At 39.5% G+C, this 72,089-nt stretch overlaps 1 protein-coding gene across 2 annotated transcripts; it reads left to right on the forward strand.

Moving 5' to 3' along the window:
• Positions 1 to 18,183: 18,183 nt before the first annotated feature.
• LOC126260872 (ATP-dependent RNA helicase WM6) lies at positions 18,184 to 44,585 on the forward strand. Of its 2 annotated transcripts, none has more exons than XM_049958307.1 (11): positions 18,184 to 18,280; positions 25,246 to 25,462; positions 25,625 to 25,845; positions 29,312 to 29,495; positions 29,585 to 29,703; positions 35,886 to 36,017; positions 36,124 to 36,270; positions 36,667 to 36,804; positions 36,887 to 37,004; positions 37,213 to 37,260; positions 44,335 to 44,585. In XM_049958307.1, the coding sequence occupies exons 2-10, from the start codon at positions 25,255 to 25,257 to the stop codon at positions 37,224 to 37,226; spliced, it is 1,281 nt and encodes a 426-aa protein (XP_049814264.1). In that variant the 5' UTR covers positions 18,184 to 18,280; positions 25,246 to 25,254; the 3' UTR covers positions 37,227 to 37,260; positions 44,335 to 44,585. The 2 variants fall into 2 exon arrangements, with proteins under 2 accessions (XP_049814264.1, XP_049814263.1); XM_049958306.1 differs by having other exon boundaries at positions 18,225 to 18,326.
• Positions 44,586 to 72,089: the final 27,504 nt, after the last annotated feature.

Raw genomic sequence — 72,089 nt, forward strand, 5'->3', positions numbered from 1 at the left:
AAGGGATGTTGTGGTTCACACAATCGAATGCCTTCGACAAATCACAGAAAATACCTGCTGATTGTAACTTGTTATTTAATTAATTAAGTACATTTTCACTGTAGGTGTAAATAGCCTTCTCAATATCAGAACCCTTCAGAAATCCAAACTGTGTTCTTGATAATTCGTTATTTGTGGTCAGATGATTGAGCAGCTGCCTGTACATTACTTTTTCTAAAATTTTTGAGAATGCTGGCAAAAGTGAAATCAGTCTGTAGTTTGATGGTATCTCTTCATCCCCTTTCTTGAATAGAGGTTATCATCTGCATATTTTAGCCAGTCAGGAAATGTCCCAGTTATAATTGACTGGTTACACAAGTAACTTAGAACTATACTAAACTCACAAGAACATGCCTTAATTAACTTTGCTGATATTTCATCATAACCTCTAGAATGCTTTGTTTTTAAAGATTTTATTATGGAAGTTATTTCGTTTAGTGAAGTGAGTGGCATATTCATGTACCTGAAGCTATTTGTAAAGGCTAGTTTCAGATATTCAAGGGCATTATTTACTAATCCTGACAGTCCCATTCTATCAGTAACAGATATAAAGTACCTGTTAAATAGATTTGCCACACCATGCCCATCGGTTACTAATGTGTCATCTACACTTAGTGCTATTTGATCCTGTTCCTTTCTGGTTCTACCAGTCTCCTCTTTCACTATATCCCATATTGTTTTTATTTTGTTCCCTGACATTGCTATCTTCTTCTCATAGTCCATTTGTTTAGATGTCTGAATTACTTCATTTAATATTTTACAGCATCCCTTGTATTTAGCTAAATCATCAATTTTCCTTTTTGTCTTACAGGAAATCTTTATTCCTTGTGTAATCCATGGTTTTATTATAGACTTCTGTTTAATTTGAGTAACTTTTAGAGGAAAACAGTTTTCAAACATGGCACTGACATTGTTCATGAATGTATTACATTTTTCATTCATTTTATGAGCACTACAAATATCTTTCCAGTTCATATCTTTGAACAGTTTTCTAAAACACTCAATTTTTGGTTGATTGACTACTCTCCTGTACTCAGATTTAGCAGTCTTGATAATCTGCTTAGAATTTACATCTAAAACAAGGAGCTGCATGTCATAATCTGATAGTCCATTTATAACAGGTTTTATGATACGATTTTGTTGCTTTGATTTGTCTATAAATATGTTATCAGTGGCTGTCCTTGAGGATTTAGTGATCCTAGTAGCAAAGTTTACAGTGTGAGTTAGATTGAAAGACAACATTAGTAACTGCAGTGAATGTTTACTGGAAGATTGCATTAGAAAATCTGTATTAAAGTCACCAGCAATCAAAATTTCTTTGTTTCTTCCTGTTAAATAACCCTAAGGAGCTTCTAGATGATTTATGAATAGATTATAATTTCCTGCAGGTGCTCAGTAAATAGTTACTATTATATAGGATCTGTTATGGAACTCTATTTCTGTTGCACATGCTTCTAGATGCTGCTCTAAACAGAATTTATTAATGTCAATGTTCTTGAATTTATGGCAGTTTTTAATAAATGTGGCAACTCCTCCTCCATCCATATCTACTCTGCAGAAGTAGGAAGCTAGCTTAAATCCTGAAATGTCTAACATATCTATACCAGTGGTCACTTGATGTTCAGAGAGGCAGATTATGTCAATTTGGTTAGATGAATTCATTTCATCGATACAAATGAGTAGTTCATCAACTTTATTTCTGAGTCCCAGAATGTTCTGGTGTGATAAAGATAATTGATACTGCATACTAATGGGATTGTAACTGCTTTGGCGAAAATGAACTGGCAGTTCCTGATTACTTTCTGTTAAACGTTGTTTAAATGGAGGCTGTATGCTAAAATCTGACTCCTGTTCATCTGTTTTCTCAAACTGAGTGTGTCTGCCAATCTCTCTTAAAACTCGTTTTCTTTCCCCCTTCCCTATCCTAAACAAGGCATCCCTCTGACACCTGTGACCACTGGTATTTTACCACTTGTGACAGTGTCCCCCCTTAAGTTTTCTGTAATCAACCCAGACAGTTTTCCCTTCCCTTTTCTACTGAGGTAAGGCCATGCCTAGTGTAGTCCCACCTACCGACAGCATCCACAGGAATCAAACTAATATGGGACCCTATATCCGTCCTAAGCAGCCACTCCAACTCCAACTTCACCCTCCCTACAGAAGAGTTCAAATGAGGCCGATCATGGCGTCTCAACACAGACACAAATCCCACACTTGTATGCTTCGTTGCTGATGCTGTCTTCACCAGGTCACTCTCTATGGAATATTCAGAGTCTCTGTCAATGCTATTTCCCAGACCACCCACTATAACCAAGGCAACCTCCTTTGTGAAATCCTTGCATAAAGAACGTACATTCTCTGTTACCTGACCCAGATCTGCACTAGGCTTGAAAAAGTTTGTGACCTGGTACTCTGGACCTAGATTTTCCTGCAGTAGTTGGCCAACACCTCTACCATGTGAACTACCTAACAACAGAACTTCCTTTCTCTTTACAAATTTCCCTACCTTTTTCAAGTCCTTGAAAGTTTGTTGTGCCCTTTCTACAGCTTCAGCTACATGAGGCTCATCCGATTCAGACTGAGACAACAGGTCAAATCTATTTTCAAGATTTATGACAAAGCTGTCTGATGCTCTCCTTTGCCTTTTCCCCATATTACCTGTTGCCACTTACCACCCCTGTTCACCCTTCTCCCTCTTTAACCTGTCCAGATCCTCCCTTGCCTTGTCTAGGTCAGCTTGAAGAGCTGCAGTTTTCCCTTCCTGTTCCAGTATTTTCCTATCTCTACTGCAGATCCTACAATACCACTGGTGACCCTCATTTATGTCCCTATTTCCCACACCACTACATTCGCCCCAATGAAAGAAACTACAGCATCCATCACACCATACCCCGGCACTAACGATCCTATGGCATGTCACACACTTCTCACTCATGGTAAAAACAGAAATCGTAAAAGCTGATTTAAGTACTGACTAAAATGTAAACAAAGGACCCTAGAAACTATTCAGGCAGATATAAATAAATTGAAAGAGTACTGAATAAAAAAACTGGTGATTACATATAAGTTTAAGTCACTGTTTACTTACGACACGCGCGCATGAAATTAAGCCTAAATCCGTGCTATAGGCGAGACAAGGAAAATAAACTTCTTACCCCGTTTAATCTTCTTTAACCCCTCACTACCACTTCCATTAATGTAACAACACTTATATAATATTTATACCAACTGGAAATGTTTACCTATAAGTTTAATTCACTGCTTACTTACGATTCGCGCGCTTGAAATTAGGCCTAGGATTCGTGCTACAGGGCGAAAAGAAAAATACGCTTCTTACCCCGTTTAATCTTTTTTTATACTTCACTAACACTACCACTAATTTAACAACACTTATATTTATAACACCTGTACACGTTTAAAAATAACTTAATAACAACGCTTTTTATAATTATTTAGTGCAGCAAATACTCGAAGAGTCCGCGTCGGCGCAGTGATGGTATCGGCCCTCTGGAAATAAAAAAAAGTCCACAGGGATCAGGCTGGGGAGTATGGAGGATGGGGCAGCACAGTGATTTCGTTTTTTGTGCAATATTTACGCAGCAACAGGAATGAATGTGCTGTTGCGTTATCGTGACGCAAGAGCCACGAATTGTCTCGCCACATTTCAGGCCGTTTCCTTCTCACATTTTCTCGCAGGCGTCGTAACACGCTCTGACAGTGCCATCGATTAACAGTTTGTGCGTATGGCATGAATTCATGATGAACTAATGCTTCAGAGTCAAAGAAAAGTCGGCATGGATTTGACATTTGACCTGAGGGGCGCTTTTTGATCTTGCAGAAACTTTCCTGGCCCATTGTGAAGTCGAATCTTAATCTCAACATCATAACCGTAGAAGCATGTCTCATAACCAGTTATGATGCTCTTAAGAAACATCTCGTTCTCATTTGCACAATCCAGAAGCTCTTTACCGATTGTAAGAAGAAGGTCTTTCTGGTGTTAACCTATGAACCATGAGATGAACTTGGGGGCAGCACGATGCATTCCAAGATGCTATGTCAGGATTTCATGACATGATCCAACTGAAATGCAATATCTTCTGCAATATCTCGGACAGTCAGTCTTTGATTGGCACTCTCAATTTCGGTGATGTTCCTGACATGAGCGTCGTCGGTAGCTGTTGAAGGACGTCCTGAACAAGAGCCATCTTTAACTTCCGCCCGTCCATTTTTAAACCATGTGAACCATTCTTAACACCACCTATGGCTTAAGCAGTCCTCACCATAGCCTTCCTTCATCATTTGGTATGTCTCTGTAAAGGTTTACTTGAGTTTGACGCAAAATTTTCATGCATACTCGTGCTCCTCTAACTCTACCATCTGGAAATTCGCAAACTGTGAGACACAACAGTCTACTCAATACAGACCTGAACAATAATTAACAGACGTACAACAATGAACCACGGCCCTTCTTCTATCTCTCAGACTGTCAGTCTTCGATTGGCATGCACAGTTTCGTCGACGTTCCTGACATTAGCGTTGTCGGTAGATGTCGAAGGGCGCCCCGAACGAGAGCTATCTTTAACTTCCGTCTGGCCATTTTTAAACCGTGTGAACCATTCGTAATACCAAGTATGGCTTAAGCACTCAGCACCGTAGGCTTGCTGCGTCGTTTGGCGTGTCTCTGTATAGGTTGTCACGATTGTCACGCAAAATTTAATGCAGACGCGTTGCTCCTCTAACTCGCCATCTAGAAATTCACAAACTGTGCGACACATCGTTATACTCAATACGACAATGAACAGTAACTAACAGACACACAACAATGAAACTTTCAGCAGTTACACATCAAACACAGGTGTGTGGAGGCATGCCAACCGCATTTCGCTCCAACACAGCATTGGCACGAAATTATGAATGTTCCGCAATTTTTTGAACAGACCTACTATTATCAACGTAGTCTGGTTCGCTAGTAAGAGATGCGAGCTGCCCGTTGGCCGCGCGCACATCGTGCCCGCAGGGCGATACAAATACCCACGGTGCCCGTGGGCAGTCTCGCTTTAGTACAGTGGTTCCCAACCTATAGGTAAATATCACATGGGGGGGGGGGGGAATTGTATTTTGTAAGCGGTAACAACTAATTAATCGGTTCTGTTACAGTCACGAAACTAATTTTTTTTCAAAAGAGCATTACTATGAACACAATTATGTAAGACTCTAATATTGATTATACAGGTTTTCAAATAATTACTTTTTCTTGGTTACTAGCTTTAGTGTAGTGGATGTTAGAGGTTCCTCACACGTATGTCGTGCTTTGTCCCGCTGGTGATACAAGTGAGGCATATACGTAACAAATGCTGAATATCTCAAGAAAATGTCTTCTCCATGTTGTAGATGGTGCGTGCAGTAGTCCAGAAATAGCTTTATTACTCACTTCGAAAGAGATAAATGAATTAACTGATAGCACGACACAGCAGTAACTACATAGGGGCTACTATAGAGCTGCACACAGTTTTATTATTATTGTTATCATGAGAGTTATTAGACACAAAGCATTAACAGCCTGAAGTCGTCCAGTTTCTTCCAGCTCAGAAGTAAGGGGTACAGCAATGAAGTGATTTACGAACATTTTTGGTTCTAACTGGGGTTGCGGTGTGCAGATCAAGCAAATGCTGCAATGGATAGCAGTAATGCAAGGGAAGAATGTTTTGTAACAAGTGTGTACCCTCCCTGCGGATAGTTAGCTTTATTTTCTGAGAAGCAGTTGTGGGTAGCACTTGCGATGCACCACAGATTCCTTCATCATTCATTCTAGCGCAAACACACAAACACAAAATATCATTCATCTTTCATCATTTTATAAATGAAAGTGTACCAAGAAAAGCCTTTCATTATATGGTTTAGTTAGGTGCTAAGAATCTAAGGTTGCTGATAATGTGGGGGGGAGGGGGAGGGGGGGCAACAAACGGCAGGAGAGGAGGGTGGAGGTACAAGATAATGTCTAATTGCGCTCAGTGGTAATGGTCTAATAAAGGCTGGGAACGACTGCTCTAGAGCACTGGCATTTATCAGCGATTTTATAATTCACTGTGCACACACGTACAAGAAACAGTAGACTGAACGAACAGCTGACTAAAATAAGTTTGCCGCGCCAGATTTCTACATCTACATCACACTCCCCAAGCCACCTAATGGTGTGTGGCGGTGGGTACTTTCGGTACCACTATCTGATCCCTCCAACCCTGTTCCACTCGCGAATAGTGCGTGGGAAGAATGATTGTCGGTAAGCCTCTGTATTGGTTCTAATTTCTCGAATTTTCTCCTCGTGGTCAATACGCGAGATGTATATTTGGGGAAATAATATGTTGTTTGACTCTTCCCGAAATTTCAATAGTAAATCTCTCCGTGATGCACAACGTCTCTCTTGTAACGTCTGCCGGTGGAGTTTGTTTAGCATCTCCGTAACACTCTCTCGCCAGCTAAACGTTCCCGTGACGAAAAGCGCGGCTCTTCGTTGGATCTTCTCTATCTCCTCAATCAGCCCTGCCTGATAGGGATCCCAGAGAGATGAACAATACTCAAGAATCGGGCGAACAAACGCCCTATAAGCCACTTCTTTCGTGGATGAGTTACATTTCCTTAAGATTCTTCCGATGAATCTGAGTCCTGTGTCTGCTTTTCCCACTATCTGTTTTATATGGTCATTCCATTTAAGGTCGCCCTGGATAGTTACGCCTAAATATTTTACGGCAGACGCTGTCTCCACCTGTTCGTCATCAATAGTGTAGCTGTACAGTAGTGGATTTCTTTTCCTATGTATGCGCAATATGTTACATTGATTTACGTTCAGGGTCAACTGCCAGAGTCTTCAACATTCATCAGTTCCCTGCAGGTCGTTCAGCAAATTCTTACAATCTTCTGGCTTTGCTGGTTTGGTATAGACAACTGTATCATCTGTGAATACCCCTAAAGAGCATCTGACGCTTTCTACTATATCACTTATACACTCCTGGAAATTGAAATAAGAACACTGTGAATTCATTGTCCCAGGAAGGGGAAACTTTATTGACACATTCCTGGGGTCAGATACATCACATGATCACACTGACAGAACCACAGGCACATAGACACAGGCAACAGAGCATGCACAATGTCGGCACTAGTACCGTGTATATCCACCTTTCGCAGCAATGCAGGCTGCTATTCTCCCATGGAGACGATCGTAGAGATGCTGGATGTAGTCCTGTGGAACGGCTTGCCATGCCATTTCCACCTGGCGCCTCAGTTGGACCAGCGTTCGTGCTGGACGTGCAGACCGCGTGAGACGACGCTTCATCCAGTCCCAAACATGCTCAAAGTCCGGAAGTGGCGGTGCGGTCCCCTACGGCACTGCGTAGGATCGTACGGTCTTGGCGTGTATCCGTGCGTCGCTTCGGTCCGGTCCCAGGTCGACGGGTACGTGCACCTTCCGCCGACCACTGGCGACAACATCGATGTACTGTGGAGACCTCACGCCCCACGTGTTGAGCAATTCGGCGGTACGTCCACCCGGCCTCCCGCATGCCCACTATACGCCCTCGCTCAAAGTCCGTCAACTGCACATACGGTTCACGTCCACGCTGTCGCGGCATGCTACCAGTGTTAAAGACTGCGATGGAGCTCCGTATGCCACGGCAAACTGGCTGACACTGACGGCGGCGGTGCACAAATGCCGGCCGCGGTGGTCTAGCGGTTCTGTCGCTGCAGTCCGGAACCGCGGGACTGCTGCGGTCGCAGGTTCGAATCCTGCCTCGGGCATGGGTGTGTGTGATGTCCTTAGGTTAGTTAGGTTTAAGTAGTTCTAAGTTCTAGGGGACTTATGACCTAAGATGTTGAGTCCCATAGTGCTCAGAGCCATTTTGGTGCACAAATGCTGCGCAGCTAGCGCCATTCGACGGCCAACACCGCGGTTCCTGGTGTGTCCGCTGTGCCGTGCGTGTGATCATTGCTTGTACAGCCCTCTCGCAGTGTCCGGAGCAAGTATGGTGGGTCTGACACACCGGTGTCAATGTGTTCTTTTTTCCATTTCCAGGAGTGTATGTATTGTAAACAGCAACGGTCCTATCACACTTCCCTGTGGTACTCCAGACATTACCTTTACACCTGTTGATTTAGTTACGTTAAGAGCGACCTGTTCTATCAGCAAGAAAGTCTTGAATCCAATCGCAGGTCTGCTCCGATACTCCACAAGCTCGTATGTTTTCATTAAACGGCAATGCGGGACGGCGCCAAATGCCTTATTGAAATCAAGGAACACGGCATCAGCCTGAGTGCCATTGTCTACTGCGCTGTGGATCTCATGGAGGAACAGAGCGAGCTCAGTTTCTTAGGATCTCTGTTTGCGGAATCCATGTTGATTTTTATAAAGGAGATGTTCATTTTCCGAGAACGCCATAATTCTTTAGCATAAAATATGTTCCACAATTCTACAACAGTTTGACGTCAACGATATAGGTCTATAATTGTGTGGATCTGTCTTACGGCCTTTCTTATAAACGAGAATGACCTGCGCTTTTTTCCAGTCGTTAGGTACCTTTCGTTGCTCAAGCGATCTACGATAAATTCCTGCTAAAAGGGGAGCAAGTTCTTTCGCATAATCTTTATACGAATCTTATAGGTATCTCATCTGGTCCTGAATCCCTTGCACTACTAAGCGATTATAGCTGCTTTTCAATTACGCGATCGGTTATCTCAATACCTGCCACTTCGACGTTCGCACGATGATTGAAAGGAGGGACAGTGTTACGACCTTCCGCCGTGAAAAAGCTTTGGAAGACCGAATTCAGTATTTCGGCCTTCTCTCTGTTACCTTTAGTTTCTGTGCCGATATGGACGCCGAGAAAATGGTTAGAGGATTTTGACCCACTTACTGATTTTACATACGACCAAAATCCTTTCTTTACATTCCCTGTAGGACCCGTTGTCACAGATGCTGTCACAGCCTTATGATTTTTACTCAGGTCGGTTGACAACGTCTTACTTTCGAAATCATTGAACGCTTCTCTCATTGATCACCTTACGCTCATTTTCGCTTCGTTCAGCTTTTGTTTATCAGCTAGGTTTTTACTTCTCTTGAATCTGAGATGAAGTACTCCGTGTTTACGTAGCGCTTTTCTAACACGGTTATTAAAACATGGTGGATCTTTCCCATCCCTTAAAGCCTTACTCGAAACATACTTGTCTAGAGCAAATTGAACGATACCTTTGAATTTTTCCCAGTTGTTCTCCACATCTTCGTCCTCATCACAGAATATGTGATGCTGACTGCTGAGATATTCTGAAATTTGTATCCTGTCACCCTTGCTGAGCAAATATTTCTTCCTACCTATCTTAACATTCCTTGTACGACCCGTCGTCACAGATGCTGTCACAGCCTTATGATCACTTATACCTTAACCCTCACGAGTTGGTTCTCTAACTATCTGCTCATGATAATTTTCTGATAAAACATCCAGAAAAATGCCACACGGTTTCCTGTCTCTGTCACCAATTTTGATGTCATAACACTCCCAATCTATACTTGGTAAGTTGAAGTCACCCTCTGTTACAACGGCATGATCAGGAAAATTACTAATGATATTCTGCAAGCTCTGTCTGAAGCGCTCTAAGTGTCGGCACAAATAACGCCTGCTACTTGGGTTCTGAGTCCATCCTTGGCTCCTTCCGGCGGATGGCTGATTTCGTAAAGGCAACTAGCAATGCACGCAGGGTGCAGGCTAAGCTGTCTATCTGTACATCGTACCCAGGGTTGATCGCGTTCCTGTGGTTTGGAGCAGAGTGGAAGGTCTAAACCAGAGGCCCATATGTCTCTGCGACGGTATCGAATGCGAATTTCTCGACCTCCGCTATTGGGTGCAGAATTGTAGGGTTCCCCTTAATAGGTCAGGCGTGCACTACACGCAGGAAGCGGCTACTAAGGTACCGGAGTAAATGTGGCATGCACATGGGACTTTTTGAGGTCTGAGGACCCCTCCCTAGGGAGCAAACACGACTTGCCTGTTAAATCAACCACAGCGAACTCAGAGAATCTAGGTCCTCGCAGATCAGAAATAGAAAAGAATGATATGATTTTAGTAAACTGTAGGAGCATCCAAGGAAAGGTCCAAGAATTTTTATCGCTTATTGAAGGTTCTAATGCACAGATAGTATTGGGAACAGAAAGCTGGTTGAAGCCAGACGTCAATGACAACTGCTGCGATTTGTTTGCACAGATGTGGTGGGTGCTCACGGATTTGAGGAAATTTGCTCAAACCTCCAAACCCACCTTCCAGTTTTGCACATACTTTACATCTGCGCAGATCTCCTGTCCGCACTCCTCTTGCAACAATCTTCCTGTGCAGACAGAACACTGAGTGTGGACAGGCGTTGACCTTGACATCTCGTTCTGTCTCGTCCTGTTCTGTTCCTTTAACAGCCTGTGTGATGCGAAACTGATTGATTTAGATCATACATTATGTACAGGGTGTTTACTTGTAACATAGGATAGCTCAATTTAACCTAATGTCTTAAATATTTAACCTACACTTGCAATATAAAACAACATACTATGAGTTATTTAAATACAACATGCTACAATATTTTCAGCTGATTACAGTACACACTTACATCTAATAACGGCAGTCATCATTCTTTACATGTATCCTCCTCTACACTAAAAAATTCTATTTACTTTAAGAACCATTCAGATGTTTCTCGAATGTCCTTTCACTCATACCGTCCTGTAGACTCTTGAGGAAGATGTTTTATCAACTGTAGATGTATCGAGGACCTTTTTCAATGGCTCTCAGCTAACCTTTATTTCTTGTGCATATGAATGAGCATCGGCAATTTTTCTAGTAATATATACCCTTTGATTCATGAAATTACTGTTTCATATGTGTAAATGGATGGAAATGTCGATAGTTTTAGATTACGGAAGGGAGCTCTGCTTGAGTCCGTTTGTGTTTTTATTCAAAATGGTCTTAATGGCTTTTTTTCGCAATACAAAAATTCTTTTTGTGTTATTACTGTTGGAGTTTCCACCTCCCCCCCCCCCCCACCTCCCCTGGCGGCTGCTGTGTAAGAGCACGTGAAAACCCTAACTTTTGACACCTTGCGGATTTATTGGTTATTTTTCTTTGACTGCTGATACATGTAATGTAGAAGCGATAATCTGCAATACTTGGCACTAAATCCACCGCACTGCACTACATATTGCTCCACAAGACTCGGTGAAACTTGGCTTTAGGGCTGTGAGCACACCTTTTAAGGAGCTTCCTCCATTCGCTGCTGGCATGACGCAATTGCCTTACAGGTCAAATACATACTGATCTGATGAATAATGTTCACGGTTCATGGCATGCACTGTTAGCCCCTATCACTCAACTACTAGATTATGTCAATGCCACCAGGTGGTTCCACACTGCAGCAGACTTTTATCTACATTTGCCGTAAATCCAGCTATGTAGTAGCACACTCCACAGATGTGCAAATTCACACACTATGTACTAAAATCTGATTGGACATTAGTAAATGTTATAGTTATACTAAGACAGAAACCTTTTTTGTGGGATTCTTAATGAGATATGGTACATAAGGTTTTGGATTTTATCTTAGAGTAGATTGTGAGACTGTAGCATTTATTCGTCCTTCTGACATCTGTTGATCTTATGGTTTACGAGGGTCGTTTGAAAAGTCCATGCAAAGTCCGAGAGATGGCACCACTGGCACGTATCGAGGTCATGTTTATTTAGTAGCATCTTTGGAAAGAACGCACACCAAGTTTCAGTCATATTGGTCTATTTCTTTGTGTTTGGCATTTGTGTGAATCAAGGAAGTCGAGTGATTATCAATAAATGGACGAAGAAAAATTTTGTGTGGCGGGTAAACATTACTTTATGAAAGGCAAAACGCCTCAGGAGACTAAAGAGAAGCGTGATGAACATTAGGGTGACTCTGCACCCTCTATTAGAACAGTTTATAAGTTGTTTCAAAATTTTCGGAGTGGCCATATGGACACAAGTGATGTTGAACGTTCTGGACGTCATGTGGAGGTTACGACTCCAGAAATCATTGATAAAATCCATGATATTGTGAAGGATGACAGAAGAGTTAAGGTGCGTGAGATTGCTAGTGCTGTGGGCATCTCGACTGAATGGGTACATAATATTTTGCATAAACCTTTGGACATGAGAATGCTATCCGCAAGATGGGTTCCGTGATTACTCACCCTTGACCAAAAGCGGAATTGTGTGAAGTGTTGCAAGGATTGTTTGCAGCTGCTCAGGAAGAATCTGCAGGACTTTAAGCGTCGTTTCGTCAGTGTGGATGAAACACGGATACGTTACTATATTACTGAGACCAAACAACAATCTAAACAATGTGTTACCAAGGGAGAATCTGCACCAAAAATGGCGAAGACCTGTCTTTCGGCCAGAAAGGTTATGACGAATGTCTTTTGGGATTCGCAAGGGATAATCCTCATGGAGTATCTGGAAAAGAGTAAAACTATTACAGGTGCATATTATTCATCGTTATTGGACCGTTTGAAAATCGAGCTGCAAGAAAAACGCCGCCGATAGCACTGCAAGAAAGTACTTTTCCAACACGACAGTGCATCAGCACACACCTCAGTCTTTGTAGTCGCAAAATTAATGGAAATAGGAGTCCAACTCGTTTCACATCAACCCTATTCTCCAGACTTGGCTCCCTTGGACTACTATTTGTTCCCCAATTTGAAGAATTGGCTGGTGGGATAAAGATTTTATTCAGATGAGAAGGTGATTGCACAACTAATAGCTATTTTGCAGACTTGGACAGTTCCTATTATTCAGAAGGGATCAACAAATTAGAACAGCGCTGGACAAAGGGTATAAGTCTAAAAGGAGATTATGTCGAAAAATAAAAAGGGTTTACCCCAAACACATAAGTAGTTTTCATTTTTGCACGAACTTTTTAAATGCCCCTCATATCTGAACTGTAGGCTCACATTCTACATATATTTGAACATTTAGGAAAAGCTGTTTCACTGGTTTCTCTGATATTCACATAAGTAGGGGGATCAAAGATGGCGCTTTTGGCCCTTATGGCTCTCAGCGCCTCTTCTGTATTCTAGTCAAGTGACCTTATTGATTAATAGTATTGCTTGAGTTTAATCATTTCTGCAAATGGCAGTTTGTGTTTGGAGTTGGTTGTCTACTGTGCACAGGCGCCAACTCCATGGGGTCTGAGGGGTCCCGAGCCCCCTCAAAAATTTGTTTGTGGGGTGGAGCCTCCCAATAATTTAAGAAAATTATTCGTTATATTATGCTTTGTAAAATCACAAAATTATGATGGAAATTTTTATTTTCCTTGTTTGATGATAGTAACCTTTTAAAATACATTCAGTAATGAGTTAAAACAAATAATTATTAGAGCAGTAAGCAGCTTAACTGAAAACGATTGGTGTGAATCATGATAGTGTTATGGTGCTGTGGACACACTTAGAATTTGTTCCAGTGTGCGAGCCTTCGGGTAAAGTCTGACGCTGACAGGCGAGCGCTGTGGCTGTGATGACATCAAAAGGACTGGAGCAGAAGTGCCTGGAACCCTGTGCCTCACGTCGGCTTGACGCTGTGAGACACTACGACGCCGCGGCTATATAAAACCCACCCTACTGTTGCAGTCATTCAGTGTGGGTAGTTTCGTTCAGTGCATGCTGCAGACGTGCTTAGTATTCCAAATTTAGTGTCTAGTGGACTACTTTATATGACTATATTTTATTCGCTTACTTTCGTCTCTTAGTATATTGTGAATTAAGTTTGCAATGAATAAATGTGGCACTAAAAAGGCGCACTTGGAAGCTGATGATAGTGCAAGTCAACATTCAACAATTATTGTGTCTCATCAATTGCTTCATCGTCTTCAGGTGAGAACTGTTCACAGCCGAAACCTGAACAACCCGGTAAGAGAACGTCATTTCAGAAGTCTTGGTTGATCAAATGTACATGGCTAGAATATCACACATCTACTGAAAAGTTTGTTGCAAAACATGCAAAAAGGCCGATGTTAAAAATCTATTACAATTTTCTTAAAAAAAAAAGATGATGCATTTACTACCGTAGAGTTTTCTAACTGGAAAAATGCTTTGGAAAAATTCCATCTTCATGAAAATACGTTTGCACATAAAGAAGGTGTTCTCAAACTAAATTCTGTCACTAACCGAAGTGCGGCCTCCCTATTGAATGGACAGTTAGATAGTGATATGAAGAAAGGCCGTTTAGCTCTTGGGAGAATTTTTACTACTGTGCAATTTCGAATTCGACAAGGACTAGCAATTACAGGGCACGAAGATGTAAAGTCAATTTTTTTTTCAATTGTTGGAACTCCGAAAGAATGACATACCTGAGTTAAAGATTGGCTAGGGCGATCGAGGTATAAGTGGACATCCCATGATATTCAAAACGAGATCATTGATCTACTAGGAAAGTCTGTGTTGAGAAAAGTATTGGCTTCAATCAGGAAGAGTGAACATTTTTCTATTATGGTTGCCGAAACAAGTGATTCTTTGATTCACGAACAAGTGTCATTTTCTATTTGTACTGTTGATTATTCCTTAATCATCAATGAAGACTTTATTGGCTTATATGAGACCCCCAAAAATTAATCAAAAACTCTGTTTAGTATTTTAAAAGACTGTTTTGTTCGTCTTGATTTGTCAATGGATAACTTAAGAGGATAATGCTGTGATGGTGCCTTGAATATGAGAGGTAAGTTCAAAGGACTAAAAAAGTTAGTTTTGGATATACAACCAAAAGCACGTTACATGCATTGCACTGCTCACAGTTTAGACTTGGCAGTTGTAGACAGTCTCCACCATCTGACGTCTATGAGGGATACTATGGCTTTAGCCAAGGATTTAATAAATACCATAAGGGAATCCAAAAAAAGGAAGGGACTTGTCAGAAGCATACGCTATGAGAGCACCAATGATCAAGCTGGTCTACAACCCATTTGCCCAATTCAATGCACTATGTGAGCTTCTAGTATGTTGAGAATATTGAAAAACTTTGAAGAACTTCTTGAGTTTTTTGAAACATTTTCTGCAGAGGTCAAAACAGAGACAGGTTACAAATGGGCAGGCTACCTTGAGTCAAGGTTACAATTCAAAACGTATTTCTTTTTATATCTTTATTGCCATGCAATTAACCCTGTAGAGAATGCCAATGAAAAAATTCAATGCCGTCATCTAAGTGTTGCTGATCTGGAAAAAATATATGATGGCTTGATTTGTATATTGAATGGAAGGCGTGATAGTTTTGAACACTTTTGGGAATTGTATTTAAAGAAAAAATCTTCACAAGTTGATGATCCTTTGCTTCCTCGGAATCGAAGTATACCAAAGAAGTATGAAAACAATTACGCCAACTCACCTCAGACTTTCAGAACCCCAAAAGAATACTACAAAGCTATTTACATTGTAGTTTGTGAAACGGTCGGGGTGCACTCAGCCTCATGATGCCAAATGAGAAGCTACTCGACCGATTAGTAGCAGCTCCGCTAAAGAAACCATCATAACTACTGGGAGAGCGGTGTGCTGACTACACGCCCCTTCTATCCGCATCCTCAATTGAGGATGACACGGCGGTCAGATGGTCCCAATGGGCCACTTGTGTCCTGAAGACAGAGTGGTTTTTGTGAAACGGTGGAATCTTACATTACCGAGTGGTTTGCTTCAACTGGACTCACACAGGTAATTGCAGTTGAACAAGAGTCCTTGCTTGTAGTAAACAGAGGTGAAACAAATTTGGAAATGTCAACTGCGTTTTTCAAAAATGACCTAGACATTGAGAGACTGCACTTACACTTGAATATGTTAGCCGATATCGCTAAGAAAAAAACAAATGGTCTTAAAAAATGCGTGATGTAAGAAAGTACATTACACATGAGCCTGCAGTTGGAGCAATGTTATGTGAAGTAGTGACATGCATTAAGCTTCTCCGAGTAGTTCCAATCATGACAGCAACAGCAGAATTGTCGTTTAGCACCGTTAGATGTCTGAAGTCATATCTCTGATAAACAATGGGACAAATGCGATTGAACAACTTGGCTGTTCTTAATACCCATGGAGATGTTTTGGATGAATTGGATATCCGACCAGCCATCAGTGACTTCATATTCAGTAATCCAGCGAGATGGTCAACATTTGCACCTTTCTAAAGACAGTCTAGCCCTGATAATGGCATTTAGACCAATATTAAAAATCTTTATAAAATAGAGAATTAAATACACACATAATGTTAAATTTTCAGTACTAGTTTGGTACTAAATTACTATAGTACTAGTTATTTTCAAATACTTAAATATTTTTAGGGTGAAGACCCAATTAAAACCCGCTGTTTGCATATTTTTTGACTGAAAGTATTAGGCGTACTGTATTAAGTTTATTAACTGTAGTAAAGCATTAACTTTGAGATATTGTTTTTATTTAATGAACCCTGAGCCTTAATCAAAGTAAGTTTAGATTAGGCATTTCACTTATTAATCAAAGTGCTATTACTGTGTAACAGCAATATCTTATGTTTTATTCTTTTAATGATGAATTGATTTAATTATAATATCAGTCTTTTGAGAGCTATATATTCACTGCCCTGTAATAGTCTATAAGCATGATTATTACTGTAAATTAAATTGGCTTTTTACGAAAATATCGTGCTTGTCTATGTTTTGTTTCTTTTTTCAAAACCAAAAAATGTATCTGGCTTGTCGAGTTCCCTGGAGTATCGAGAGTCCAGTTTTCAGTGTTATAATGTTGATCGTTAGACTGTAAAATGCTTTAAAAAACTTTAAAACTCACTATTTTTCATATAACATTTTGAAAATTTCCTGGGGCAAGACCCCCAGTATTGGACCCCTGAATATTTTTTTCATGTCGGCAACCCAGCTACTGTGCAGGAGTCGGCATTCCTGTGGAGTGTCAATGTGAACCCTGTTGAACCTGTATTAAGTGCTAACAGAAAAGAAAATTACCAGAAAAAGTTAACCGCAAAGAAACTGTGGCATCCCAGACCAGATTCGTTGTCTGAGATAAGAATGCCTGATTTTTCAGCCCAGAAGTTAATTCGTTAATTAATACATGAATGAGGGATATTGTACATTTGACGGAAAAAAATAAAAAAAAACAAGCAGAAAAACTCCCACTTCCACAAAAATGTGAAACGGAGAGTAGCATCAGGTTAAACATTATTTCGTTCTTGCCAAAAACTGTACTTAATTATGCAGAAAACAACAAAATTCCACAAAACAATTCTTCCTTTTTTTAGACAAGTTACGCATATTGTTATTATTATTATTATTGACAGGGGCTGAAGTTGTATAAATATATTGATAGACGTAACTGTTATACAGTAGATGCTATTAATTTCGCACTCTCATATCTATCTGAATTTAAAAATTTGTGGACATCCAGAATGTATATCTGCGAGCCGTCACTGGTTTCCCCAAATGGTAATTCCATACTGTGAGTATGCATGATACAATGTACGTAGGTGTTCTTTAGTAGCACAATGTGCAAGCAGTTTCATAATAATTATTACGGTGCTAAATTTGCAAGACATTGTTGTCTCCATTGGAGTTTATTGTCAACTGTAATTCCCAAGAATTTCCTCCAATCTTGTATCATCTGTCAATATACGTATTCTGTTCAAGAAAACCATAAACATTTCTTTTTTCTGATTTATAATTAAGTCATTCTGTACGAGCCACAACGTTCTTCGATGTGCCAAACGCGTTGTGCAGTGTTTTGACATTCCGTTCCGTCAATAAATAGACCCTACTGTTGAGTAATACGAGAACATTACGGTAGATACAACTACAATTCTACGTCAATATTTTGATATATTTTTGTGAATGAAAGTCATGTCCACTGGGCTGACAAAAAATTTGACCTTCCTTGGTCGAAAAAATTGTTGAGTCTTCAGCGATATCACTGGTCTAATTACAAAGTACTTCCGGTCAATTTATAAACTGTAATTCAGAATAATCTCCAGTTTGGAAGAATTTCTGTCAGATATTTATTATTGATTTTTAAAAAATATTGGGGGTTTTTACTCGTGTATATTTGTCTCCAGCAATGCCTTCCATATCCACGTTCATAACCAAATTTGATTGTGTGACTGATTTCCTGGCGTTACCTTCCATTTTGGCTGTAGGTGAAGTGGTACACGGGTTGAAGAAGTAGCGTGTAAAAGTTAGTATTGGTATTTCTGTGTGTAGTGCTTTTGAGTTTTGAAACAGTAAGTAAAACGTAATTGTTTATAGTTGGGTGAAAGTATTATATTTACTTTGTATGATGTTTATGGTTTCATTATCTGAAAAAGCCACGAGTTAATGGGGAACTCGTGTTCGTTTTTGTTGCGTGTATAATATTGTACGATATGTGGGGTAGATTCTACTAAGTGCGAAATTACAGCTCAAAACATTGCTCAGTAAATGTGGCATTGATTTCGATTATCTCCTATATTGTAAATGAATTGTAATGACTAAATCAATAAATTACGCCATATTGTATTTGTTTCGGAAGGATCAGTTTTCAAGTTGTGTTCTGCCTTGTAATTAGTGGTCCCATTTGCTAAGTGTAGATTTTCTGAAAGTGACCTTAGTCTGTAGTTAGTAAATGAAATGCTTCGTGCAATTTAAAAACTTGTGTGAAACTGAGGACTGGCTATTTGCATTATTGTCTACTGTGTAAATAAACAGAGGAAGAATGATGAAATTATAGATAGGGACATCTGATCATTTGTGATGATTCCATCTATACTGACTTCCTTCTCGTTATGTACAGCGTGGGCTATCCGTATGCCTTTAGTGAAATGATAAAAAAGTGAAGAGATCTTAGTCTGGTGTCTTGCGGTATTATGTAAAAAATAAATCTTATCTTAGTCCACGCGTAAGTTAATGTTTGGTGTCTAATGGATTATGGGTTTACCACTTTTAACAATGTTATGGCATGGAAAAATTATAACTTTTGCAAAATTTTCTTTTACCTGTGCACTATTAGTATTGTGGAAATATTAAGCGTGTGGATTAGGTGCATTAATTTTACTCTGGATGACAGCTTACTTCAGATTAGTAGGAAATACCTTTATAAAGTTATGCTGAAAACCTATGTGATACTTCCAATGTTCTGTTGCATTGAAATGGAAAATATGGTTGTTCCAGTAGCAGTACATAACCAGACGTTCTTGTTAATTTTATTTTTTTAAGAGTTCGAGTGCTGCTATTGATGCTGGTTCGGTGACTTTTAGTAGCAGTAGTATTGACTTGTTTCCAGTTGTATCCTAACAAGTAAACATTACTGTATGTTGAACATTGTAGTAGTTATTGCAAATGCAGTGTCCAGTTAGTCTTTTATATTTATGACTGGAAGTAGTATAATTTGGAAACTGTTAACTATTACAGTATTCCACACTGTGTTGTCATAAGTACAAGTATAGATTTTGTCTATTTATATAAGATGCCAGCAGTGGGTGAGGTGGGGTAGTTACCTCTGAGCCTTTCTCATAATTTGTTTGTAGTTAAAGAGGATGGAAGTGGGATTATTTCAGCTGACAATCTTGGTAGGTTAGTGTACACAGTGTGTAATTTGTTTAGTTTTATCATGCTAGTAGTTAACATGGTCTTACCTAACTGTACAGTCTACCCAAACTGTGTCATATTCGTTCAGTTTTTAAACTACTGGAAGTTAAATTTTTACCAATAGATTATGTTTACTGACACAGGATAGAAACATGCTTGTAACAAAGTGCCTGCAGTTTGTCCATTATAAGTTTAGCTTGTTGATTGTGCTGCCAGCACTGGCGAAAATCAGCAATAGTTGGAAGATAATCACAGACCATTGCTAGTGTTTCCGTGCCGGTAACCTCTTGGTTTTAACATAAGCACAAAATAGGGGTAAGGAGTCTGACCTGCCTCCCGTTCACTGCTCCTGTCCGCACAGAAGCCCTAATGCTGGGTCAGAGCACGCCTCCTGTCGTTCCCGACAGCTAATGCACGAAGGGCCAATTTATTGTTGTCAAGCAGTAGTGTAGTGTGGAGATTAGGGTTGAATGATTTCCCTTGGCTTATACAACTCCGTAAGTAACTATAGACACCTGAAATATGGCATATATACCCAAAACGGAATAACAAAAGTTATTGACTGTTACGCGGAAAACAATGTTGGTTTGCTGTTACCAGCACACTCAGTATGGTCATGGCAACAGCAACTAATAAGTCCAGTATCAATTCCTTTGTCCATCTACTGTTAACCTGCTGTACAGAGTTTGTTTTCCAACCTTGAAATAATTGTAACACGAGTTAACACTTTCTTAACTCACTTTACCTATCAGCTGCAGGCATTCCATTGTGTATTTTTAAAAAAGCACAAAGTAGCCTATGAAATAAAATGAATTAGAAAGTTATTTTAGTGGCTGTAAATTTTTTATGCATGAAGCTATACAACAGCAAACAGAAAGCTGTACCAAGCATGTTCTCTGGTTGGTTGTTGCTATGGAATTTCACGCAAGCACCTATCTATCATTCATGTTGTTCTCATCCTGGTGCATTATTACTGATTACTGAAAGTAGATAAACAAAAATAGCTTTTGTAAGTGAACACTTGGATAGATTTTATTTGTGTGCTATGTGTATGTGTACTGAATTTAATGTACAGTGACTTGTGACAGTTATCCATTATGAACCATAAAAATTAATAAATTTGCTGTTTTAAGTGAAGGAAGAATGATGAAACTATAGATAGGGACATCTGATCTATTGTGATGAAACCTATCTATACTGACTTCCTTCAGTCAGAAGAGCTGCTTCATGCACTTACCCCAATCAATGACATAACACACCTTAGTGTTCTTGCAACTCCATATACTTGTTTTCAGTAACAAAACATTGGTACAGCTATAGTTGGCGTGATGAACGATGGCAATTGAATTTAGGCTTGTTCTGCAGACCTATGTCATGCATTCTCTGACAGCCAATGAGCTTTCAGCATGGTCTGAGTGCTCTGCTGCATATGCCATAGCTAATGCGATCATTAAACATGATCATGGTGATAAATTCTGCATAAGCAAGTGAGAGACATAATTTGCAGGATATACACTTTCTTCAAGCATGAAACACACGCATGCGCACACCGCAACTGTCACTTGTAATCGTCAACAATGCTATCCGCGTCTGTGCCTTGACATGTGCAAATTGTAATCGTTTGTGTATTGAACTACAGCAGCCTTCTGAGCTTAGCACTAGGAATGTAGCCACAGTGCTGCCAGTGTCGAGATTCTTCTTTGACATACGAAAAGTAGTTGGAGGCTTAGATTTGATTAACTTTCTCTTACTTTTTTAATTTTTTAATTTTACATTTTTTTATGTGGGATTCAGTGTTGAATGCAGCCAGTTTTCTAAGAAATGTATATCTCTACTACTTTACTTTGATTTAAGTTTGTTGTACATAAATTGAGTGAATGATCCAAAGTACTATTGAATTCTTTGTGCTAAAGAAGATAGTGGACACTTAAGCTCTGCAGGTTCGAAATAAATACATTAGGGGCAGTCAAATGAAAATAGAGCACCCACCACAACAGGATCACAGAATAGTTTCATTCAAAAGTAATCACCACACATGTTAAGACATGTATCTACCAGAGGACGAGTCAATCAATTCTTGTTTCGTAGCATGCAGTCAACCACTGATGAATCCACTGTTCACCCTCTCTTGCATCTCCTCGTCCAACTGAAACCCGATGTCTGTTTCGTTCTTCAGGTCGCCAATGATGTGAAAATCAGACGGTGAAATATATGGGCTGTATGGAAGATGTGGCAGTGTTTCCCAACCAAATCACTGCAGCATAGCCTTTGTCTGATTGGCAGTGTTGGGCTGGATATTATCGTGCAAGTTCGACTGCTCATAGAGTTCCTAGAGTGTGGGACACTTGGAAGACTCATCACAAAAACCATGATGTACCATAGTCACAGTCAAAGATATGTAGAAAGACCTTGGTTTCAGACAAACTAGGAAGTGCAAGAATGGGTGCAGTTGTGGATCCATCAGTGGCCGACAATGTTTTACGAACAGGAATTTATAATCTCGTCTCCCAGTGGGATAAATTTCTTAATGCAAACCAACAGCACACAAGCTCTCTCCGAAGGCTCGCATATAGTGGGTATCCTCAGCTGCATCCCCCCCCCCCTCCAATTTCCCAAATCAGATTAAAGGTGGACAAATAGTTACTTTCGAATAAATATCTGAAATTTGCCCGAAGAAAACTGAATGAACTTAATTGTAAACTGCATGCATTATACACTGGTGAAGTTTCAGGGTGCAAATGAAAAATGAAGGAATCCTGGTTTTGTTAATGGAAATTTATTGCAATAAGATTTCAGTTTTATTACAGAAAAGCTTTCCTCTGGTTCACCAGTTTTCTTAACAGCTAAAGAGACACGTGCATGTTTGTTACATGCTGTATGAGTAGTGGTATGGCTTCTTCTGTTCACATGCACATGCTCCTCTTCCCAGAGTACTCACAGTGCAAAGCTTGTGTTACTGCCATCACCACATTGCTAGAAGTGCCAATTTACAGCCTATATGTATCATTCAGCTGTTGTACCAGTCTGGTGATAAGGATGGGCCAGGGAAAAATCTTATGATTGATGTTAGCGTGTATGTCCGAAAGATAAAGACACCACATGGGTTCCGCAGCTGTGTTGCATATGATTTAAGTTGAAGGGGGTTGTGGGAGAAAGGGAAGGAAGTGACGATATCAGCTGCATTGGTACTTTATGCTGTATCAGCAGCAACAAGTGAAAATGTGTGCCTGACTAGGACTCTAATCTGGGATTTCATGCATACTAGGCAGTTGCATTAACCACAGGACCGACCAGACACTGCATTTATTGCAAAAAATTGGATTATCTTGGCATGAGAGCTTGGAGGATATGATTTTGGGTGCTGATAGGTGGTGGTAGGTGGGAATGTGAGCATGAGAGTATGGAGGACATGGCCGGGGACTGTGGATAGGTAGTGCTGGTTGGGAATGAGTCAACTGGGGAGCCAGCAAGTTGGAGATCCTGCGTTCGAGTCCTGGTCTGGCAAATGCCACTGATCCCGAAGTCCCTACCCTTCAATTTACATTAATAGCAGTCTGTTATGAAGTACGGTGCGTGTATAAATTATGAGCTCATACTAAAAGTATTGACTGGTACATATATACTTCAGACATCCATTGTTGGTAGAAGGCAGCTTTGATGAGTAGAGTGAGTGTGGACTGAGACCTTCTAACTAGAATGGTGCTCCTCATTCTGTTCCTTCTAGAAGGAATCCAGTACACCATCCTATGTAATTTCCACATCATCCTTGCCAGATTAACTTATAGTTTTTTTTCATCATTACGAGCCACTCCCACATTGGTTGCAAAGCCTGGTGGAATGTTCTCTCCTTCTTGGCTCTCAGTGTTAAGCATGGTCTTCTGGATGCTTTGTCTCCAGTGTTGGTGGCTGACTCATGAACAGTTGAACTCGTCTTTGTTTTCTCTGAGAATATGGCTTTTATCCTCATATATATTGTTTCAAACTCCTTTCGTGGTGTCTCCTGGGGCTGAGTGGGTGCTGCTCCCATCTATTTAAAAACTTTGTAATAAGTCAGGGCTGGGAGGATGTGGGAGGGATGGGCATCGTTGCATGCAGAGCCTTGTGGAGACTCATTTGGCCCCAGCCACCTACAGAATGGGTTATTTATTCTCCCACTTTGTTTTATTATTGTCTGTCCAATGATTACCATTGTGTATTTAGTTTTGTAACTTCAGCTGTTACGAATCTCTTGAATACAAGGGATTTTTTCCTCTGTAACTATTTATCCGCTCTTTCAGATTTAGGAAAGGGGAGAGGGGGCGGCAGTAATGCAGCTGAGGATTCCTGCTACATACGACCCTTGGGAGACAGCTTGTGTGCTCTTGGTTTCATTATTTCGTTGTATTTATGGCTGTTAACACTAACTCCAGATGGATTATTATTTGACTGGAGAACTGATGGCCTCAGTGTTTAGCCCCTTAACCTCCAACAAATCATATAATTAGCTGAAGGAAGAATGATGAAATTATAGATAGGGACATCTGATTATTTTTGATGAGTCCTGTCTATTCTGACTTCCTACTTTACCAGTGGGGTGAGATTAAATATGATGATGATAATATTACAATGGAAGAATATCGCGTGAAAACGTATCAGAAGCCGTTTTTTGCATTGCCGTTTCTTTGCTTGTTCATAACCTTGAATTCTCATTTGGTGATATCAGTTATTGCTACTGCAACACAGTAGTAAGTTTTCAGATTTTTCAGATTTTCCTATTTTGTGCAGGTACTCTTTGAAACAATTTTACTTCTGAGCAAGGAAAAAACACTTGTGTCCCACTTAAACAGGCGGTTCCAGCTTAAATATCTGCATGCGAAAAGCCAGGCACTCGCAGGCAGAGGTGTGGAAACAGCTTATGTGCATGCAGTCAGGCAACCAGCCTGTGCTCCTTTATGTTAGTTTTCTTGAGCCAAGTGATTGCAGACAAGGATGGGTGAAGGATTTGCACATGCAGTAGAATGACGTTTGAACAATGTGCACTGCCCAGCAGGTAACCTATGTACTACATGTGTCTGCACACTCTGAGCAGCTGATGTCCATCCCCATTGGAAAGTGGTGGGCTGCACTGTGGTATTGTGAGTTGAATGATCAGAAACCTTGACACTGAGAAGCACCAAGAATTTCATATGATCACTTGTTTGAACTGTAGGCCAAGACATGGAAAAGGGAGGCTGCTCATTGTTTCATTGTAAACTTCTAGAAACAACAGGGCTGCTAATTTTAGACAGACTGTCAGCACAATACACTATTATCAGTGCGGATGCATAAATTCATCCTCCCCCCAACTCTCTCTCTCTCTCTCTCTCTCTCTCTCTCTCTCTCTCTCTCTCTCGTTTGTGTCCTAACTTTCTAAATAGAAGCACAAGTTGTATGTTTGTTATGAAATTAGAATTTTTTTAGGTATCTACCACCTAAGGGCAGTACCTTCTTCTTCCTCCTCGTTATAGCTCTTTGTTTACAGCTAGAAGAATATATAAAGAAACCTTCAATTTCTGTTTGATCTTGCATTACTGAACCTTAACATTTTAAAAATTTCAGCATTTTAACATGGCTGATAATGATGACCTTTTGGACTATGAAGATGAGGAGCAGCCTGAACAGACTATTGTGGAAGGATCAGGAGATACTCAGCCATCCAAGAAGGAAGTGAAGGGAACATATGTGTCAATTCACAGTTCTGGATTCAGAGATTTCCTGCTGAAACCAGAGATTTTGAGAGCAATTGTAGATTGTGGTTTTGAACATCCATCAGAGGGTAAATTTATACTAATGTCACATTCATTCTTTGAACACCTATGATGACAATTATATCCATTGATTTCATGATTTTGAACTCTCTCACTGATGCCTATATTTACTTTCAAGAATTGTGTAATTACCCATGAAAAATACTGATGAATATGTTGTTTGATTTCAGTGCAGCATGAGTGCATTCCACAGGCTGTACTTGGGATGGATATTTTATGCCAAGCAAAATCTGGAATGGGGAAAACCGCTGTATTTGTCTTGGCAACTTTGCAGCAACTGGAACCAACAGAAAATCAAGTGTATGTTTTGGTCATGTGTCACACTCGAGAACTGGCCTTCCAGATCAGCAAAGAGTATGAACGCTTTTCAAAGTACATGCCGCAAACAAAGGTTAGTAATGTGTTTCTTACACTACATGCCATAAATTAATAGTCAACTATTTCATGTGTATTTATGCGTTTTTTGTCTAGGAAGTTATTTATGATGATGCAAAAGCTATAAAAGATGCTCCTTGTCCACATATATGTCTATACTCTGTGATCCACCTTGCGGTGTGTGGTGGATTGTACATGGGGCACCATTATTGTTTCACTCTTTCCTGTTCAGCTTGCAAATGGTGCATGGAAAGGATGGCAGATTCCTTGTGTAGTGTCTCCCGCTTGAGGGGAAGCAAATAGTGACTGACAAAAATAATTGTTTCAGTTTGTCTTTTATGTCGTAAATACTTGCAGCTTTTAAATGGCAATCCAACACAGATGAAATAAACAGTATACACTGTGTCATTTAGTAATGTTTTTCAGCTGAATGTAGTCTCATGTAGGATTGATATTTGCTCCCATAATATGTAGCTCTACTGTTTCCAAATTACCTCACTATGCGTAACTTGAGTTCAGTGAATCCTCATTAATTTGGACCAAATGAGACTTAAAGGTCACTCAGATTATTGAAAATCTGGACAATGTTACAATTCAGAAGAAAAATTAGAATGTGTCTGTTAAATCACACACACACACAGTCAAATATATTTTCATGTGTATACACCAAATATGGAGTATTTTCACATAACTATTGAGAAGATATTGGAGAAACCTACTGAACTTTATGCACTGAACTAGAAAGTAAATTGCTTTTTAGCCAGATCCGTATTTTATTTATGTACAACACAATCGCACAAGGGTTTCACGAGCATTAATTTGGCTGAAGTTCTGTCCTCCTGGTGTTCCAAATGAGCCATTGTTTTGTGTAACTGTTATTGCCTCTGTAAGAGTCATATCATCTAGTAATTGTTAACATCACTATATAATCAAAATTCGCTGCTGTCATTGTCTGCAGATGAACAAACTGTGATAATTTCTCATCAGGAATCATCGGTTTGAAAGAAATTTGTTAAAATTTGCTAATGGCTATTCTTCCAATCTGACACAGGTCATGTATGTGCCAATGGCCTTACCTAGTTGAGCACACTGGTTTCTGTGAGATCAATGAAGTTGGGTAACACTGGGCATGGCTGGTTTTTGGGTGGGTAAGTGCCCAAGTGTGTCATGCACTGCTGGCAATTTTTGCTTTGTCTTTCTTGTGAATGGAAGGAGTGGTAGAAGAGGAGTGGACAACATTACAGCACCGGGTTTTGCCCTCTCTCTTCACTCATCAACAATCAGTGCAAACGTGATACACCACACACTACACTACACTACACTACACTGCACTGCACTGCACTTCTCATTGTAATCATCTACACCTGTCACATACACTTCCGTCACAAATCTCATGCTTCATGAAGGAATGGTAATTGTGTGTGTGTGTGTGTGTGTGTGTGTGTGTGTGTGTGTGTAGAGTAGGATAGACCTTTTCAATTAGGTGCCTGAACCTCCACCTGGCAATGAAATAAGTTATTGTTCTGCCCTCAATTTTAAATGAAATTTCTGATATAATATCTACATTTCATTCATTGCAGTGTGTGAGCTAAAATCAACCTTACGTGATGCGTTTTTGCTGCTGTGAACGCTTTAAAATTTAGTACAATGTTTTAATAGTTTGATGCAGTGCTGGAAATATGATGGATAGTGAACAGAAAAATCAGTTCTTCGAGTGAACATAACATACCATACCATAAGGTGTGTTATTTTTTCACATAATACAAGGTGTACAACTTAGCTTCCGCAATTTTTTCCCCAACATTTGAGGCTTTAATGAAACATATTGGTTACACATGTATAATTCAAAGTATTTTCCATCACTAGCCACTACTTTCTCCCATCTTTCGGGCAGTGTATGAATCCTGTGTCGAAAAAATTGTTCATCTTTTGAAGTGATCGATGAATCAATCCAATTTGTGACTTGTTCACGAGATCTGAGGTGTTTGTCAGCCATGCCATGCACCATTGATCTAAACAGGTGATAGAGGGAGCAATGTATGGAGAATATGGAGGGCGGTGTAGCACTTCCCATTTTAATGTTTCCAAGTACGTTTTTACCTCTTTTGCAACATGGGGTTGAGATTGTCATGCTGCAAAATCACTTTATCGTGCCTCTCGCTGTATTGCGGTCGTTGGTCGTTTAATGCTCTGTTCAAACACATTAATTGCGTTCGATAACAAGCACCTGTGATTGTTTCACATGGTTTTAACAGCTCATAGTACATGACACCGACCTGGTCTCACCCAATGCAGAGCATGATCTTGGAGCTGTGATATTCCCATGATTTTTTGCATTTAGGGTTATTGTAATGAACCCATTTTTTTGTCCCCAGTCACAATGTGATGCAGAAATCGCTTCTGTTTTTGCCTCTGAAGGAACTGTTCACAAACACACAAACGCCGTTCAACGTCTCTTGGTTTCAGCTCATACGGGATCCAAGTTCCTTCTTTCTGAATCATGCCCATAGCCTTGAGATGTTTTGAAATGCTTGAAATGGCTTGCTGTGTCACTCCCACTAATCGTGCGAATTCTACTTGAGTTTGACGCAAGTCTTCACTCAGCAATGTCTCCAATTCTGCATCTTCGAAAACATTCTCTCGTCCACCACTATGTCAGTCTATGACGTTAAAATCACCTTTCTTGAAGTGTTGAAACCACTCAGGAGACGTTCTTTCACTAATAGTGTCGTTACCATGCGTACTTGAGAGCATTCAATGAGACTCAGCTGCAGTTTTCTTCATATTGAAACAAAACAGTAACACCTCCCGCAAATGATGAGAATTAGGCTCGTAAACTGACATATTCCATCAAGACAGTATTTTGTCGTCTCTATGAAAGTGCTCAGTAACACACAGTATTATAGTGTTCTGTAAACCATTGTTAAGTTTGTGTACTTTGTTTTTAACGGACTGGACGTTTTGACAAGCAATATACAGTTCAGAGCAAATTACTGTGCTGTTCGTTCACCTCAGTGTGGAACATTCTATTTTCTGCATACTCGGCGAAGAAATCGCTGAGCTACTTGAGATACTTTTAAGCTAGGGGAGCCTATTTTGTCACAGTTTATCCTAAAATGACCTAGTTTTCCTACCCATGACAATAGGTGTTTGACCATGTATGGCCCCACACCCACCTGCTGTTCTTCCACTAATCAACTCCATCAACCTCCCTGTCCGTCTTGTTGAGGTGAATCCTAGAGTTGCTTTGACAGTGCCCAAATGCTTAATGTACTTTAGTCCTCCGCAAAAAAAAATGTATATGGTTTCTTTCAACATATTCAGTTTGTGTACTTTTACTGCCACTTTTAAAATCAACATAATTAGTTTGTTACTATGAAAATTATTATTGAAATACCTGTTTCATAGCTGTTCGTGCCCATCAGATTCTTGTAGCAGTGCTTGTGTATGATAAATCAAGCTAATCTATGTTCTCATTTCAGGTTGGTGTGTTTTTCGGTGGCCTTCCTATTCAAAAGGATGAGGCAGAATTGAAGAACAATGTTCCACACATAGTTGTAGGAACTCCTGGACGTATTTTGGCATTAGTTCGTTCAAAGAAGCTAAACTTGAAACATCTGAAGCACTTCATTCTTGATGAATGTGATAAAATGCTTGAATTACTTGGTATGAAGTTATTATTGGATCCTTTTAAATTGAATATCATTAATTCTGTTTATTACCATATTTTTATTTATTTATTTATTTATTTTCAGATATGAGGAGAGATGTCCAAGAGATCTTTCGCAACACTCCTCATGGGAAACAAGTTATGATGTTCAGCGCAACGTTAAGCAAGGAGATACGGCCAGTGTGCAAGAAATTTATGCAAGATGTAATTTACAATCAATTTATAACTTAGGAATAGAATTCTTATATCACGGGTGGCACTTAGATACAAGAGGTGTTTACTTGTTTAGGGAACACAGTTAAGTCTAGTAGGTGCTCTCACTCTCAGGAGTGCTCCAGTTCTTCCGTGGTTGCCTCATCCTATGTATACCCACTGTTTATGACAGCAGTAGGGGTTGTGATTCGAAAGTTCAAATAATTAGCACATCAACGATAAATTCTTCGGTGTTATCACTTATTTTAGTTATGGGCAGCTGATTCATATTGGGGGTGTAGGCCTCAAGAAAAGAAGAGACCAAGTTGAGAAGAAAGAAGATTGCAAGAAAGAAGTTTCAAGAAAAGAAGATCTTGGGTTTAAGGGAAGAGTGGGGGAAATTTTTATTATTATTGGTAATGCTGCTCTCTTTTTTGGGCTACTACAGCATGATACGGGGTTGGGCTGTCACATTACAGAAGATGTAATGACATCAGTGGGAAGATGATGTACATCCAATACTGTGGAGCCCACATGTGGCAACATTTCTTCGGCACGAGAGGACCTGTTGTCCACCTGCCACTTGTTCATCTAACCGTATGTAAAATTTCCTGATTGATTGCTCTGAAAACATCTGAATTCAGGTTTTGTGATAGTTCTTTTAAGATACCTTGCTTTGGGCTCAGCAAAATCATTGTGTTCACTGCAAACCTAATTTGGTATTACAGATTTCAGCACTTGTTGTATTAAATTAATGTATGCAAATTAAAGAAGAAAATTATCTCCTGGTGGGAGAAATTTGAGGATAAGTCACCTCTGCTTGAAGACAGTAATCATACAAAATACAATGATTTTTTTTGTCATGTTTTGTATTGATAGACATGTTCATTTCTGTCAGTGGTTTCTTACAAATTCACAATGAGTCAGCATAACGTTTATTAATTGGGATAATAATGGTTGAAGTTTTGTTGAATTTGATCTTAACATCTTCATTATTTACATCAAGCTGTCCTTTGCTGATTTATGATACATTTTGGAGTTCGAAATGTAAAAGCAAAATGAAATGTGTGTGTCGTGTCTATGGTGCTTTCAAATGTGTATACTTCTCTCTTAGTTGTACTTACTCTTTGGTTTTACTCCCACCTGTCCAATAGGTAAGACTGTGGTAGCTGTCTTAAATGTTTTGCTTCACTCTAATAATTCTTTAGTGTTAGTTGAGAGGGTTGTATAATTAGATGCATTAAACCATCTTGTGCAACAATCTAGTTATAAAAGAAAAAATAAAGGTACTGGTGGTTATAATTAAATTGAAAGTTTTCCAACAGCTGCAGCACAGGTTGTGGGCAACAGATGACACTGAAACATCATAGATATGTTCAGTAATTGGTGTGTTTGCTGAAAAAATAATAGTTTCACTTTCTGCTGCCAGTGGAAGTATGACACTGTAAGCAGTCAGTGTGTGGTGTGTATGCAGGAATACAGGGGAAAGATCAAACCCATGATAACTCTGGTTGTTACGGGGTTATTAGGGTATGGCCATGAGTTGCAACAGGTGTTCTGTATGGTCTCCCACCTCAGCAATGTGCTGCTTTCATAACACGGCGTGGTTGACAGTTGCTTGCAGAATACCTGGTGTAATGATCGATAAGTTGTCATATGCTACTGTTCAGATCAGGAAGAGCCCGAATTCATCTCTGATAGGTGTGGTCTTTCACATATCACCACAAACTGTCACATGGATTTAGGTTGGGGGATCCATAGGGCCACACATCTTGAAATTGGCTAGATATATACAGTTGTTACCAAAGGTAGTGTTGTGGAAACGTGTTCTTGCAAAGCTAGAATTGTTTGTTGCAGAAGGTGGTTCATATAATGTGCAGATGTCACTGTACACCTAATACCACTGCGAGGTGGAAGTAGCTTTTGAAACCACGTCACAGATTATGTAAGCAGTGTGTGTGGATCCTCCTGCACAACATATGGTGGAATAGAATCCCATATATGACAGTTCTGTGTGTTCATGGCACTATGCAGAGTAAAAAGTTAATTGTTCGCCCAAAGAATATTCTCCAACTGCATATCATCAATTTCTGGCCAAAACACAAAGGCCAAGTCACTATCTTGGGGCTTTGTCTGACGCGCATCCTGAATCTTGTAGGGGTACCAGTGTAAAATGTGTTGCAAAATTTTTTGAACTCTTAATGAGGGGAGAAAGAATTCTGATGACACGGGTCAAGCACTAGGTGCAGAATGAGGCATGTGCTGCACGGTCGCTCTTAAGTTACAGCAACTTCAACAACTGTCATTTGAGTGGCCCACCGCTCTCTTCTTACTTCAGTCTGATGCAGCAGCTTTACCAGCAATGCATTGAGTTTATTGTCAATAAGCATTATGTTTCATATAGAAAACTTCTTAAACTTTTACACCAACACTCAATCTGCAAAACAGATCAACACGTAACCAACTGACAAACAGCATACTGACATCAAAATAGGAAACATCTCACATTATTTTTATTTCTTCTTTTTTTCCAGCATACCCTGTGAGAGAAGTGCTTAATGAACATACTTAAGATGTTTCAGGGCTCTGTGTGTGTGTGTGTGTGTGTGTGTGTGTGTGTGTGTGTGTGTAGAGCCTGCATTGCAGCACTCGGAATGGCGTCAGCTTAATTTTAGTTCACTCGGTAACATAGAGCGGTTAGGTTACACGAGGATTTTTGGCCTAGTTATTAATTACAGCTGTGTCCCACTGTTCATGGCCCATCTCAAATATAGCCCTCCTTTATTTTGTCCTTGACCTTCATCCAGAAGTGTCTCATATAGTGTGGTATTTTTTCTTTTTTAACATCAATATTTGAATTTGTCATAATCAGTGATATCCTTAAATTTCTGCACAATCCACAGTATTCTCTCATTTGTATGTTATTAGTGTTCACCTTGTATATGTACTTTTGTTTTCATAGCACAGAATGCAAATAATTTAAAAGTAAGTCACATTCCATGCGATTGAAGAAGAGTATGAGTATCTAAAAGATGAGTATGGATTTCTAAAAATGTAAATATTGGGATTATGAGGAATAATTTTATACTGCTGCAGTCAGTTTTTGCTAATATTTTATTAGCACAATGCATTTCGGCAGCATGCTGCCATCACCAGGTACATTATACAGTTTTTTTTATACATTAGCTGATAGGTTATGTACATTAGCTGTGTGTGCCAGTGGGGTTAAGAATCGAAATATAAACCTTGTGTATAAGGATAAATCTGTTACTGTGTGTGCATTATGTGAGTAGCATGATAAGGTAATACATATATTAATACGTTTACTTACATTTTTGTTTGGGATTTAATTTTCTGGCACACAGAAATCGCCAACAAAAATGTAAGTAAATTTATTACTATATATTACCTAATCATGCTATTCACATAATTCACACACTGTAACAGATTTATCCTTTCACACACGTTTATTTTTCGATTCTTAACCCCACTGGCACACACAGCTAATGTACATAACCTATCAGCTGATGTATATGTAACTGTATAATGCATCTGATGATGGCAGCATGCTGCCGAAATGCATTGTGCTAATAAAATAATAGTAAAAAGTGACTGCAGCAGTATAAAATTATTCCACATAATCTTATAATACGGTCGCAGACCTCAAACAACATCCATATAACATGGATAAATTTAAATTTAAAAGTAAATATTGAGGCTGGTACATTGCGGTGTGTTAGAATTGGATGCGTTTCTGTGGATTGAATAACATGTGGAAATAAGGAAAGAGCGAAACACACAGTCCATGTAAAACGTTATTCAGTCTCAAAAGACAGAATAATTCCTTTGTTACTTATTAAATACTTCTTTCACAAGGGTTGATTAAATAAATGTTTAGTAACGTGAGGTGAATTTTCATAGAAGTACTGACTTTGGCAAAATTCTTTTACATTGAAAATTGTGCTTACCAATATGTGAGGAGATAATGCAATGCATATATATTTTAGGTCGTCCAGAAAATTACTAGTGTCATTCATGCACAAAAATTTTTTGTGTGCTAACCACACACTTGTTCAATTGGTGTTTTGAAACAATAAATAGTTATGTGATAACGTTGGTTAGGTACATGGAATGGTCATTACCCAATTCATTTTTTGCAGGAGGGGGGGGGGCGATCGCAGGTGTAATAAATGTGGAGTGTTTTGGTGTATACTTAATTTTGTGTATTTTCATTGATAAAGTACAAGGTGGTAGGGGAACAAAGATGCTCTAGTTTCACAGTTAATAGGGAATGTTTTCCAGATGGATTTTAAGGGGGTGACACTTTGTGGTGCCAGAAGGTTTGAGTGCCACCAAAATTGTTCTAGGTAAGATCAGAGCGTCAAATTTTGTATCAAAAAGGACATATAATATTATGTTAAAAATGAATCGTATACAGTACTGACATTTTTTCGATAGAGCCATTAAAAGACAAATTGAGACTCAATTGTTAAGTCTTGTCGGTCTGTCTTTTTTTCTAGCCAACAGGTAAATGTGGTTTCTTCTTGAATCTATTTAAATTTTAATTTTGCAGAAAATTTTCTCATAAATATACTTGCAGAAAATGCAGATATTCAATTACCCAAATCATGGGTGGTGTATATGTGTCTAAAATGATCAAATACTAAAGTGGTAGTGGTTATAGTCTACATCTATTTACCTCTGCCTCTTGGAACTCTTGGTTTCTGTAAGATCCCTCAGAACTGTGGGTTTTTCGTGTCATATCAGTTATTCAAGAGGTGAGGCACAGCTGGACAATTATTGTTTATATGTATTTGTTTCGAATCAACAAAAATTTTAAGATTTGGGAACTGGAGAGCTTTATTTGCTTGTAAGTATATTCAGTACGCTTGTAATGATGGTGATTGCAGAAATAGTTGGAGGGGGGGCTCTGTCGATTTATTTAAAATGACAGTTATTTGTTTTATTGAAATTTTGAGTCAGTAATAGCTGTGATTCAGTATGTATATATTACTTGACATCATTTTAGTCACTATCTTTTAGTTCTAATTTGGTAGAGGTGGTTGTGAAATGAATTGAGTGATTAAGTTTTCACATTAATGAAGAAGACATATGCTCTTTTAGTCGAGGTGTGGTTTGCATCTAATAATTATTCATTAAAATTCCCATAAAATAGTGCTTTGTAAAAATCTGATTCATTGCAGAGGTGGGAGAATCTTTCTCTAATCACAGGTAGATTTTGCTGAGTCCATTTTTGTTTAGTATGTATTTGAGTGCTACCACATATAAATGTTCTTATTTTTTATTTATTTGCAGCTCATGACTGGTAATGCCATGAAAAAATTGTATACTGAACAATATATTTTCATCTCTTGTGCAGTTACTTGGATGGATTAATATTACTGAAAGAAAAGTTTCTTTGCATTCAGATGTCTGATGAAACTGGTTGCTGAGTGACTATTGCTTTGACCATGTCACATATTGCCACAAGTGGTACATATCCAGAATATTTGAGATGTTAAGCATATTTTTGATAATATGTGCTGATGGAATAATGTAAGTTACATTAGCTTACTGGTCTTCTGTTGTAGACATATCAGATTGTAAGTTTAATATTCTGTGTGATATATTTTCTAGTGTATGTCTGTCTGCGCATATAAGATTCTTGCCAAATACCACCAATCTTCTGGAAAACAATTCCAGTGCAACGCAATATTTAATATTTGAGATGAGCTGTATGAATCAACTCTTACTGCAGCTGTGGGTCTTATATTTCTGCAACAACACATTTTGAAGCAAATGATTTTGTGCAAGGAAATAACATAATTACTACATTTGAGAAAAAAAGAACATGCTTCGTGAATTTTAGGTCTCGTGTCACGTAAAGGTATACAAGAATATAAGTATAAATTAGTAACTGATTGTCAGTTATTTTAACAGTCTTCCACCTTGGTCATTATTAATAGAGTTAATGTTTAAGAATCCATTGGTCAATAAAATAAAAATGTAGAAGTCTATAACAAGCAGACTTACAAATATTAATTTATTGGGAAAATCACCAATTGGGGCAATAAAAGGCATTTAATGTCTGCTGATAGTGGGTGCGAGCCTTTCAGAATATTCATCTATCCAAGTGAAAGTATTGGGGGGAGGGGACATTATCTTAATGTGTGTACTACTCTTTCAATCCTCAGCCGATGGAGGTATACGTGGATGATGAAGCCAAGTTAACCCTACATGGTTTGCAACAGCATTATGTGAAGCTCAAAGAAAATGAAAAAAATAAGAAGCTCTTTGAACTGCTTGACATATTAGAATTTAATCAGGTAATGTACAATGTAGTTGTTTTGCATTGTTCTTTTTAATTTTAAGTTGGCCATAAAATTGTGCTTCCTGATTTGTTGTGTTAATGTGAAAAGAATTTGTGTTCAGGTTGTGATATTTGTGAAATCAGTACAGCGATGTATGGCCCTTGCACAACTGTTGATAGAGCAGAATTTTCCAGCCATAGCCATTCATAGAGGAATGCTGCAGGAAGAGCGACTCTCGAGGTATCAGCAGTTCAAGGATTTTCAAAAGGTATGTTCTATGTTAGGCACTTCGAAATACAAAACCAGTGTGATTTATCATAAATATTCAATAAAATTGAAAACTTTATGTAAGATTTACTAAATAGTTTAAAGGTTCATTTACATTTTCTTTCCAAAAAGAAAATGAAAAAAAAGCTACAGTTTAATTTGATGACAAGAGACTTCCGCTTTTAGAGGGAAGATGATGTCCAGTAGTATGTGTTGGTGCAAACATTGATTATTTTTACTCATCTTAAATTCCACTCAATATTTATTAAATGACATTTCTAAATGCTAGCTATCAGCACAGATGTAGTAAACGATGTTTTAAAAATAAATTTTGAATTTTTGCTTTGTTTATTAATAATGTGCTTGATTGTACAATGCTCCTGTTTTTCTTCTCCAGAGAATTTTGGTGGCAACAAACCTTTTTGGTCGGGGTATGGATATTGAAAGAGTGAACATTGTTTTCAATTATGACATGCCAGAGAATTCGGACACTTACTTGCACAGAGTTGCTCGTGCTGGACGATTTGGTACCAAAGTGCGTATCTTCTTTCTGTACTTCAAAATTTATCTTGTGTAATTGTTAGTATCAACATATAAATTTAATTCTTATTTTTCAGGGTTTGGCAATTACATTTGTAAGTGATGAATCTGATGCCAAGATACTAAATGATGTTCAAGATCGTTTTGATGTGAACATTACAGAATTACCTGATGAAATTGACCTTTCATCATACAGTATGTACCTCATTACATTATAGTCCTGTTTGTTGACAAGATTGACATTTATTCTAAAATATAATTTGATGTGTGTCATTCCTCTAACTTCTACAAAAATAATTTTTTAAAAGTGTGTTTGTCCGTTCTTATGTTAGTATTTGCAGTTAGTCTAAGAGTTTTACTAGAAAAAGGAAGAATTTGACTAACATTATTTTTTTTATTGCAGTTGAAGGTCGATGAAAGCATGGTTTTTTATACCTGGCAAATTCTTACGGTGAGTACTCTTTTTGTGTTCGTGCATCAGCTGTAACGTAAAAAGCCAAAAATAATAAGGTTGTAGTGTAGGTAACATTTCAGTACATGCCAGTAATTAACACTGAAGTGAGAAAAAAGATGATGGCAGACAAGGGTTGTCACAATATCTGATTTCCATTCATGTCACACCCCTAAACCTGCTCTGATGAAAATTTTGTTAACTTTTCTATTTGACATTGTTTTGTATATTACATATATTTGAACTGATGAATTTCATGAACACTAGAGATATATTTCAACAGTGTAGGAAAAGACAGATTGCTACTTACTGTAAAGAACACACATTAAGTTGCATACAAACACAATCCGAAGACACTAATAATGTTTTATAACATAACAAGTGTCGTTTGACTGTGCAGTCTGCACTTGATGTGTCTTCTTTATGGTGAGTAGCAAGCTGTCTTTTCCTAAATTGTTGATATTCCTATCTGGATTTCCACTGTTTGAAAGATAATTTCAACAATTTGTGTCCTGTATGATTTTTTTTTTAGTATTTTACTCTCCTTGTGACTTTACACTCGTGCATCCAGATGTATTTTTGTACTGTGTTAATGATGTTGCATAGTAGTCAGCTGTTGCCAAAGTGCAGAAAACTTTGTCGTTGAAATTTGGGGACATCTACATCTGTACACCGCAAACCACTGTGAAGTGCATGGCAGAGGGCGCATCCTATTGTACCAGTTATTAGGGTTTCTTCCTGTTCCGCTGCGTGGGATTAGCCGAGCAGTCTAAGGCGCTGCAGTCATGGACTGTGCAGCTGGTCCCGGCGGAGTTTAAAGTCCTTCCTCGGGCATAGGTGTGTGTGTGTGTGTGTGTGTGTGTGTGTGTGTGTGTGTGTTTGTCCTTAGGATAATTTAGGTTAAGTAGTGTGTGAGCTTAGGGACTGATGACCTTAGCAGTTAAGTCCCATAAGATTTCACACACATTTGAACATCTTCCTGTTCCATTCATGTGTGGAGTGCAGGAAGAATAATTATTTGAATGCCTCTGTGCATGCTGTAATTATTCTAATCTTGGTCCCACAATCCCTGTGTGAGTGATACGTAGAGGGTTGTAGTATACTTCTAGAGTCATTCATTTAAAGCTGGTACTTGAAACCTGGTTGGTAGACTTGCTTGGGATAGTTTACATTTTCAAGTCTGCCAATTCAGTTTCTTCAACATCTTAGTAACTGTCTCCTGCAGGTCAAACAAACCTGTGAAAATTCGTACTGTCCTTCTTTGTATATGTTAAATATCCCCTGTTAATCCAATTTGGTATGGGTCCCAAACACTTAAGCATTATTCTAGAATGTGTCGCGGGAGTGGTTTGTAAGTAGTTTCCTTTGTAGACCAATCGGCACACCCGAACTTACTGCTGTCTTGACTCTCCAACCAATATAACACGCTGCATCTTCCCTACCGAAACCGTCTGTCACAGATATCACATGATACCCCATACAATCTAACTTTTGACAGTAAGTGTAGGTGTGGTACTGAGTCACCCACTTTTACCTGACTACATTGATTCAAAGCCTTCAGTATATCGTGTTGGGTTGCACATGATGAAGGGTTTCAAAATCCATGCTAGTTGGCATTGAGGAGGTCATTTTGTTCAAGATACCTCATTACATTTACGTGGTTTTTTGTTTGAGGGATTTACAATGGATTATGAGTTGAAGAAGGGCTAACTTAGCCACAAATTCAGTATAGAATTTGGTAGGGAATTGTTTGGGCTCTGTAGTTTTATTCAGTTTTAATAATTTCAGCTATTTCTCAACACAAATGACACAAATACTAATGTTGCTCATGTTCTCCTGGGTTTTCCTTTATAAAGGAACATTTGAAAATGGGAGTTTTCTTTGACTTTGCTACCTTCACTTTCAGTTCCTCTCTTATCTGTCCATACGCACATACACAGATGGATATGTGTGTGTGTGCGCGCGCGCGCGCGAGTGTATACCTGTCCTTTTTTCACACTAAGGTAAGTCTTTCCGCTCCCGGGATTGCAATGACTCCTTACCCTCTCCCTTAAAACCCACATCCTTTCGTCTTTCCCTCTTTCCTGATGAAGCAACCGTTGGTTGCGAAAGCTTGAATTTTGTGTGTGTGTTCGTGTTTGTTTGTGTGTCTATCGACCTACCAATGCTTTCGTTTGGTAAGTTACATCATCCTTGTTTTATATATATATATATATATATATATATATATATATATATATATATATATATAAACACAGATTCTGCAATGGAGCACTTCCTTTCACGCCGATCACCTGCCACCCTACCTAAAACCTCTTTCCTCATTACCTTAGCCAGCTTCATCCTGACCCACAACTTCTTCACTTTTGAAGACCAGACATACCAACAATTAAAGGGAACAGCCATGGGTACCAGGATGGCCCCTTCGTACACCAACCTATTCATGGGTCGCTTAGAGGAAGCCTTCTTGGTTACCCAGGCCTGCCAACCCAAAGTTTGGTACAGATTTATTGATGACATCTTCATGATCTGGACTCACAGTGAAGAAGAACTCCAGAATTTCCTCTCCAACCTCAACTCCTTTGGTTCCATCAGATTCACCTGGTCCTACTCCAAATCCCATGCCACTTTCCTTGATGTTGACCTCCACCTGTCCAATGGCCAGCTTCACACGTCCGTCCACATCAAACCCACCAACAAGCAACAGTACCTCCATTACGACAGCTGCCACTCATTCCACATCAAACGGTCCCTTCCCTACAGCCTAGGTCTTCGTGGCAAACGAATTTGCTTCAGTCCGGAACCCCTGAAGCATTACACCAATAACCTGACAACAGCTTTCGCATCCCGCAACTACCCTCCCGACCTGGTACAGAAGCAAATAACCAGAGCCACTTCCTCATCCTCTCAAACCCAGAACCTCCCACAGAAGAACCACAAAAGTGCCCCACTTGTGACAGGATACTTTCCGGGACTGGATCAGATTCTGAATGTGGCTCTCCAGCAGGGATAAGACTTCCTCAAATCCTGCCCTGAAATGAGATCCATCCTTCATGAAATCCTCCCCACTCCACCAAGAGTGTCTTTCCGCCGTCCACCTAACCTTCGTAACCTCTTAGTTCATCCCTATGAAATCCCCAAACCACCTTCCCTACCCTCTGGCTCCTACCCTTGTAACCGCCCCTGGTGTAAAACCTGTCCCATGCACCCTCCCACCACCACCTACTCCAGTCCTGTAACGCGGAAGGTGTACACGATCAAAGGCAGAGCCACGTGTGAAAGCACCCACGTGATCTACCAACTGACCTGCCTACACTGTGACGCATTCTATGTGGGAATGACCAGCAACAAACTGTCCAGTCGCATGAATGGACACAGGCAGACAGTGTTTGTTGGTAATGAGGATCACCCTGTGGCTAAACATGCCTTGGTGCACGGCCAGCACATCTTGGCACAGTGTTACACCGTCCGGGTTATCTGGATACTTCCCACTAACACCAACCTATCCAAACTCCGGAGATGGGAACTTGCTCTTCAATATATCCTCTCTTCCCGTTATCCACCAGGCCTCAATCTCCGCTAATTTCAAGTTGCCGCCACTCATACCTCGCCTGTCATTCAACATCTTTGCCTCTGCACTTCTGCCTCGACTGACATCTCTGCCCAAACTCTTTGTCTTTAAATATGTCTGCTTGTGTCTGTATATGTGTGGATGGATATGTGTGTGTGTGCGAGTGTATACCCATCCTTTTTTCCCCCTAAGGTAAGTCTTTCCGCTCCCGGGATTGGAATGACTCCTTACCCTCTCCCTTAAAACCCACATCCTTTCGTCTTTCCCTCTCCTTCCCTCTTTCCTGATGAGGCAACAGTTTGTTGCGAAAGCTTGAATTCTGTGTGTATGTTTGTGTGTCTGTCGACCTGCCAGCACTTTCATTTGGTAAGTCACATCATCTTTGTTTTTAGATATATTTTTCCTACGTGGAATGTTTCCCTCTATTTTTATATATATATATATATATATATACACACACAAAGATGATGTGACTTACCAAATGAATGTGTTGGTATGTTGATAGACACACACACACACACACACACACAAAAATTCAAGCTTTTGCAACCCACGGTTTTCTGCTCTCTGTGGTTGTCTTTTGTACACACACAAAATTGAAGCTTTCGCAACCCACGGTTTTCTGCTATCTGTGGTTGTCTTTTGTACTTCGACAATTATTGTTGCCACAACCACGTCATTTTTACCGATACCAGTTGCAAAGTGGACATCTGCAAAGGGCTTGCGTCTGTTTGTTACCATTTGATCCAATATAATTCCATCTTGATTGGGGGCTCTGAACTATCTGTTCCAGAAAGTTTTCAGAGAAGGTGTTTAGTAATGTTTCACAGGGTATCTTATCAAGACCACCACCAACAAAACTGTTACTTCAGCAATTGATTGTTGGATGATTAAAGTCTCGTTCGATGATTACAATATGATTGGGGAACTTAACACTGAAGAAAAGTGAGGTTTTCTATAAAAGTTTTTGGTTATATTGAGAGAGGGGTCTGCTGGGTTATAGGATTATCCAATTATCATTTTGTGCCCACCCCCAAAACAATGAGAAATCCACAGTGGTGGGATCAACTTGTTGAAACCATCTATGCAGTAGTGTAGGTTAATATCCCAGTTATCACACCCTGCAACTGTTCACCGTGGTAAGCCCTTGTTTGTGAGTAATCAAAGAAAATAAAAATTTGGAATTCAAGGTAGTATAGATTGGTTGTGTGGTGTAATGGATAGAAGGTAAGGCTTTCACATCCTAAACATTATGGGTTTGAAGCACAAAATTGGGTTCTTCAAGTCTTTTTTAATTTTTAAATGTTTATTGAAATTACTTTATTTCTACTTTTATTCAGTTAATTGGTTTAAATGTGACTTTTTATTTCTATTTCTTTATCATATCGTTTTAATCATCATATGATTTTTTTTTATTTGTTCTAATTTTTCATTTATACCATTCTTATCCTACTTGGAATTTTTATGAATGTGATTGTAGTTATATTTATCTATCACAATATTTAAATATTTCAAAATGCCGATCTAGCGGTTAAAAAACAAACACAAAATATATTTTTCATTACAAGACGTGCATTTGTTGTGGTAATCGTCACAGAAACATTAAAATGTAATCAAAATTCCTACTGCACTATTGACAAAATAATGCAGATGAAGATTCGAGCAGATGAAGGGAATATATTTGAAATGAAATTCAAGCAATAAAACGAATAGAATAATGAATGTAATAACATGGATGGAAAAATATGATTAAAAAAATGAAAGAAATTAAATTGAAATTAATATATAAAATTGAGATTTATTAAGAAAGATTTCAAGTGGGGAAATAGTGCTGGGAAGAAAAAACAAAGCAAATGAAGAAGTTATGATGATTTAAATGATGCGGGCAAAGGAATAGAAATAAAAAAATTACATTTAAACCAGTTTATTGATAAAAACAATCATCAAACTCATTTCAATAAAAATTTTAAAAGTTTAAAAGCTTTAAAGTGCCTGACAAGATTTGAACCCCCAACTATTTTTTAATGATATTGGGCATCTCACAAAATTCCAAATAAATAAATAGTTACTTGCAATTGGGGGCCCACAAAGGTGAATGGCTGTAGGGTATAATACTGGTGACCTTATCCTACATCACTTATAGAGGGTTTAAAAAAGTCAGTTCCACTGCTGGGATCTCTCCTTATGGGTCTTGCCCAAACAATTTCACATGCAGCTTCAGTTTCTATCTTGGATTTGAGTTTCTTGTCTATTGCAACAAAATACACCACCCTCATTTCCCAATAGCCTATCCTTTTGATATACACTTAAAATTTCCCCCAAAAGTCCCACTGCTATCAATTCCAATATTATGTGAACTTCATTGCTTTTGGAGCTCTTCGAACTGTGGCACAGTGTTGTGAATGCTTCGGTAGTTAACCAAGGATATTAATACTCTCACCTGTGGGAGGCATTTCTTTCAGTCTTACACTGCTACTTCTTGGTTTCCTGCGGCTATCATCTGGATTCAATGGAGAGTCACCCACTCAAAAAAATCCTTGTGTGTGCTCCACAGTCGGCTACTTTGTAGCAGCCTCGGATATGTGACCCATTTAGTTCTCAAACATATAACACAAGTCCAGGAAGTTGCAGCCTAGCTTGTTACAGAACCTTCAATGTGTCTGGTTCAATCCTTCCACTCGACTCAGTACCAAGGGCACCATGATTAGTTGTGGGGACATTGCTGCAAATTGTGAGCTTTGTTGAAACTCCGTGCGCAAGGCTGGTCTTTTCAACCTTCTGTGCCAGTCCATCGACTGATAAAAGTATGACCGGACCCCACATGACAGCCGCAGTTTATTCCAACGTATGCCACCATCTGCAGTTGGTTCCACCCTTTTCCCTCAATAGCTGTCAGAATAGCACCCAGGCATACACACTGACTGCACATGGTGGCCTTTCCCATCCTTTACTGCCATTTTCCTAAAGCATAGCACCATTCGCCATACGTGTCAATTGCCAATGATTAATAGATGCCTACGTTCTTGTGTTTCCCTCCCCTTGACACTGGACAAAACAGGTTAAGTAAATTCCACTGGCTCAGTTTCAGTGAAAGACACCACCTTGAACTTCTTGTTTAGGTGGATCAGTATAATATCCTGAAGTCTCCCTTGTACCCATTCACCCTGTATAGGACACTTACATCTACCTATGAAGCGCCACTCAGTCAAGTGGATGAGTAATGAGATTCTCGCACACTTTCTGCAGAGGAGACAGGATTCACAAAAAAGGATGATACTCAAGTATTGGTACCAGCGCTAGAGGTGTGTGACTCGGGAACTCTTCCAACCCACCATTTTGCAGCAGCTGCCAATTGTTTGACACTTGTGTTAGTTCTTAAAATATGTGCAGTACTTTTAATATGTGAAATATTTATAGAACATTCATCTCAAAATGTCTCCCATATTATTGGTTTGAATGCTTTTAGTCCTAAGTTGATGGAATAATTGTATTTTCTGTTACAGATAGTACAACGCAGTATTCTGCAGACTCACAAAGTTCTGTTCCACTAATGTCATACACTGACATCATTATGCAACGGGACATCATGTACACGACTGAATACCGTATCTAAGTGTTTGTGTGGGATTGCTTGAAAGTTGTGAAAGTGAAATATAGTATTTGTCCATTTTTCATGTGATATTCTGTGCATATCTGTAATAATAGTCTCTCTAAAATAAGTTTCTACTGTCAATAAAGTCAATCTTTTAAACTATGTTACTTATATAACCTTCGTTTTTCAATAATTTTCTTGTGGACAGAGCTTACGCTGCCTGTGACATTTAGATTATGCACTTTCGTAATCGGTATTGCTGAATTTTGTATCTTTATTCTGCACAAATTTGTATGTGAATATCCTATTTGTGAACTTAATTTTGTATGTTTGTGCCTCAGGTTGGTATTAGTACAATCTGAGTTTGAAATAGTTTGCTGTGGCAACTTTGAAATGGCGTATTTTAAGAATCTTCACAGAATAGTACAAAAGGAAATGGATTTACCTAGTTAAAAGGAGTCTTGAGGGATTGAAATTCACTGAAGGTTTTGAATACAGTATGGGAAAATAGCTAGATAACTGGCATATTCACCAGTACCATGAGGGTTTTGAAGAGATTTTTATTGGAAAAACCAACAGAATTTGCATGTTCTGTTCAGATTAATGGGGGAGTTTTTATGTCAAATCATTGATGATGAATACAACTTTCATCAAGTCTTTGTGACAAGATTCCATGGTAATTTACACAAATTCACAAGATTGTCTTAGTATGGATTAAGTCTTGTTTGATTTTAAGGAACGTATTTATGGGAAATTAAATGTTATTTTCTTCATTACAAACCAGATCCCAAATGTTAAACCCTGGTTTGAAAGTAAGAACTCTCAAACTTTTGTAAAGTATGATGCAACTGTGGTTTTTGTAATTGTGCACTGAAAACTGCAGGGGAAACTTTTAAGCTTTATGGAATTTTCTGGTTCCATTTACGATTAAAAGTAAATGCCTTTGCAACATACCGAAAACTGTTTTGGGGAAATTTTACAAATTTAATTTTTGCTGATCCAAATGCATTCACAAGGAAGCATAACCTGTGGAAAATATTCTTGTTAAACTCATTTTTGTGTAAATAAATTGGAAAAAAAAGCTTTGAATCTCTTACCTTCCCTTGAGTGTATTTGTGTTCACTGTTTTAAATGAATTGCACGAGTTGTGAGATCTTACAAGGTTACTGATTTGCTGGTACTTCAGTCAAGGAACACAATTTCAATGAGTGAAGAAATGTGCGAGGCAGTAAATGTCGACTCCAACAATTCCTATTACTTACTACAGGATGGCGATTCATCTGGAATTCTCAGGAAATTACCGTATTTACTCGAATCTAAGCCGCACCTGAAAAATGAGACTCGAAATCAAGTGAAAAAAAATTTCCCGAATCTAAGCCGCACCTGAAATTTGAGACTCGAAATTCAAGGGGGGAGAAAAGTTTTAGGCCGCACCTCCAAATCGAAACAAAGTTGGTCCATTGTAATATGAGACACATTTTAGCTCCAATTGATGACGATACAGCTACAGTAGTTTGGTTAGAGTCGTAAGCTTAGCAGTTAAGCTTTACCAGTAGCCATTGCTATGCGTCAGGCACTCCGTCCGTATTTATACGGGTACCCTTCCTTTTTCACGTGCTTTGTCTGGTTTGAATCTATTGCTTATTTTTCTTTGATTTGATAAGTGCCGTTCTCTTTGTTATAGGTGTTTCCGTCACTCAAAGCTGACAATACATTACTGTACTGTGTCGTGCATTGTTTGTGACATTCTGATAATGAGTGTTTACAGCCTGTCGCCGCTCGCGGCATGGCATGCTTTTGTGTGCGCTACCGCCGCTTACTGTTAGGCATAAGAATAATACGAATATAAACATGGCATGATATGTATATTCTTCTGCGTTTGCTGTTTCACTCTAGTTTCGTAGTTTGTTAGGCAGACAGGATTTAAATGAGATAGCAGCAAACACGAAAGAATACATGGCAAAATGTTTATATTCGTATTATTCTTATGGTGAAGAGAATACTGCATGTGATTCACAATTCATAAAAGTTCCTATTAGCAACCATCTCTTCACACAGGTAGGAAAAAATTCAGAACGTAGAGTTGGTCATATTGACAAACATCCCAAACAGTTTTGCCAGTCGGATTTTCATAGTACATTGAAATGCTGCTACATTCGAAGATGACCAATACGGAATTTGTATTTACTTCGTTGGGTAATGTATGAAAATGCAGTAGTCGGAACTCGGGGCGGAAAAGAGCTCGTCTTCCACCTGTTTTTGAAATTTATTTACTTATACAGAGGTTTTGGTGCCAGTATTTATCTTTGTGCCTGCAAAGCATGTCTGTTTAGCGCTACATATATTCAACGCCAGAAGTTAGTTGTGGCGGCACCTACCAACATTTTTCAGATCTTCCACTTTGTACTCTATTCTAAGCCGCAATAACCGGAAATAAAGTGTGGCTTAGATTCGAGTAAATATGGTACTTTTCACCTGAAAAAAAAAACAAGAAAATCTTAGGGAACATTGCATTTTTAACTAGCAGTGAAAGTGAATTTTATTGAATCAGAAATTGTAAAATACTAAATATCCCCAAGTATGTTGATTACTTGAACATTATTTTGGTTAAATTATCGATGTTTAAAATCTGTGGTCAAACTATAACTTTGCAGAGAGGAAAGACAAGTCAGTATTTTGGTATGTTGTCCCCCAACCACCATCCCTCCCAGTGCTTACTATTAATTTATCAGGAGCTTCTTGACACTACCACCATCATCCTCACACCTGGAATTCTCAGGGAAGTTTTTCCCCCCAAGGTTGAGTAGCCACCCTGTACTTACATAACTGTAAGTTCCTTTAGAATACAATGTTGTACTGAACTAGTATTCATCAATAATGTGGCCGTGCGGTTCTAGGCGCTGCAGTCCGGAACCGCGGAGCTGCTACGGTCGCAGGTTCGAATCCTGCCTCGGGCATGGATGTGTGTGATGTCCTTAGGTTGGTTAGGTTTAAGTAGTTCTAAGTTTTAGGGGACTTATGACCTAAGATGTTAAGTCCCATAGTGCTCAGAGCCATTTGAACCATTTTTTGAATAAAGTATTGTGTGAAGTTCTTTGTTGAAAAAATTATACATATGCTATATGGAAAGAATTGTAAGCTTATCTTGCTCAGTAAACAAATTGTAATGCTAAGAAATGGAGGATATTGCATGATCTCCACAGAAATGATGGCCATACTGGAGAGTAGGTGAAAGGTATTTGTGCAACTCCAGTGTCCAAAGTTGCTCCCGATATCATCTAAAGCAATGGTTGTCAAACTTTTTTGCTCAGGGGCCAAAACTAACAATTTGATGTGGCATATCAGGCTGCAAATTTCCAGGTCTTTTTATTAACTGGCAAACCATGTAAATGGTGTGTTATGAACCTCCAATAGACTAGCTATAGTAAAGAAGCGAGAGGTTTACCACTGACTTTCTAGCATTTATCGTTAAAGGTTGATCCCATTCGGACCACTACTTGTAGAAAGTTCTCTGTTTCAGTTTCTTGCCACCCTCAATGACCTGTAAATTGTAACACTAATTGCCCAACGAAATGTTGCTGCATTGTCTTTGTGAACAGATGGTTAATAACAGCAAATGGACTTAAATGTATTATGTAACGTGAGACTCGGATCACGACTGTTTTCTACATGTTTTGAAAATCATTTTTCCTCAACTCACTTGACTGAACAACAGCCGCCTTAATTTTATTTCATACTAGATGAGGTACCTGACATTGGCTGGATATGTATTTATTCCAAGCTTATGTTATTTTGTTTCTTCCTGCCCTCTCTCTGTCGTCCATCTCGACTTTCCACTCAGTCACCATCTCTTCACCCCCTTATCTGTCCATTTTGTACTCCCAGTGTGTGTGTCCGCATGTCCTCCTCCCCCTTCTCCCTCCATATCCCCCCGTCCCAATAAGATGTTGCCTTTGCTTACCCCACAATATTTCTATACAGGTTGAAAATATGTGTATCAGTGTGGTTGAAATCTATCCAAGGGTTTAGGAGAAGTGGAGGACATGGAGACACACACACACTTTTTTTTTAAAAAAAGAGCTAATGACTAATTATTTCTTTTAACAAATATGTACCGCATATGGCCGTCTCTATAATGCGTATGCATGAATCCAACGCACTTTCATTTAAGATTGATACAATAGCAGATAATTGGTACGAGGTACGTGCACCTATTTGCTGTCAGCACTGAGAAACAAACACGAAAACATTTCCATTATTACGTCCCCTCCCACCGCAACGACAAATCTATCTGCTCCTGTACCAAGTGGCACCTGTAGAGGTGATAAAACGACTTTACGCGCCCGTACTTACAATTCTTCCAGTATATTTTTCATTTGACGAAGGAGTCAGTTACAGCAGACAGCTGCAAACCATTTAGTCTTTACTGGATTTGGATGTATATATCGTTTATTGTTCTTCAGAAACTGTAAACATTAGCACATGTTAAATGAAACAGTACTTTCGGAAACAAACCACTGGGAACTGCTGGATGTATGTGACTCCTTCATCAAGTAACATTGCTGTGCAGTTGCTGACAATAATAACCCATGTTTGACACTGAAATTCTGCAGTACAGGGAAAAAGATTTTAAATACCCATCTGCCGATTTGATAACTATTAGATTATGAGGGATATATTCGTAGGAGACATACGAGAAGTAGGCATGTTGTCAACAATTCCTTTTTTGTCAGTCTTCACAGGAGTCGTGTATTGTGACCGACTGATATAATCATTGTGGTAGTATGAGTCAGTGATGACGTGCCATTCACAGAATGACGGTCACTATGTTTATGTGTGTTGAAAACTGCATAAAATACTGCTCATCAAGTTTCACTAAACAGGAAAAAGCATACAGTGCATCTGACTAATTCATTCCAATTTCATTATCTCTGTGAAAATAAAATTCACATGACTTACATAATCTTACAATATGCATGTAGCTAAGCAGGAGCATGTGAAGGAAAGGTAGGGAATCGTTAGTAATTTTGAGCCATCACCAAAAACAAATCTGGGATCAGTGTATCTTGTTCCTGAAATTTAATTTTAAAGTACTTCCATGCAAGATGAGATACATGTATTAATAAAATATTGCAATACATTATTCAAATGGCCACAAAAACTTTATTATAATTGCATTAAATCAAACTTTCAAAAGATGTAGAAATAAATAAGAAGTTTAAAAAATGAGGAAAGGACAGATGCACTGCACATGCAACAGGCTATTTAAGAAAGCTACAGGTCTCTTATTGAATCCGGTATTTATTCATTATAACTGCAAAACAAATGTAAATACAAATATATAATTTTTCATTAATGTGACTTGGGATGTTGAACTTTTTTGGCTGTCTCCATCATTTGGGCTGCAAGCAATCATCATTGCGTCTTCTAAATGGCTGGACAACTGATTACAATATTTATTTTTCAAGGACTTTATTTTTGAAAATGAAGCTTCACAAAGGTAAGTTGAAGGAAACAATGTTAGAATGAACTGTGCACAGTCTCGTCAATTTTTATAATTGCTAGGAACACATTTCCAAAATTCAGTATACTGTTGTGTTTCACGATGTTCTATAAACAGAGCTTTAAGCTGTGTGTCATGCTGAAGTTCGATTATTTCATTTGGCAAATTAGTTTTAGGAAATCCAAATCGGCAGAATAATTCGAGATCATCATGTCCAACATGCCAAGGGTTCTCTACGAGAATGAAACAGCTTTGAATATTTCTAACATCTGCAAATCTGTTTTTAGTTCATCCAAATATTCTTTCATGTTTTGGTAAATAGTTTCCACGATAGTTAAGCCTGATTGGAGCATACCAACAGTTGGAAAATTAGATCTTTTACTTCGAGTTCATTTATATATAATTGCAGTTAGGCTTCAACTGCAAATATTTTGTTAGTCATTTACCCAGTTATCTTGTTTGGTCCTTGTAATTCCAAGTTAAGTGTATAAGTTAACGGGCACAAATGAAATTTATGACACTTATAACCGTTTGCATATCAATCTTCAATTTGGTATTTGAAATTTGACATTCCAAATTTTCTTGATGCGGTAAGCAGTGAATGGAGAGTAAATTTGGCAAATTCCATTTCTTCTTAATCAGTGCTATCAAACCATTGTTGACGCCCATCATTGACGGACAACAATCTGTACATACTGATACCAATTTGCTCATAGATAAGTCTTTTTTTTTTTACATATTCTTTAATTGCATTCACAAAAATCACACACTTTTGTGTGACCTGTCATGGTTACAACTGTTCCTCTATTACCCCATCATTTGTGCAGAACGCACAAATAATGAAAACTGAGCCATCAACGCTAAATCTGTACTGGTATCACAAGCAAGATTGATGTATTTGCATAGTTTGACTTTATTAATTACTGCCTGAAACATATATTTTGAAATATCTTCTATATGATATACAGGTAGATTCTGAAAGAGTGAGCTTCTTTATTTCAGCTGATGTTTATTTACTGTTGGAGAAATTTTGAAACAAAGTTTCAGAAACAATTATCATACATTGCTTCACTAATTCAGCATCTGTGAAAGCTTTCAAATTTTTTGCCAGAATATTACGTACTTGGTATGATGCTCTTGTGACAGCCTCACCTTACCCAACTGCTGCTAACAACGTTTTGTTGATGACAAATGGTAGATTTTAGATGAGCAATTTTTTCCTTCCTTTCATTTGAATTCAAAGGAAAAGCTACTGTAAATGAATTGTGCTTACTTGTGTAGTGGTGAAATAAATTGTATCTCTTCAGTCCCACAATCAAATCCTGGCATATTAAGCAAGTAGCAGTACCTTCTTAGTGTCCACTTATAAAGCAAAACTTCTTCATATTTCTTGAAAACTTTTCACATATTTTCCTCTTTGTCACTGTTCTTGGGGTACATCAAACATTATTTATTCCACTAATAATTATATCATCAAATATGAGCACAAATACACTCAATACACGCCGAACGCTCGGGGGCACCGAAACTTAGTTCACGACAAAACGAACAATTAGGCGGCTGGGGGACAAGCCCACCGCCGACAAATGAGTGGCCATAGGCACGCGACGCATTTGATGCACAGCTCACATTGTTGGCTAGCAGGCCACTCATGCTTTTAGCGCTGTGGAACACTGGCAAATGGTGCGTTAAATGAAAGTGGTGGATGGTTTTCAGTTACTTAATTACTTCCATGGCTTTAATCACAATTCTACACAGTTTCCGTAAACAAAACACCGCTATGCCAAACAAGTAGATAACTAATGCTACCCGTGCGAAGCCGAGGAGGGTCGCGGGCCGCATGGAAACATGATCAGGGCTGCAGTCTGACGACCACTGATTTCTAAAGAGTTCAGCATACTGCATGTACCATTGCGTTTCAGGTGTAATGCTGGTGAGAGCCTCTTGCAGGAAGAGAAGTGAGGATGAAATCAGTAAGTGTCTGCACTCGTACTCTACTCAACTGTAGGTGGTAGTAAGACTTAGTGCGCTTGCCAACCTTTACATAGCACTAACCACTTTGCTTGTGGCAGGTTTCAGCAGTTTCATATCAACTCACTGTGTGCTCCTGCAAAGTAAACATGGCACCTGCCCACTGCATCACTGAATTGTTTTGTTGTCTAAAAGGGTACCAGGAGCTACATTCAATAGTAGTATTTCAGCACAATATGGGGGCAATGTTTTTTTCATGGTAGACTGTGTTATCAGTAAATTGAAGAAGTCTCTACTTCTGTAAAGTCTGCAGTGTGTGTTTTAAAACAGTGGAGAGTGCAAATGCAGTGAATTGACCCTATGCAGGAAAAGCGATCCTCAGTTTTTTTTTTATTCAAGGTCTTTTGCTAAATTGAATTGATTCTATGGCAATAAACACCCACATACTGCCATACACACCATTCAACATATTGAGGTGTTGGAGCATCATGATGTTGTCCAGTCTGTTCTCCATTTATTGGTTTAGAGGCCTTCAGTTCACCTCCCAATGGAAAAGTGAAGAAAGCATTGTGGATGTGGCATGTTTACTAAACATTATTTTCTGAGGATACCTGAAAGCTTGTGCAACAAAGGAATGAGTGCATTGAAAACAAGACAAGTTGAAAAATGCTATTGTAAATTGGCTTTTGGAAAAAATTGTGCAGATAATTTTGATTTAATCCTGTACTGGTGACCTTCAGCACAGCATCAGGGTTATTCTTTGCTGTTGGCGTCACATTCTGTTCTCTCTCTCTCTCTCTCTCTCTCTCTCTCTCTCTCGTTGATTGTGGTGAAAAATTATGGCAAACGTCCAGTCCTAATTAACTCTTCCTGATATTGCTTCACACTTCATGTAAGGACAACAGCCACAATAGTTCTTTGGCAAGCCAAACTATCCTGTGCAGTCAACAGGTAAGTATTTAGACAGGGTGGAAACTAGGAAACTACACTAGTGTGCACCACACCACGAAAACATTAAAATCTTAATGACATCTCACAAGAAAAGTGAACAGCTCTTTCAAGAGCATTCTATGTAGGGAACATATCCTAAAAAAATTAAAAGTTACTTGAAATGAATGCCATAAATTGTTGTCCCCCATTCGCAACAATTACAGTTTGGAGTAGAGGCTGTAGAACACAAGCTTAATCATTGATCTCAAGAGTCCTGGAAATAAACTTTGTCATTTATTTCTAATGTGACTTCAAGAAAACTGTACTTGCTCTTGACTTTCTGGGGTTGCTTTACAAGATGTGTTCTTTTAAAAACCCCATGTTATTTTTTTTTTCAGTTCATACTAATTTGAGCCATATCTATAAATTGCATTCCTGTGGTGTCCATAGTTGACTCCCTATTTTACAGAAATTGTCTTGCAAAGTGCTATTGATGTACTATATGTTCCATAAATTCAGTCAAGGAGGAGATCTTGCAGGGATGTTGGTGAACATTAACAAAAGACAAGGAAATTTAAAGACTTTAATACACTCCTGGAAATGGAAAAAAGAACACACTGACACCGGTGTGTCAGACCCACCATACTTGCTCCGGACACTGCGAGAGGGCTGTACAAGCAATGATCACACGCACGGCACAGCGGACACACCAGGAACCGCGGTGTTGGCCGTCGAATGGCGCTAGCTGCGCAGCATTTGTGCACCGCCGCCGTCAGTGTCAGCCAGTTTGCCGTGGCATACGGAGCTCCATCGCAGTCTTTAACACTGGTAGCATGCCGCGACAGTGTGGACGTGAACCGTATGTGCAGTTGACGGACTTTGAGCGAGGGCGTATAGTAGGCATGCGGGAGGCCGGGTGGACGTACCGCCGAATTGCTCAACACGTGGGGCGTGAGGTCTCCACAGTACATCGATGTTGTCGCCAGTGGTCGGCGGAAGGTGCACGTGCCCGTCGACCTGGGACCGGACCGCAGCGACGCACGGATGCACGCCAAGACCGTAGGATCCTACGCAGTGCCGTAGGGGACCGCACCGCCACTTCCCAGCAAATTAGGGACACTGTTGCTCCTGGGGTATCGGCGAGGACCATTCGCAACCGTCTCCATGAAGCTGGGCTACGGTCCCGCACACCGTTAGGCTGTCTTCCGCTCACGCCCCAACATCGTGCAGCCCGCCTCCAGTGGTGTTGCGACAGGCGTGAATGGAGGGACGAATGGAGACGTGTCGTCTTCAGCGATGAGAGTCGCTTCTGCCTTGGTGCCAATGATGGTCGTATGCGTGTTTGGCGCCGTGCAGGTGAGCGCCACAATCAGGACTGCATACGACAGGCACACAGGGCCAACACCCGGCATCATGGTGTGGGGAGCGATCTCCTACACTGGCCGTACACCACTGGTGATCGTCGAGGGGACACTGAATAGTGCACGGTACATCCAAACCGTCATCGAACCCATCATTCTACCATTCCTAGACCGGCAAGGGAACTTGCTGTTCCAACGGGACAATGCACGTCCGCATGTATCCCGTGCCACCCAACGTGCTCTAGAAGGTGTAAGTCAACTACCCTGGCCAGCAAGATCTCCGGATCTGTCCCCCATTGAGCATGTTTGGGACTGGATGAAGCGTCGTCTCACGCGGTCTGCACGTCCAGCACGAACGCTGGTCCAACTGAGGCGCCAGGTGGAAATGGCATGGCAAGCCGTTCCACAGGACTACATCCAGCATCTCTACGATCGTCTCCATGGGAGAATAGCAGCCTGCATTGCTGCAAAAGGTGGATATACGCTGTACTAGTGCCGACATTGTGCATGCTCTGTTGCCTGTGTCTATGTGCCTGTGGTTCTGTCAGTGTGATCATGTGATGTATCTGACCCCAGGAATGTGTCAATAAAGTTTCCCCTTCCTGGGACAATGAATTCACGGTGTTCTTATTTCAATTTCCAGGAGTGTATGTACATAGTATTAACAATAAGCTATCATTAAATTTGCTATATGTACTTGTGTCAGTTAAATTAATGTGTTAACTGCCACATGCATAGTGATATTTCACCCCCAGGCCAGACCATGGTATCAAGTGAGAGGTACTGCTGTAACCACCAGCAGGCACACATCAGGTGTAAGGTTATGGTGTGACCAGCAGCGATCTTGTGGCAGTCAACATGTTAAACTTAGTAAATTGGAAAGAAAGCTGCCACTGTGTAAACAACTGCTGCTTCCTGTAGGTAAAGCTGTCATCAACCCAAAGGTAGTTTGAATGTCACAGTGCTTTACTACAGTCCAATTAAAATTACTTGATAGTTGACACTTCACGTATTGTAAGTGGTTTCCTCCTATCAGAGGATTCAGCTTCATGCCGGAAGCTTTCAACATTACCAAACCTGTCACAACAGTAACAGCAGTTTACTTCCAATTCCTTGTCAACTTTTTCGTGGTGTGTTTGGACCTTGAATCCCTTTTTTTAAATCACATATTAGAACCACACTAAAAACATACGCACGCACACAAAACAATGCTAACAAAGTGCACGTTTCATACACAGCACTGAACAAACACTACTGGATCCTTCCAAGAAAGATGTGATTCATTGCCATTTATACAGTTATCATCATAGAGATTGGCTAACATTAGATAAGCATTATACAACATTGCATGAAACCAAATTTTTAAAGGCTGTCAATCATTGTGACTTGGCCATTAGTGTCATAAATGTAACACCTTTTTGCAGTGTAATGGCTTAGTGTAGTGGTAAGTGTATAAACCTAATTTTTAGGAGGTCGAAGGTTCAAATCTAATCAAAAGACTTTATTATTTTTATTCAGTTAATTGGTTTAAATGTAACGTTTTTTATTTCTTATAATTGTCTGCATCATTTTCATCATTGACTTGAGTTTTTTATTTGCCATTATTTTTCTTCCTGTCATTCTTTTTTTGTCTGGAATCTGCTTCTGACTCCTATCATCATCATCATTCACCCGATCAGGCCCAGTGGACCGCATGCCACCACAGTTAGAGCCCTCCATCTGTGTCTGTTTCCTGCTGTCTTGTCTCCAGTTTTCCGTGACTCCCAGTTGCAAGAAGTCTTCTCTCACTCCAGTGATCCACCTCTTTCTAGGTCTTCCCACTGGTCTGCTGCCAGATGGGATCCAGTCCATTGCAATTTTGGGCCACCTTGTAACTTCCATTCTAACTACATGTCCAGCCCATTGCAGTCTTTTGCTTCTCATCACTCCCAAGATGTTAGGCTCCTTCTACAGCTCTTCTAATTCTGTGTCATGGTGTCTTCTCCATTCTCCAGTAGTCTGATCTCGGACTGGTTCAAATACACTACTGGCCATTAAAATTGCTACACCAAGAAGAAATGCAGATGATAAACGAGTATTCATTGGACAAATATAGAACTGACATGTGATTACATTTTCACGCAATTTGGGTGCATAGATCCTGAGAAATCAGAACCCAGAACAACCACCTCTGGCCATAATAACGGCCTTGATATGCCTGGGCATTGAGTCAAACAGAGCTTGGATGGCGTGTACAGGTACAACTGCCCATGCAGCTTCATCACGATACCACAGTTCATCAAGAGTAGTGACTGGCGTATTGTGACGAGCTAGTTGCTCGGCCACCATTGACCAGACGTTTTCAATTGATGAGAGATCTGGAAAATGTGCTGGCCAGGGCAGCAGTCGAACATTTTCTGTATCCAGAAAAGCCCCTACAGGGCCTGCAACATGCGGTCGGGCATTATCCTGCTGAAATGTAGGGTTTCGCAGGGATCGAATGAAGGGTAGAGCCATGGGTCGTAACACATCTGAAATGTAACGTCCACTGTTCAAAGTGCCATCAATGCGAACAAGAGGTGACCGAGACGTTTAACCAATGGCACCCAATACCATCACGCCGGGTGATACGCCAGTATGGCAATGACGAATACACGCTTCCAATGTGTGTTCACTGCGATGTTGCCAAACATGGATGCGACCATCATGATGCTGTAAACAAAACCTGGAAACATCCGAAAAAATGATGTTTTGCCATTCGTGCACCAAGGTTCGTCGTTGAGTACACCATCGCAGGTGCTCCTGTCTGTGATGCAGCGTCAAGGGTAACTGGAGCCATGCTCTCCGAGCTGATAGTCCATGCTGCTGCAAACGTCATCGAACTGTTCGTGCAGGTGGTTGTTGTCTTGCAAACGTCCCCATCTGTTGACTCAGGGATCGAGACGTGGCTGCCCGATCCATTACAGCCATGCAGATAAGATGCCTGTCATCCCAACTGCTAGTGATACGAGGCCGTTGGGATCCAGCACGGCGTTCCATACTACCCTCCTTCACCCACCGATTCTATATTCTGCTAACAGTCATTGGATCTCGACCAGTGCGAGCAGCAATGTCGCGATACAATAAATCGCAATCGCGATAGGCTACCATCCGACCTTTATCAAAGTCGGAAACGTGATGGTATGCATTTCTGCTCCTTACACGAGGCATCACAACAACGTTTCACCAGGCAACGCCAGTCAACTGAGGTTTGTGTGTGAGAAATCGCTTGGAAACTTTCCTCATGTCTGCACGTTGTAGGTGTCGCCACCCGCGCCAACCTTGTGTGAATGCTCTGAAAAGCTAATCATTTGCATATAACAGCATCTTCTTCCTGTCGGTTAAATTTCGCGTCTGTAGCATGTCATCTTCGTGGTGTAGCAATTTTAATGGCCAGTAGTGTATTTTCCTGAGGACCTTCCTTTCAAATGTAAGTAGTCGGTTCGAGTGCTCCAGGTTTGAGAACCATAAAGTACTACTGGCATTATTAATGTCTTATACAACTGTAGCTTTAGTTGTTGACAGACATTTCTAAATTTTAATATAGGGTCTACAGAGTGATTGCATCCAGTTGATGTTACTTCTGTAAAAATTGATCTAAGATATTTGAACTCTTTCACATGTTTATACCTGGTGTTGTTCACAATTAAATCTTGAGAGTTTTGGATCTTTCTTCCTATGGTCATATACTCAGTCTTTTCAGAGCTAATTTGTAGACTATTCCTAGCCGTCATTAACTCTAAGGTCTGGATACTTCTGTTCAGATCTTCTTGTGTGCATGCTAATAGTGCAATGTCGTCTGCATAGGCCAGATATGTAATGTGTTCATTACCAGTTTGAATGGCCTGGAAGTTTTCTTTGTTGAAATCCCGCATTACCTCCTCAAGTGGTAGGTTGAAGAGAACGGATTATAGCCCACCTCCTTGGCATAATCCTGTTACAACTTGGAAGCTTTCTGGCATTTTATTGCCTACCTTAACCTTAAGTTTTGTGTCATTTAGGTGTACCTCTACCAGTTTCACCAATTTCTTTGGCATACCAAACTCTGTCATAATTCTATGTACACTGTTGTGTCACCTATAGTTTGCAAAATTGAAATATGTGGAGATAGCCAAGGGCGAAACAGCTACTGATTTTTGCAATAAAAGCAGTGTGAAATTAACTTCCCCAGTGAAATCAAGTGTGAAATTTTGTACAGCAAAATCAGTAAGTCGCGAAAAAATCTCCACATTAAGCTATAAAGACTTTTCCACTTTCTTGGTGGGAACAAACGATGTTGTGAGAAAATAAAAACAAGATTTAGTGTTCTCGTTTAAAAGAAGACTGTGAACTAAGAAGTTGATGTGAAAATGTGACTTTCGTAGACATAGGTGAATTTGGAAAGAGATTTCATTCTGAACTTTTTAATAGCAAATATTTAGAAATAGTAAATACGAAAACAAAAAGAAATTGACACTTCAAACCATTCAGTAGTAGTAGTAAACAAGAACTCAGCACTATTTGGAAAATCTTGTGTTCAATCTGCTGACAATGAAGCATTACCACTAGAACAAAAATTATGTAATGTTCTGTCAGCACAAGGAAACACACAAGTTGCTAGCTGTTCACAAGGGAGCACAGCAGTAGTGGTAGAACCAAATCTGAAGTATCTGAAACAGCACCACTGTCAAAAAGAACAACAGAAGTGGCAGTATCATAAACATCAGCCATAGCAAGCCACTCGCTACAGCCCAGTGAATGACCAATGAGATGCAGAAAACCTGTCCTTGAGGATTTCTGGTATGTTGCCAGGCCACAGAAAGGCATATGACATCACAAAGCATAAATATAATTAACTTGTCATTCTAGTCTAGCAGATTTTAAGCCTAAACATTCAGTGCATTCAAAATAAATCATTATAACTTGAGGTAGCAGTGAAGGATGCAAACAACGATTGCATGGGCATTGTGGAGTATTGGCGCAGAAGTTTCCAACTGAGTAGCATTAACATTAATCCATATAAGTTGGCGAGTCATTATTGTAGGGAAAAAATGCCAAAAATGGAGATGTATGTATTGTAACATACAAACATATGTCCGGAAATAGACGGTGTGCATGCAATGATAACAAATCATCCTGGAACACAGTTCAGAGCTGCAGCACATCCATGTTGCAACAAATGAGGAAAGTGGTCTCTGTATTAGCGATTGTCCTGCAGGATACAAATTATCATACTTTGGCTTACAGCAAGTTGGTGGGCCACCTTGCCCGGAGTTTGTGCAGGGTTTGTCTCAATATTCTGTTGAACCTGGTCCTCCAAATCTTGTGCGCGCACAGTCTGCCAGGTCCCTGCATGTTCGTCTGTCTGAAAGGATCCATGATCACACAGATGCCCAAAAGGGGCTTCAAATGTGTGATGTGGTTGGTGTCTGTGAGGGTACTCATTTTGGTAAAGCTTTGCTACTTCTCTACATCTATATCTGCACGGATACTCTGCAAACCACTATACTGTACATGCCTGAGGGTAACCTGCACCACTACTAGTTATTTCCTTTTCTGTTCCACACTCAAAATAGAGTGAGGGAAAAATGACTATCTATATGCCTTCGTTTGAGCTCTTAATTTCTCGTATCTTCACGGTCCATAAGCGCAATGTATGTGAGCGTAAGAAATAGAATCGTGTGGCAATCGTACGAGTTCTCTAAATTTTCTCAATAGTGTTTCTTGAAAAGAATGTCACCTTCCGTCCAGGGATTCCCATTTGAGTTTCCAAAGCATTTCCATAGCACTTATGTGTTGCTTGATCCTGCTGGTAACAAATCTAGCAGCCTGTCTCTGAATTGCTTCAGTGTCTTCCTTCAGTCCGACCTGGTACAGATCCCAAACACTCAAGAATAGGTTGCACCAGTGTCCTATATGTGGTCTTCTTCACAGGTGAACCACTCTTTCCCAGTGCTCACATGGCCAATCCATTTCATATTGCTTTGCAACATTACGTCCAAATATTTAAATGACTTGACTGTGTTAAGCAGGGTGCTAGTAATACTGTATCTGTACATTTCAGGTTTGTTCTTCCTAATCACCTGTATAAACTTACATTTTTCTGCATTTAGATCTAGCTGCGATTCATCATACCAAATAGATAGCAGTCCCATCACGTCTTCCTGGTACACTCCTGACGATACCCTTGTATCTGATGAACACTCGCCATTTCTATCTGCTTGGCCATACACAAACAATATCCGTGTTTGTTTCTGACATAAATACCAGATCATTCTGCTGCTTACGGTACACTGTGTCAGTCACAGACTGCAGCACACAGCATGTGGTCAGTGGAACGTTCATTCTTCAGTGCCATCTACTGTTGCAATGATACATTTACAGACAAATCTTCATAGAACATTTTTTTCCTCCATTTCCAGACAAGAATAAGTCCCTGCAGTTTATTGGTCATATTAATATTACCCTATGTATACAAATGCGTTTTATATGGTAGGGCATCTTGCAGATTTTCAAACTAATGTCGACTTTCATAACTATAATACCTGAAATAGCACAGCACTCTATACTCAAATGAACAAAAACAACAAACATTCAAACGTATGTGAGCAACATTGGTACAAAACTTCAGAAAGTTAGGAGATGAAAACAAATTTAAAGCAGAATTTAAAAATATTTCTACTTGAACGATGTTTCTACTTCTTAAATGACCATGTAGGCCAATAAACATGAAAATACTGTATTTCACCCCTAAACATTTATTATACTTGCATATGTAATGGACAACTGTCGTGTGATCTAAAATCTGTACTTAAATTATTTTGTTTATTTTTGCCTGTATTTTTTTATTTACATATTTGCAGGTTTCATTTCCCTCATATGGATTTTCATTTGGACAACATCCTTACAATATTTATTGTCTGCGGGTGGGGGGAAAAAAAAAAAAAAAAGTAGCAACTAGTAGTAGTCATTGGTTGGCAATGCAACACCCTGTGTTGCCAGGGTAAGGACAGTAACCAATAAAAGCCAGAAATTACAGTTTGCTTTCTCCCCCAAAACTGAAATATTGCAGTGGAAAATAGCTACGTAAACAAACATATTATATAATTTTTCTGTCTCAAGTTACCTCATAGAGGTTAGCCTTAAATGCTGTGAACAAAGCGATGGTGATTTTAATTCTGCTGCAGATTACTGATTCCGTTTTCTCTGATACAATGCACATCACAAGGTTTTGGTTGGGTTAGGTCACAAAGTTACATTCAGGGCTACAAATACCAGTGTCTGCTGCAGTTCAGTCATTGGTCACTAAAATCAGCTGTCCGACATACCTTGCGGCGGCTTCTTCCAATTGCTCAGCATTACACATTAGCAGCATTTGTCAAGTGACCCACCATTTTTGTATGTCAGCCATATTTGAGTGCTAGCAAGCAACGGATTTGGCAACACTGTAGTTGCAAGTGATAGATGTCAACTATCAAGTAATTTTAATCGGACTACAGTCATTTTATTATTATAGATGTAGTGTGCCACTGCACTCCTCCGCTATGTGAAGTAACTTGCCCAGCCAGATGCAGGAGACCTACAGTATAACATGGACTCCGAACCATGGTGCAACTCTGCATTTTTCTCATAACCAACATTTCCAGGGATGAAAGAAACAACATAAACTTCCTAGTACTGACTGTGAATCAAATCAGAGGCCTTTAGATCTTTAGTCCGGTACTTGGCCATGTAGCCACTGTAGTAGACATTGTTAGTAATATTAAATGGATGCTGTTTATCTTCTATTGGTAGCTTAATGTTTACTTTATTATGTAGATATTTTTTTCATTGTGTTGCTGCCACCAGCTTGGATAGTGCCTCATTGACAACTTGGGTACACAACTTTGTGGGTCTGCACCACACTCCAACCATACCCGTAGCTCTTAACAACTGATGTCAGGATCCATCTGACCAGGCCAAGTTTTCCAGTCATCTAGGGTACAACCAGGAGAGGCGCTGCGGACGATGTGCTGTTAGCAAAGGCACATGTGTCTGTCATCTGCTGCCATACCCTATTAATGCCAGATCTCATCACACTAATCTAACAAAAACATTTGTTGTATGTCCCACATTAATTTCTGTATTTATTTCACTCAGTGTTGCTTTTCTATTAGCACTAACAACTCAATGCTAACCCAGCTGCTCTCAGTCATTAAGTGAAGGCCGTCGACTGCTGCATTGTCCATGGTGAGAGTAATGCCTGAAATTTGGTACTCTTGGCATACTCTTGACACTGTGGTTTTGGAATATTGACGTCTCTAATAATTCCTGAAATAGGATGTCCCATGCGTCTATCTCCAACCACCATTTCGCATTCAAAATCCGTGAATTCCAGCTGTGCAGTCTTAATCAGGTCAGAAACCTTACCTGACCACAAATGACAGCTCCGCCAATGCACTGCCACTTTATACCTTGTGAATGTGATACTAGCACCATCTGTAAATGTGCTTATCTCTGTCTCATGACTTTTGTCACCTAGGTGTACAGAGTCCTTTTTGCAACATGTTACTACGTACTTGCAAAGTAACTAACAGACCATTTCAATCCTTACAATCAGATAATTTGTAATGAGGTATGTCTTTAATTATCTTTAATTTGTAAAGCTTCTTACCTTGTTACACAGAAGTACACTGAATATCTCTGTAGTACATAACTCCATTCTGAATGCCAGACAAGGAGATAATCTACATGAAAATTATTTTTGTGTCTTGTACTAGGATTGTGTGAGCAATGGCTCAATTTAAACTAATTTTTGTTAGGAGCAAAAGCCATTAATTAGTAAATGTATTGAGAAGTTTATGTAAGAACTCAAAAGATCCTTACACAGGTTTTTCTTAGATACTAAAGTTATCTACTTTATACAAAATTCTTACTGATTACTTCTGCTAAATATACACTGTAGATGCACTGCCCCACAAGATTGTTCTATTAGATGATGGACAGTAAAAATAAACTTCCATACTTTGTGTTTACTTCAGTACAATGAGAGAGAACATCCAAGGACAAAACATTGTGAACTGAGTGTAACAATTCTATTTTAACTTGTTATCCAACTGGACTCTATGGAATATTACAGTGTATATTCCACTTCGTGTGTAGCCATTAACGTACTGAATGAACCCCACAGCTGACATGATCTATAGATCATTGACATTATAGACACACGAAACATTGTTGGTAGCTGATTTACATGCAGATGCAAAAATCACATGCACTTAAAGTAGTCAGTTTTAACCAAAAAGTCACTTGTGCAAAACTGGTTAGACTTGGCATTGATCCACATTTAGGCTTGTGAAGCTATTATTTGAGCTGTCTACTGAAGCTGAGTTATGGCCTCTGGTTAGTATGTTTGTCACAGCAAATACTAAAGTTTTTCAAGCACATTTGAATGACAGTGAAAGATCATTTACATAACAATGGTGCCAGTATTGATCCTTGTGTGATTCCAGGTATTGCGTTCCCTATTCTGAAGTTAGTCGCATGGCTGTGACATTGACGTTAATGAGCCCTTCTGCTTTCTGTCATGGAGATAATGCATCCATGGACAGGGATGCCACTACTGCAATAGTACTGTAGTTTCCCAAGTAACAGTTTTGGTCCTCTCAACAAAGGCCATAGTGAGGTCACAGAACGTGTTTGTGCCAACAAGATAACGTTTCCCATTCTCTTGTGCCAGGACTTCAATTATTGGGTATTGCATGTATTTCTCTGTCAAGAATTCTTCGCAAAAAAGACAAGTTATACTGAGAGGGAAAAAACAAAAAAAGCTTTCTTAAAAACTTCTGAAAAGACAGGAAGGAGTGAAACGAGTCTGTGATTGGATATGATCTGTTTATCTAATTTCATATATGGGTTTTACTGCAACATATTTAGGTCTATGATAGGATATTTCACAAATCATTGATTTGTTACAAAGGTATAAGGGTAGTTGTATCAAGTCGGCCCAAGATTTTAATGCTCAAACATCACCATAGTCAGCAAATGTACTACTGTTTAGTGATATGACAAATTTTGTAATCACCTTAGGGGTTGCATTTCTTGAACAAACATCTGTTGGTGTTACATGCACTGCCTGCTGCAGTAAATCTAACGCATTTGTATCTTGTTTGTCATTAGAAAGTGCAGTGTTAGCAGCCACATTGAAGAGAATTTGGGGGCTAATGATTTCAGTGTGTTGTCATTTCTTCAACAGCTCATTTCTGGGGAGTAAATGCCATTCTTTGAGAAGTTTTGTGTGGAGAATGGCAACTGGCATCTTGTTTGCCATACAGAAACAATACATTGTCTGAAGTACTTACAGTGTCAGGGGTAGGGCTCCATTAGAGTCAGTGATGGATTCGTGGTAGTCACCATATTAAATATAGCATGAACGTAAACATTAGTCTGCACTACAGGCCGATCCGCTACTACAACCTTACTTCAGCATTTACATTCATTGGCTGTGCCTCTCACAACACTTCTTTCCACCTTATCTAGACTTTTGGCAATGCTACAAATCAGTCTGTCACCACAACAAGATAGATCAATTTCAGCAGAACACCAGTTGTACTATACTCATTTTAGCAAGTTATTGCACTATGCATTTCGATGAGATAGAATAGCCTTTGCCATAATGAAAAATTTGCATCTTATTTTAGACAGCGAAGATATAAGTACGGACTAGGTTTTAAAGTTTTGCGTGTATGTTGTCACCTATTGAAAGTACATAGAAGGGAGGCTATAATTTCAATTCTGAAGTTCCTTTAACGTCTTTATATTATCCTGTAGTGGGCCTTTCACTTTATATGACTCATTTTTATCAGTTTCCTTTCTTGCTAATATTATAACTCTATTTGTTGTACCTATTAGTTTCATCTACTATTGAACATGTGTGCTCTGACTCATCCATAACTAGTATATACTAGTTACTGGGAGTGCAAGAGGCCTGGGCAGCTACAGAAATTCCTCAGATAGGTGGTAAGATCCTAATTCTGACATTTTTTTATAACTGATTTGGGAAGTTTTAGAAAGTTTTGTGCCTAAGAACATAGAGAGAAGTACACAAAACTTATTGTATCACAAATGTTTGACTATTATCCATTTAAAGTTGTTTGAAGATAAAAATTGGCAAGCATATTTCCATTAATATCTGTGTAGCATAGTTTTTATGGTATTAAATCCAATGAATTATGGAATAAAGCTTTAAAATATTTGCTAAATGTATTTTTATTCGTATGTCAGTAATGTTAAACTGACAGTGAAAATCAAATATTTGAAATAGAAAAAAATGTATCCATTGAAAAAATCCTATTGGATACCAGGAAAAAAAAATTCTTTTGATACTCCAGGAGAAACAAGAAAGAAACATTATTTACCCAGTTTTGATACTATCATTTTTGGTTAAAAAAACTTCACACTTGATTGCACTACTGGATGTCATCAAGAATATATATTGTTTGTCATAATAAGTGGCCAACAAACTGCGTCAAAAGCGACATGTTTTTGAGGTGATTGGGTAAAATGTAGCACTGGATCAGCCTTTGATGAGGTGCATGCGAGAAATCTTCTAAAACAACCCTCATATTGAATGTCAGAACAGAGTTACAAATCTAAGACTGAACCAATACAATTATCATCTCCAGTTTGACAGGTGGTTGTAAAGAATGCACAATTGTTAACACAATACCTGCTTGTTGCATTATGTTAAAAATATTGGGGGCTTATATGTCTGCAATGCCCTGCAAACATCTATATTTGCCACGATTGAAAAACAGTGCCGGCCGGAGTGGCCAAGCAGTTCTAGGCGCTACAGTCTGGAACCAAGCGACCACTACGGTCGCAGGTTCGAATCCTGCCTCGGGCATGGATGTGTGTGATGCAGTGTGCGATTTCCAGGCGGGGATGGGGGGGGGGGGATTTCCCCCCCTCTGCATCAGACCATCCCCTCCTCTGGTTTTAGTTTATGTATCCCAACCTGGGATGTTTATTTCCCACGCACTGGAGTAAAACTTTACATATAATGTAAATTTGTGGAGCCAAACACTTAAAGTTTTTAATAAGTCTTACTATTAACACTATTAATATGTTTCAGTTTTCTATCATCAGAATAAGAACAACTGTTCACAAATGTGCTTCTACGTTTTGAATTCCCCTCGTATATCTGTACCCGCATGTAGATGATTTTGTAAATAAGCTTTACCTATAATGTACTTTTAAAGATATAACAAGGGTTGGCTTTTCGGATAATGCATACGTGTCAATAGTGAGTTTCAGCATTAACATCTATTTATAAATAGCTGTTTAACCATGCGTAACACCACGGTCCAAGCTAGTAACATATATAATTCTACTAACCCCCTAAGACGTCCCCCCCCACTGGTAGAAGCACAAATTGCACCCTGGTGTGATGTCCTTAGGTTAGTTAGGTTTAAGTAGTTCTAAGCTCTAGGGGACTGATGACCTCAGAAGTTAAGTCCCATAGAGCTCAGAGCCATTTGAAAAACAGCGCTGAGACCACCACCACACCAAAGAAATATCGCAATTCACTGTACAACCAAACAGATGGAAGTTTTTATTTTTTGACTTCCATCCTTGCACTATTTTGTCACCATAATTTAAATAAAATGACAATTAAAGCAAAGTAACAATTAACATTGACCACATATGCTGCATAGTGGTAGGGTTGATATACCTAGCTGGGATGTCATCAGGACACTCTGAGCTGGGGTTTTAGAAATGAAGTAAAAATTTATTTAATGTAATTACTTTTTATTTAGAACACAATGACACTGAATTTGTTGCAGGAGAATTACTTCATACACAATATTTTTTGGAAGACTTTACCTTTTTCAGCACGTCTTTTTTCCCATATATGTATTAATAAAACTCCATGCAAGTCAGTTTGTAGTTAAAATGGCACTGTAAGATGGATTGCACTGTTCCTGGCAGCAGTCGATTTCTTTCATCAGTCCACTGGGCCATCAGCGAAAATACACTATATGATCAAAAGTAGCCGGACACCTGGCTGAAAATACTTACAAGTTTGTGGCGCCCTCCATCGGTAATGCTGGAATCCAATATGGTGTTGGCCCACCCTTAGCCTTGATGACAACTTCCCCTCTCGCAGGCATATGTTCAATCAGGTGCTGGAAGGTTTCTTGGGTAATGGCAGCCCATTCTTCACAGAGTGTTGCGCTGAGGAGAGGTATCGATGTCGGTCGGTGAGACCTGGCTGAAGTTCGCGTTCCAAAACATCCCACAGGTATTCTATAGGATTCAGGCAGGCCAGTCCATTACAGGGATGTTATTGTTGTGTACCCACTCTGCCACAGACCGTGCATTATGAACAGGTGCTCGATTGTGTTGAAAGATGCAATAGCCATCCCCAAATTGCTCTTCAACAGTGGGAAGCAAGCTTAAAACATCAATGAACGCCTGTGCTGTAATAGTGCCATGCAAAACGACTAGGAGTGCAAGCCCCCTCCATGAAAAACACGACCACACCATAACATCACAGCCTCCGAATTTAACTGTTGGCACTACACAAGCTGGTAGATGACGTGCACCAGGCATTCGCTATACCCACACCCTGCCATCTGATCGCCACACTGTGTACCGTGATTCGTCACTTCAAAGAACTTTTTTCCACTGTTCAATTGTCCAATGTTTGTGCTCCTTAACCAAGCGAAGCGTCGTTTTGAATTTCCTGGCATGATGTGTGGCTTATGAGCAGCCGCTCGACCATGAAATCCAAGTTTTCTCACCTCCCACCTAACGGTCATAGTACTTGCAGTGGATCCTGATGCAGTTTGGAATTCCTATGTGATGGTCTGGATAGTTGTCTGCCTATTACACATTATGACCCTCTTCAACTGTTGGCGGTCTCTGTTGGACAACAGACGAGGTCGGCCTGTATGCTTTTGTGCTGTAAGTGTCCCTTCACGTTTCCACTTCGGTATAACATCAGAAACAGTGGACCTAGGGATGTTTAGGAGTGTGGAAATCTCGTGTATGACGCAAGTGCACTCAATCACCTGACCACGTTCAAAGTCCGTGAGTTCCATGGAGTGCCACATTGACACATTCTGCTCTCTCACGATGTCTAATGACTAGTGACTACTAGAGATGGCAAAAATAGTTGTATCGAGTGACAAAAGAACAACAGTCCACCACAAAAAAGAGTGAGAAACATGGTGAACAGTGTGTGGAAGGCGAGAACACAAAGATGTGAATATATAGCAGTGATAAAAGTGGTAGTGCGACCTCCAGACCAGATGTGAGGAAACGCAGATCAGCAAATCGTAAGTAATTACTTTTATTACAAAAATTGCGAAGTGAACTGTTTAATAACCTGAACGTTACAAAACTGTATCGTTATAGATCCCACTGATGATGCCTTAGAACAGGAGAAGGCGAAACGCGAATGGGATAAATAAAGTAACTAGCATCAGGAAAAGGCAGTTTTATTTACAAAACAGGTGTGTAAAGTATTTGTCTAACAGAAATTAAACAAAAAAGACTGTAAGTGAGCTGTTATTTTTGGCTACCTTAACGTCATAAAACTCTTTACTTGCACACATGTAGAACTTTTACCAGTGTCAATAACCACATCTTAAATCGCACTAAGATCATGCCAAACACAAGAACAGGTACACTGTGTAAAATATTTGGCAATTTGCATATTAAACTTTAACGGCAAGAAACTACGCAACTGCCTGACATATGCTCACAAATGAGGAATTTTGCGTTCCTTGATCAAAGCAAACTCTAGGAACATGTCTTCTTTCTTCATCTGTAGTGCCTCATCGCTTTCGATGGGAAGAGTAGCGAGCCTGTTACGGCGGTCCTGTATCTTGATAGATCTTAGATAGTTCTTAATAATTCTTAATTTTGAAGAACTACTTCCTCCAGACGCCACAATGACAGACATCGTCAGCGAAATGCCATAGACCGTGGTAATATTGGCATACAATTGTTTGAGTAGGCCTCAGTACCGCAGCCCTGACTGTAGGAGAATCGTAAGCCACAGCAGTTTTACTTCTCAGACGCGGTCAGATGCGCCTCTAACAGCTATAGTTGGAATCACAAATGATGACGTTCAGTTTAGCTACTTTTGTGCACCTACTTCACGCGTTCTCTGACAGCCATTGAGCATCCAGTAGTGGTCTCTGCGATGCGAGCATTAAACGAGATTGTTGCGAGTTATTTAGGGAATTTTTATCCCACTAGGTGCAGTTGGCACCACAGATGGTGATGGTAAGCGATAGTGATGGGCTTAACTGCGATTTTCCGATATCAGTGATTTCTGTGAATGCTACTTTTCAGTATCTGTTATTCTTAACTGTGATTTGTCGCAGTTAAGAGTCGCAGTTAAGGAACATTGGTCGTGTATCCCTCCGCCACTGCTATTTCTGCGATTTCTGCTACTTCCGCGATTTCTGCTACTTCTGCGATATCTGCGACTTCTGCTACTTCTGCGATTTCTGCTACTTCTGCGATTTCTGTGACTCCTGCGATTTCTGCGACTTACCATCGTATGAAAAAGTGACATCTGTCCACACAGAAAATTGCATCTCAACAAACCTGTCATTGGTAAGTATGTTTTACGTTTTTTCTTCCGTTGGCTTTAATTTTGTATTAAAGAAACAACTGTGAAAATATTAATAGGGTAATTAATATGTAAGTAGCCGTTCAGTACCGTAATAGTACGTGTTTAGAAAATGAAATCTAACATATTGTTATGTTCACAGGTACCTGAACTACATTTCAGTCACTCAGTATAGTGATAACTCAAAATATCATTGTCAACAGATGTGAAGAAATTGCCACTGCGTCTTTAGACCGTTTTCGTCAGACGAGAGGTTAGTTCCTAAGCGTTTTCGATGGACTTAATTACTTCAGTGAGATCGTTCTTGCAAATGTGATATTCATTATAGCAAATACAGGGCTATTACAAATGATTGAAGCAATTTCATAAATTCACTGTAGCTCCATTCATTGACATATGGTCACGACACACTACAGATACGTAGAAAAACTCATAAAGTTTTGTTCGGTTGAAGCCGCACTTCAGGTTTCTTCCTCCAGAGCGCTCGAGAACGCAGTGAGACAAAATGGCGACAGGAGCCAAGAAAGTGTATGTCGTGCTTGAAATGCACTCACATCAGTCAGTCATAAGAGTGCAACGAGACTTAAGGACGAAGTTCAACAAAGATCCACCAACTGCTAACTCCATTCGGCGATGGTATGCGCAGTTTAAAGCTTCTGGATGCCTCTGTGAAGGGAAATCACCGGGTCGGCCTGCAGTGAGCGAAGAAATGGTTGAACGCGTGCGGGCAAGTTTCACGCGTAGCCCACGGAAGTCAACGAATAAAGCAAGCAGGGAGCTAAACATACCACAGGATGGTGCTCCACCGCACTTCCATCATGATGTTCGGAATTTCTGAAACAGGAGATTGGAAAACCGATGGATCGGTCGTGGTGGAGATCATGATCAGCAATTCATGTCATGGCCTCCACGCTCTCCCGACTTAACCCCATGCGATTTCTTTCTGTGGGGTTATGTGAAAGATTCAGTGTTTAAACCTCCTCTACCAAGAAACGTGCCAAAACTGCGAGCTCGCATCAACGATGCTTTCGAACTCATTGATGGGGACATGCTGCGCCGAGTGTGGGAGGAACTTGATTATCGGCTTGATGTCTGCCGAATCACTAAAGGGGCACATATCGAACATTTGTGAATGCCTAAAAAAACTTTTTGAGTTTTTGTATGTGTGTGCAAAGCATTGTGAAAATATCTCAAATAATAAAGTTATTGTAGAGATGTGAAATCGCTTCAATCATTTGTAATAACCCTGTATTAGCAATCTACTCTGTCAATTATATTGCTTGTAATTAGTGACAGCAAAAATTGTTTAATAATCATTGTGTTTTTGCAGACGCAGTTCTGACTCTGAATACTGGTTGCTGTATGTATCTATCCACATCAAGGCTGTTGAGAGAGACTCGTGAATATTCAAGACAGCTCTTAGAGGATTTGCAGTATAAAATTGAAATAAGTGTGTGAGTGATTAAACTGTGTTTTATTGAAGTTGTTGTGCGATTTTAAAGGAATAATAAATGTTAAATACAGTGAGTGAATAATAAAAATCTCATTTTCCACATGTTAAGCCGTCCAATACCTGATCTTGGTGTGACACTGACCTGTAACATATCCCTAAGTCTACAATATGCATTTTGAGGCTGTTGATATGAAAGTGGGAAGTACAGATCTTCCAGTTAAATCAGGAATAGCTTAAGTGCATTACTTGAAAGTAACACAGGAAAAGCTTACTTATGTAGGTGGTAGTAGTGTCGGCAAAAAGTTCTTGTGTGTGAAGTTGCCATGTAGACCACCAGGTGTAAAACTTTTCTCCCGAGTCTTAAACTGTGTCGGAACAAAAGTGAGGCATTCATATGACTCAATAATACTGTTTTCTTTTCACTACATTTATACAGATTTCTGAGTTCTGCTGTGTTAACATTGCAAAGCCGTGTAGGCATGTGGAGTATTAACCAAAACTGTCATATTGGAAGCAGAATCAAACGCTTTTGTTACGTTACTTGATATTTTCAGGAAAAAAAGGCAATGTTGCTTCTTATTAATATAATACATTCAGAGTCACAGCAGTGTTTGACCAACCATAACTGATGCTGAATGTGCATGTCGTCATATAATATGAAGGGCTTACTTCAATAGTGGTACAAGTCCATTACCTCCACTTTTCTGTCTATAATGCTTCTGAAATTAATGATCCAAACAAACATAAATAAAGGTTCATCTCTAGCAACAAGCCATATGCATAAATATTTCTGGTATCTCAACTGCAGATTTTTCAGCGCTCA

Source organism: Schistocerca nitens, chromosome 5 (genome assembly GCF_023898315.1).
Source record: "Schistocerca nitens isolate TAMUIC-IGC-003100 chromosome 5, iqSchNite1.1, whole genome shotgun sequence".
NCBI lineage: Eukaryota > Metazoa > Arthropoda > Insecta > Orthoptera > Acrididae > Schistocerca > Schistocerca nitens.

What these genes read in the sequence shown, in the direction of transcription:
- LOC126260872 (XM_049958307.1), top strand. Translation starts at nt 25,255, where the DNA reads ATGGCTGATAATGATGACCTTTTGGACTATGAAGATGAGGAGCAGCCT. An exon ending in AGTACATGCCGCAAACAAAG is followed by an intron (nt 25,846 to 29,311) that starts GTTAGTAATGTG and finishes TTCTCATTTCAG; the next exon opens with GTTGGTGTGTTTTTCGGTGG. An exon ending in GCAAGAAATTTATGCAAGAT is followed by an intron (nt 29,704 to 35,885) that starts GTAATTTACAAT and finishes TTCAATCCTCAG; the next exon opens with CCGATGGAGGTATACGTGGA.